The following is a 71,877-nucleotide window of genomic DNA, read 5'->3' as shown; positions in this document are numbered from 1 at the left end:
CTAAAACTGCATTGAAACTTGATTTATTCTGTTATGTTTCATGGCCAAACAGAGAATCTGAGTCATTTTTTCACCTGTCCAGGAATAATTAGATGAAATAAGCTTTTATTGCTCTGCTGCTGTTAGCAGTAACTAAATCAGTCCAGAGTTCTGCTTTTACCTGCAGTGGCTCTGAGTGGATTTAAATTAGACTTTATGAGGCAAACTGGGGATAAATTGGGTTTTTTCACTTAAGAGTTTTTGGGGAACCAGAACTCCATCATCTGCTCCACCTCCAGCTGCTGTGGTTCTGAGTCAAACCAACCTGTTCCCCTCCTGGCCTGTGGGGGCGCTGCACCAAGAACCACTGAGGAAACGACACAAAAACCTCTGAAGACACTGAGAGCAACTTCCTGTTTCACCAGATGGAAACAAGATGGAGGATTTTAGCGGTTGGAGGATTTCTCTTTAGGCTAAAGACCAGGAGCCATTTCTGCTGCTAGTGCTAGGCTAGCACATTAGCTTTGGTTGGATTTACCCAGAATGCCCTGCACTGTAGTCCACTTCCTGTTTTTGGAGCGGTCTCTGGTCCGCTTGGCGTTCACATTCAAACTGACCCAGAGTTCACTTCAACCGAACCCAGACTGAGGTCTGGTGGACCAGAGGTCAGAGGTCGATTAGTGTTCACACCTCACAACTGGACTGGACTTTATAGGCAAATGGAATGGAGTTGGACTAAACCGGACTGAACCGGGCAGGTGGAAGTGCTTCTATCCAACATTCGAGATTTTGCCTAAAGCTGCAGGAACCTTTTCAGGAGCCAGAGGAGTTTTCTGGAGGATCCAGGTCGAAATCGAGACAGGGGGGTAGAAATCTGCCCTGAGGGGGGTCAGTCCTGTTAGGATGGACTCTGGACTCAGATCATGACTACTGAGTTTTATTAAAATCATCTTTTCTGTTAAGTTTAAATAAATGACATTTGGTGTTTCTGTTTGCATCAGTTCAGCAGCTTTAACACAACCTGCAGTGGAAACGATTTAAAGGACAAACAGCTTCCAGCTGCAGCATCTCAACACACGGCAGCGTGAGGCCGCAGTTCCTACCACACACACCGGATACGAGAGACGTGTGTTCAAAGTGACTCTACTGCAGTTTCACACATTAATTGCTTCTTGTTCATTTCTGGTTTCTCCCGTCAGCCTGGAATGAATTCGGTTCTCTGAGACGCCCAGAGAACCGAAGAGGAAAGTTTCATAAACAGGCAGCCATGTTTTTAATGGTTTTATTATTTTATACTTTTAAAACTAAATCAATGTCTGTCAGGTAACTACTGAGAAACAGAGTGCAGAGACCCGTCCATCCAGGGTCAGCCTGCTGGAGGCAAAATCAAGGTTTATAAACACCTGAACTTTTATAGCATTTACCTGTGAAACATGAAAATAAAGCAGCCGATTCTTCTTTCATGTTTCAGCACATTGGACCATCAGACGGACATCATGGGAATAATTTATGGATCTAACTGGTGATTGGGTTAAAGCGAGGCGGCGTGCTCACCCGTTCACTTTAACCCGTTCACTTTAACCCGTTCACTTAACCCGTTCACTTTAACCCGCTCACTTTAACCCGTTCACTCTAACCCGTTCACTTAACCCGTTCACGGTAACCCGTTCACTTTAACCCGTTCACTTTAACCCGTTCACTCTAACCCGTTCACTTTAACCCGTTCACTTAACCCGTTCACTTTAACCCGTTCACTTTAACCCGTTCACTCTAACCCGTTCACTTAACCCGTTCACAGTAACCCGTTCACTTTAACCCGTTCACTTAACCCGTTCACGGTAACCCGTTCACTTTAACCCGTTCACTTTAACCCGTTCACGGTAACCCGTTCACGGTAACCCGTTCACTTAACCCGTTCACTCTAACCCGTTCACTCTAACCCGTTCACAGTAACCCGTTCACTCTAACCCGTTCACTCTAACCCGTTCACTTTAACCCGTTCACTCTAACCCGTTCACTCTAACCCGTTCACTCTAACCCGTTCACTCTAACCCGTTCACTCTAACCCGTTCACAGTAACCCGTTCACTTAACCCGTTCACTTTAACCCGTTCACTTAACCCGTTCACTTTAACCCGTTCACTTTAACCCGTTCACTCTAACCCGTTCACTTAACCCGTTCACAGTAACCCGTTCACTTTAACCCGTTCACTTAACCCGTTCACGGTAACCCGTTCACTTTAACCCGTTCACTTTAACCCGTTCACGGTAACCCGTTCACTTAACCCGTTCACTTAACCCGTTCACTTTAACCCGTTCACTTAACCCGTTCACTTAACCCGTTCACTCTAACCCGTTCACTTTAACCCGTTCACTCTAACCCGTTCACTTTAACCCGTTCACTTTAACCCGTTCATTTAACCCGTTCACGGTAACCCGTTCACGGTAACCCGTTCACTTAACCCGTTCACTCTAACCCGTTCACTCTAACCCGTTCACTTAACCCGTTCACTCTAACCCGTTCACTCTAACCCGTTCACAGTAACCCGTTCACTCTAACCCGTTCACTCTAACCCGTTCACTGTCCGACTGCAGCAGGATTTAGTCAGCAGAATGAACGACCAGGCAGAAATAAATCGTATTTAAGTAAAATATTGGAACTGAGCATCAAGATCTGTTTAAAATCACAGGAAAGGTCCGGTTCTGGTTCTGGTTCTGCAGAACCGGACCCAGCTCAGACATCCACTTTTACTAATTTATCTCAAGACGTTTTAAGTCTTAGTTTGTAAAGTGGTCAGTGTTTCAGTCCTCAGCAGCTTCTGAACTTTCTAAATGCCTCCAGATGTTAATGACCAAAGTTTTGATGTGAGCAGCGAAGAACCAAAAATCAAATTCATCTTCTGCATCTCAGAAACGCTCTTTCTGCTGCTCTGACACAGAACCTGCAGCGTTCGGAGCATCACGGCGAGCCGGACGCAGCAGCAGCCTCCTGCCAGCAGGGCCGAACGTCCGCCGCCTCCGTCTTTCCCCTGGAGGTTTACCCAGAGCGGTGGGGTGTAAATCCTGGATATCACCCCTCAGCTGTAATCTGCCCCTCAGAGGCGCCTGCCGGGTTTCAGACCGACGCCTTTTGGGCAGGATTATTCAGAGAGAATCAAACGGCGGAGAGGAAAAGTCAATCTAACTCAGATGAAATGAGAAGACGGAGCAGCTGAAGCTGTGATGAGAATCAGAAAAAGTTTTACTGAGGTTTCCGTCAGGTTTCCAGTGAAGATGGTTTAGAAACGATGCAGAACGTTAACATTTATTTACTTCCATCCAGTTTAACCTTCTGCAAAATGAAACATATTTAAAGAAACCTGAAGTTTAACAGATCATAACAGAAAACCAAACCTTCTCTCGGTGTGTGTGTGTGTGTGTGTGAGCTGTGAACATGGTGAAGCTGAATTCGCCTGCAGACTGTTGGCGGCGGCTCTGGGAGCAGGAGGCGATGAGACATTAAACATGTTCAGCTTCCAGTTCTGTGAGAGAATCAGATTTAGATTTTATTTTCATTTAGCGCCTCCTGGTGGTTCTGTCCCTTTAAGACCAGATACATTCCTGAACCAACACAATGAACTGCTGACTTGCAAAGGAGGCAATTAAGGCTTTAGAGTTGGAGCAGGATGGACTACAGCTGCAGATGGCTGATTCCCACCAGCCAGGTTCAGTTCGCTTTGATGCAGCCCATTTGCCTATAAACTCCGGTTCGGTTGTGAGGTGTGAACGCTAATCGACCTCTGACCTCTGGTCCTCAAAACCTCGATCTGGGTTCGGTCGAAGTGAACTCTGGATCAGTTTGAATGTGAACACCAAGCGGACCAGAAACCACTCCAAAAGCAGGAAGTGGACTACAGCGCAGGGCATTCTGGGTAAATCCAACCAAAGCTAACATGCTAGCCTAGCACTAGCAGCAGAAATGGCTCCTGGTCTTTAGCCTAAAGAGAAATCCTCCAACCGCTAAAATCCTCCATCTTGTTTCCATCTGGTGAAACAGGAAGTTGCTCTCAGTGTCTTCAGAGGTTTTTGTGTCGTTTCCTTCAGTGGTTCTTGGTGCAGCGCCCCCACAGGCCAGGAGGGGAACAGGTTGGTTTGACTCAGAGCAGCTGGAGGTGGAGCAGATGATGGAGTTCTGGTTCCAGTTCGATCGGGCCATCAGGAGGAAACAGCCTGACATGATGTTGGCTGATCTGTGGTGAACAAAGTCAGTAGTTATCGCATGACTTTGTTTGCAGTTTCTTCTGCAGGTAGTTGCATCGCATGTCTCACTCCGAGAGTAAATCTGAACCATAAGGGTTGAAAAATGTTTTCAGTTTCTTCTGAAAGTTTTAGTTAATTTAATCAATAGCTTGACTTGCTCCAAGTAACTGAGGAACTGAAATGCAGGATTTGGTGAAAGAGAAGAACTCTGCAGGAGGGGAAGGATAAAAACATGGCTGAGCGCGTGATGATGCTGCCGGGGGCAAGAGCAGCAGCTGCGGCAGAGACACCTGCAGGGCAGGAGAGGAACTCCACATATCAGTAAGCACTGGCGGCCGGTGAAGGCGGGCGGTGCCAGCTGCAGCAGATGTTCCTCTTCGCCTCTGCAGACTCCTCAGCCTGATCCAGGAAACCCTCCGGGCGCCGCGGCTCGCTGCTGATGCCACAGGCGTCCGGTTCGCTCATCCTCTCCCTGCTTTGTTTTGCTCCCTGTGCGGCGGGTTGAGTCGGATCTGGACCGGCAGGGAGGTCACCGCCGGCAGAACGGGGTCATGTCGGAGCGCCGGGTCCGGGTTACGGGAAGCAGCCATTACATTAGCATCTAAATTAATTACTGGTGTTACTTTGACCTCTGACACGGCAGAGCAGCTGATATGTGGGCCCTTCAAGCCGCCTGCTGCTGCAACAACGTAACGAGTTATTAATGTTTTCATGCATCTATCATTCCTGGCTGCTCTGTGGATGAATGGAGACAAACAGAAACATTCACTTTCCAGATAAATCCACAACTCAACGTTAAACATTTAACTAATTATGAGGCATAAAGAGGAAATTTATTAATTTTTTGCAAAATCTCGAATCCAGAGCATTTATTTTATTGTTCAGATTTTTGATGGTTTGTTTAGTTTTTAAAGGAAATTTAAAAACTGGAAGATGATTTTCATCCTGCAGTAATTTTACTGATTATGAGAGAAATAAGTGGCAGTTTGATGATGATGATGATGATGAAGATGATGACAGCCAGGTGTCATCATCTTCATCACCTTCATCTTCATCACCATCATCATCACCATCATCATCATCATCTTCATCATCTTCATCAGTCTTCTCCTGACTGGCTGCTTTACAAAATGTTTAAACTCAGTTTTTTAGCTGAATGATCAGAAATTAAAGCTCCAGTCAAAAATGAACCAAGATGTTTAATTTTTATAATAAATGCTTTGTTATGATTGGCTATGAATAATAATTATAATTGCTTAAGGTCATTATTAATAAATGCAGTAATTTAGATCAGTGTGACCACATCTCTTATTACTGAGTAAATAACCAGAGTTGGTAGTTAAACTACATGAACTTCCCTCCAAGTTAATGACTAAATTAATCTAAAATATTTTATCCAACCATCTCACTAATCTAGAAACACAAAACTAAAACTGCAAAGAAAAAGAGAAAATGATGAAACTAAAACCAGTAAAAAGCCAAAAGAATGACGTGATGATGAAGAATCTGGAGTTCATCAGTTTGAACTGATTCAGATTCAGACAACAAAATCTGATCATTCTTCACATTAAAATGTGCAACAAATAAAACATCAAATCCACTGAATGGTGTGAAGTGACATCCAGTATTTATCTCTACAGACCAAGAAGCGTTTGAAAGGTTTTAGTGAAGCCGATTAAATAATTAGTTAATAAAATGGACAAACGTGACGTTTCAAACAGCATTTACTGTAATAACAATAATTCATTTATCTACACAATAATCTAATGATAAAGTGAACTATGGGTAAAGTTGGAGGTGGCAGAGCAGAGTTCTCCTGTAGAAGATGATGAAGATGATGAAGAGGCTCTCCAGACTGGATCTAACCTGATTCCTGATGAACACCAGATCTACTCTCTAAAGGTTTGCTGACAGCAGCAGCTGAAGGATTTTGGTTCGGCTTTATGATTATTTATCGTTGTTACTTTGACAGAGCCGTTACTCCTGCAGTATAATTAGTTTCAGTAAAAGTCTAGAAACATCCAGTTAGATTCTCTCAGCGTTTTGAAGCATCAGAGTCACTAATTAAAACAAAATGTCTTCAGCAGCGCTAATGTCTCCGTTTCCATTTCGGAAAGTGACACCTTGCTGTTCCGCTGCACATTCAGCGAACAGGTAAACATCCTGTTAACGAGCCGCTTCGCTCCACCGGATTAATGAACGCTGCAGAACCAGAACACCCGGACCCGTCACACAGCCGCATTTATACTGTTAATGGAAGCAAAATGAAATGAAACGCAGCAGCTCTGCTGGTCCTCAGCCACAAACAGCTGCTGAACTGAATCACTTCATTCAAGCAGAACCCGTCTGACAGCATGAAGCAGGCTAAAAAAACCAAACCTCCTGGTTCAGGGAAAGCAGAATCATCCATCTTGCTACGGTTTGTTTCCCAGATTTCTGTCTGGCATTCAGAAACTGTTACAGGTCTCAGTCAGCAGGTTAAAAGTCGTTCTGTACAGAACAGAGACAATTATATAACAAGTGGTGAACTTCCTGCTTCATCTGATTAACATGTTTCATTCTGCTCATTTAACCTTGAGTCCTCAGTTATTATTAAAATATACTGGTCACAAACCAAAGTTTCAACAAAATAGTTTTCTTTTCACAGTCCAAATGCTCTGTGGACAATATGTTGAAAGTTCAGATGGCAGAATGAACAAATCTCACAATTTAACTGGCTTGCAGCTAAATTCTTAGTACTTTGATTTTAATAGACATGGTTGTTTAACTGATTACCTTTAGTCATAATGTTGACGCCATTGGAATCTCATAGGTGAGTGAAGGATGTAGCACTTTAGCAACTTATTTAATCTAACTTTAACACTAAAGTTAGATTAAATAATTATTTTATCTAACTTTAACATGGAACCAACTTAGTGAAAGCCCAACAACCAGTAAAAACTGACTGTTTATCCGGTGAGCAGTAAAATAAAGCAGGATTAAAACACATGGTTAGCCATGTTAGCATACACACGAAAAACAACAGCATTCCGCGCACGATACATTCAAAAGGCCATTTTACAAACAAACCGTTGGCTGATAGGCACTATAAAATGACACGGAAGGTGTAAATAAAACATACTTTCAGGTTAAATAATCCACAAACCTGTAAAAAGCTGTGAAAATGATGAGATCAGCAACAAGTAGTGCGCTTCCTGCTTCTTCTCTGTCAGCCTGAGGGGAGACGACGCCGGCGTGCTGCCCCCAGTGGCAATATTTAGCATTACACCACCATTAATGTCATTCCGCTGGGAAACTCACAACAGTTCAGTTTATTTTCTACATAAGTAATGCCGAACCAACCAAAATAAGGAAATATACATAACCACATTTAATGAACATTTAAGGGTATCACCGATCATTTAAATCAGGGGTCTCAAACTCCAGTCCTCGAGGGCCACTGTCCTGCAACTTTTAGATGTGCCTCTGATGCGCCACACCTAAATAGAATAATTAGGTCATTAGCAAGGCTCTGGAGAACTGATCTACACAAGGAGGAGGTAATTAAGCCATTTCCTTCCAGTGTTTTGTACCTGTGCCACACCTAAAAACTGCAGGACAGCGGCCCTCGAGGACTGGAGTTTGAGACCCCTGATTTAAATAGAACCCGTCTGACAAAATGAAGTAGGCTAGAAAAGCTTCAGAAAGTAACACACTGGACCTGGATCCAGGGAAATTCAAGAACAGATTCACCACCGCTCTGGAAAGGGTTACAAATAACTTCAGTTAAGGTCAAAGGTCATGATTCAACAATGAGAAAGAGAGACTGGACTAAACTCCAGAACCACTGCTGACCCAAAAGAACATGGAGGGCCATCTCACATTTAACAGAAATTATCTTGAGGATCTCAAACGCTTGTGGATAATATAATATAATATAATATAATATAATATAATATAATATAATATAATAGAACTAATGGGACCAACTGGACCTTCCAGGAAGGTTCTGGTCCCGTTACATCTGCAGCATTTCAGAGCAACAGCAGTGAAACACGGTGGTGGCAGTATGATGGTCTGGGCCTGCTTTTCTGCTTCAGTATCTGGATGACCTGGTTAGACTGTTCAGCAGAGCAGAGAGGGTCAAAGTTCATCTGCAACGATGTAAGCCTCAGTACTTCATTCAGGGTGTACTTACTTTGTCACTCAGGTTGGTTTGGAAAGATTTCCTTTCCTTCTAAATAAATTAAATTGTATTTTCAGTATTGACTCAGGTTTCATCTGACATTTGTATCATGATGTAACATTTCAGAGACCGAAATCTTCAGGGCGTTAAAACTTTTCTCATCACGGCGGAAACGTTGGACCAACGAAGTGAATCAGAAAAACACCGTAAAGATGTTTTCTTCTCTTTCTGCATGAAAAATGAGATTGAAACACAAAGAAACAGTAAAAATATGTTTTTTTTGTGAATGTTTGAGCAGTTTCTGCTTTTTATCTTGTTCTTTTTTCTGTAAACCATCAAAAACCCATTTTCATGTATTCTATCCTTTCTCTAAACTTAACCCTCGGTGTCTCAATCCCAGCAGACGAATTAAGCTGAACCCAGCGCCCCGCTCTGCGTCTGTTCGTTTTTCACAGCTCATCAAACCCAATCACTCTGCTGGTTCCAGTTTGGTTAAAGAATTAAGGAGTTGTGAGGTCGTAAGAACCTCTGAGCCCGGTTCGCATCAGCAGAGTCACAGCGGAGTCGGCAGACGCTAATTAAAGAAACTCCAAAAAGTTACTTTAAAAAAATCCTTCCTGGCTTGTTGAGATGAAGTCATGTGACCCGTAAAGACGACAGGTGATCCGGCAGAGCGCAGGAAATGGAGTTAGTGAGGAAACTGAGTCAAAGGAAACGATGGGCTGGGAACCCGAACAGAACCGACCCGGAACGAGCCGGGCCCAGCAGAAACACCGAGAGGTCGCGACCTCTGGTGGAGGAAACGCATCGAGAGCCTGATGAGTTTACTGGAGTGTTTCTGCTGGCGCCAGGTGAGCCGGGTTGGACTTTAACTTTACAGCAGCTAAATAAAAACCAGGAGGAGTTTCTGTATGGAGACCCAAACGAGGCAAAGTTTGTTAAAAACCCAAAGCAAAGACAAAATAAACAGCAATATTCCAGTTCATGAAGCCTGTCAGGGTAAAACCATCAGTGTTCATTTTCCAAACTCACGTTTTCACCATTTATGAATGTCAGAGTTACAAACTGAATATTTAATTCACAAATTAATATCTGGTTTGTTAGCTAATTATTTTGTTAGCAAGGAAATTTTTAGTTAAAAAAATATTTAGTTTGGAAGTTAAGTATTTAATTTAGAACTAAATATTTAGTTAAATCATTAAGTAGAGTTCCTTGGAGACAGAAAAGATTCTGCTGTTTGGATTTTGATCACACTTTTTCAATCTACACTTTGTGTGTTTGCTGTTGACAGGTGTTTTATGAATATTATCTATTTCTGTATTAGTTTTTTGTTTTATTTGGAAATCTGTGAAGGTTAAAACTGACTGAAATAAATCAGTTCCTTAGACTTAAAGCTCATCAGTTAGAGAAACAATCAGCTGTTTGGATCTGGATGTTTCCTCTGCTGTTCAGCAGAGAACCAGCCCTCGGTTTGACGCCCCTCCAACACGCCCGGCGCCAGCCAAAAATAATTCTCCTGGAGGAGAAGAGCCTGTATCTGTGTCAAGGGCAGTGACTAATGTAGGTGCCGATGGCTGGTGGTGCTAAATGCTACGATCTCTTTCTTATCGCTCTGACTCATCCGCTCGCAGCTCAGGGATCAGCAGGAGTTCCTCTACGCAGCATCTGCATGTTTGGCTGATCAGTTGGAGACTTTCTGCTTCCTCTGATTATTTAAACATCTGCTGAACATCATCCCACATCACTGACACAGCCACTAATAACGCTGCGGCTCCTCTAATGTTAAGGTTTTAGCAGAAATCATTAACAGAATTATTTTTTATGACTCATTTAATCAGCAGTTTCATTACTGTGCTGACAGAACCCGGTGCTTCCTTCCAGCACCGGCTTCCACTCAGCACTGTTCATGGTCCATTATCTCCCAGAGATGAGCAGACTGTCATCAGCAAAGGCCATTACAGAGTCTGGGAGGGGCGCCGTGACTCCCCCTCCGACCAGGACCCAGAGCGGCGCTCGGCTGGTTCCGAGGCGGCCTGCACTGCTCTGAAACGTTCAGAGGAAAACCGTTTGGGAAGCTGGGAAACAAAACGCTGGCTGACACTGTGCTGCCGGGAAAAGCAGCCAATCCAGGAGCGCCGTTCATCTCCCTGTGCACTGATTGGCTGAACCGCCAGGAGCAAAGATCCTCCATTCAGTTCTTGGAGCATCAGCTAGCATCGGGTCGCACCACACTTTACAAGATACATGACCTTAAAGTTACTGTAGCACATGGTTCTGTTCAGGTCCATTAAATGGAGTCCAGTTTGGACCCACTGGGTTGAATGTCAGAGAGAATCAGGTGTTTGTTGCTGTGGTTTCTGTTTCCTGATGGGTATTTTTCTCGAACCTACATAAAGAACCACAGACAACGTATATGAATTTTATGACAAAGCTTTTGCAAAAGGAGAAGTCTCCATCAACAATCTCCTCCGAGCTGCTGACAGAGAGTTCTGATCTCCTTCCACGCGAGCCCCTGTTTTATTGTCCAAGCAGAACAGCCAAAAGGGGCAGTCAGGAAGAACAACAAAGGTCGTAAAACTTCTAACCTAAACAAACCAGCCAGGTGTGATATCTGATCTACGGTCTGAGCCCAGTTCAAATCTCGGTCAAGCTGTTAACAAAACAAAATACAACTGCTCACAGGCAGTTAGGAGGTATTCTGGTTGATAAGAATTAAGGTCTGGGAAACACAGAGTTAACTGTCTCACATGAAGATGAAACAGACAGTCCTGACCTCCAGGTCAGTTCATACACACATAAGGAAGAGAAACTTTAAACAGAAAATCACAATAATCTATAGACTGAATGTGAACTAAAGTAATAACAAAATGATAATACCGAAAATTCTCTAACATTTCCCTCATTTCTCCTTCTGTCCCTTGAATCGCCTTCATCCAAACTTTCTTTATTTCCGTTTCAGTCCGTTAAATCTGAGATGAAGTCAAAATGATCTCTAATGGCTTCACAGTTAGTTTTAATTCTCCCTCATTTCTCTCTGCTGGGCAGGAAACGTTAAAATAAAATGTCAGAAAGAAGTGCAGACTGTGTCAAAGCACGGGGCAACAGTGGAAAGGAAGGACTGTCTTTTACCAGGACAACACCTCCAGCAGAACCAGAACCAGAACCAGGCTCAGTGTTACAGTGAATGTAATACTGAGACCATGAGTCTTAAACTCCAGCAGACAAGCTGTTCTTGTTGGACGCTGATATTTATTATTAAAATGTTCCAAAACAGATGGAAAAGTCAGTAAATATGTTACGATATCTGGTTCATCCAATCAGTGGTCAGTGTTGTACATAATATGACCCAAGCATGAATCGCTGGTCTTTGTTCGCTCGGCGGTCGTGTTCACTAACTCGAACGTTGCTAGGATCTAGATTTTCTCAAATAAACAACAGATTAAAATCTATAAATATCTTTTCTGTTGAGTCTGTTTATCAAATGATTTAGCAGCAAAAAGGTTTTTGAACTGAAAATGTTGCTTATTTTTTGTTGATATACAGTTAAACTAAAACGTAATTAATTCATTACAAACCAAAGTTGTTGTGAAGACAGAAACACATACTGTGTGTGTGTGTGTGTGTGTGTGTGTGTGTGTGTGTGTGTGTGTGTGTGTGTTTGTTTGTTTGTAATACCTTGTGGGGACGATTTTCCTGACATATACTACGTTGTGGGGACCAATTGCTCCTTGTGGGGACCGGAGCCTGGTCCCCACGAGGGGAAACCCTGTTTTTGGGTCAGGGGTCAGATTTAGGGCTAAGGTATGAATTGAGTTTTGGTTAGGGTTAGGGTTAGGTATGTGATGGTTAGGGTTAGGAAAAAGGTAAAGGTCAGGTTTAGGCTGTAGAAATGAATGGAAGTCAATGGAAAGTCCCCACAAAGATAGCAACACAAACTTGTGTGTGTGTGTGTGTGTTTCCAGTGAAGGAATGTGGCTTCTATCTGTGTGTGTGAAGGTCACGGTGTGTGAACTAGGGCTGAAACGATTCCTCGAATGATTCGAGTACCTCGATTACTAAAATTCCTCGAGGAAAATTTACCTGCCTCGAAGCTTCGTTAATTTATGTTTTATTAGTTAGCGCACCGTGTTCCGGCCGGGACTTCATATGCGTTGCGCGGAGCTCTCACTTCCGCCTCTGAGTTGTTGACAAAAGCTAAGTCTCAGCGGCACAAAATCCAATCTTCAAGACTGGCCCGTGGGGATTTTATTGATTGATGATAATGCCCGACTTTTTATCGTTTTTGGGGAACCAATAAGCATCCTTAAAATGACTGGGGGAATGCCTGGAGTACGGCAGCATTTCTCCTCCGGGGCTGCTGGTTGAAAGCGAACGGCGGGAAGAGCGCTGAGGTGAGCGGATAGCCTGAACAGGGCGGGCGGCTGAGTAGCTGATGCTTACCGTGTAAATGTAGCTTTACCGACGAACCGCACAATAAATTTCATATCCAGGTCTGAAGAAACGGGTGGCGGAGCGCATCGTACATGGCTGGTAGATGAGTTTCTGAGTGTGACCAGTGAAGGTGTCGTAAATATCCCGTATTGCTTCCCCCCGTGTTCGTCCCCCGGTCTAACGGTTCGTCAGTCCGCTGGTCTATTTCCTCCCCTCCACCCCATGTTCGTTCATTCGCCCTCTCCTCCCACTCCAGGCGGCATTTCCCGTATTTTCAAACCCAAAGCGTGACAGGTTAGGTGGCAAGGTGAGTTTAATTAATCTATTAAACTCACTGAAGATGAATACATAAACTAAAAGCTGGATTGTAGACATTTTTTATAAGCATATTTGTGAGCCTGCCTCTTTGTTATTAAATTCAATATAATTTCAGATTTTTCTATAACTTTTCTCCTGGTTAACTTAGAAAGTGAGCTATTATTGTTACAGGTTAGTTTTCTAAACTACAAAAAAGCAACTGTTAGGGATGCTCAAATATGAAAAATTGGACTGATATTGATACCTGATAGTAACACCGGTATTATGCCAGATTTACCAATATTTCATTTTAGAATTTTTTTTATCCGATTACTCGATTAATCGTAAGAATAATCGATAGATTACTCGATTACTAAAATATTCGTTTACAACAGCCCTAGTGTGAACGTGTCTCTGTGCGCGGCGGTGGGACAGAGGAGCGGCCATCTTGTGAGCCCTCCACCTGCCCTCTGTGGTTCTCCTTCAGCTGATTGTTTTCTGGGCGGCATCTTGGTGGTCCCTTAAATCCACAGCTCTGTGATGGTGTGTGTGTGTGTGTGTGTGTGTGTGTGTGAGCTAACCGCTAACTGAAGGAAGCAGAGCAGAAACCAAAAACTTGCCACCATGCCAGTGTAAACACCTGGAGACGCTCTCAGTCTGAACCAAGTCAGCGACTCGATGCTCAGCTGAAAACTTCTGAAACTAAAAAAACAAACTGAACTTGATGCACGGATTGAAAACTAGGATCAGCTGCAATAAAACGTTTCTGTTGCCTTGATGCGTTTTGTACTGAAATAAACGGGATGAAGTGAATTTGCTGAGACTGAGGCGCTGACTGATGACCGTTCAGCACCAGAAGGTTTCCTCTCACCTTGAAGCTGCTTTAATGTTTGACCGGCTGCCAAACAGCAGAGAGTCTCTTCAGCAGCAGTGTGGGAGTCCAGCTTGGTCAAAAAGCAACAGCAATAATTTGGGTTTTTATCCAAAGAAAATATTTAGAGTTAAGCTAAATATTTAAACTAATACTTAGTTAGCAAGCTAAATCTTTAGTTAGTTGGTTTGCCACTAACGACGCCCCTGAGTGTTGTCTTACACATGCCAAACCCACAGGGGGCGGTGTGAGCCAATCAGATGCTTCAAAACAATCATGACTTCCTGTGTAGAACTGAACATGAAGTTAATTTGTGTGGACAGACACAAAAACTGAACTACTTTGTTATAATCTAAAGTTATTTAAACATAAAGCAGGTTTGTGGACATTTTGGCGCATAATTTGTTGCAGATTGTAAAATGTGGGACTCAATCTCTGTGCACACGCAAAACACAACCAGAGAGTTTTCTCAAATCTCCATTTTGTCATGTTAGTGATATTAAACAGAGTTTTTTTGTGGATGAAAAGGTAAAATGCATAAACATATTTGTTCTCCCATATGTGTGGACTAAGGGTGACTCTGGAAGCAGAGCGGGGAAGCCAGTATGGAAAATGAGGGAAATGAAGGGCAGGATGATGCGCAGGAGGAGGTGGAGGGGTTGGCGGCGTTTCGGTCGCTGCTGACCAAATGATTCATGACAAGTGAGCTCAGCGCTCAGACCTCTGGGTCACGCAGGAAGATAATGGGAGGAGAGGGCGACGACAAAATGAGATGGAGCAGAAAAACAGGGAAGGAGTGCGATTGGAAGAGAAAGATGGGAAGATTACAGAAAAGAGTGAAAGAAGCTGGGAGGTAATAGTCGATATAAATGTGGGTCAGCTGTTAAGTTTGGAGGTCGCACAGGGAGAAGCAGGAGAGCAGCAGCTCCTGATGGACGGCGCCACATCCAGAATAATTTTAGACTCCCTCCCAGCGGAGCTGACAGGACGTCAGTCGCTTTGTGTCTTCTTGGAACGCCGAGCCCGACTGTCAGAGCGGCGGCGCTGACCTCAACTTCCTGCAATCCAGAGGAGAACCTGGAGCGCCGATTGAAGGACGAGGAACCAACACAGCCTTTCCTGACCTTTGACCTCTTAGAGGAAGGTCAGCCCTGACAGTTACTTACGTTCTGGACCGGTTCTGTTCTGTGGATGGTCCAAACCCGAGAACAAAACAATACAGAGAAAATGACCAGCAGCTCCTGCAGACGGCTGGCGTCTTGAGCTAAGCTAGTCATGGAACAGGAAGTTTACAAAGCTAAAGTAGCTAAGAAGCTAACGAAGCTAAGAGCGCTAAACCTTTCAAAGTTCATCTCAACACTTTTACTGGTGAAAACTTTCTCTTTCAATCACCTTTAGGTGTCTGGCATATAAACGCTGCTTTTCTTCTGTTTCATAGAATTAGAATATAGTTTATTGTTCACCAGAGGAAATCTGTCCTGGACTGAAGGGCTGCACTGCAGCTGCCAAACAGACAATAAACACATGAAGTCATCAAAGCTGGAAAACTACAACAGAACCCAAAACTATTCCAGGCCTCAACTTCCTGTCCGTTTCACATTTGGACAAAATTTAGTTGGAGGAAAAACTCATCGTCCACAGACAGGATGTGGAACGGATCCAGCAGGACCCAACAACTGTAAATGTGTGTGTGTGTGTGTGTGTGTGTGTGTGTGTGTTAATGTGGTGTAATGTTGAATGTGTGTGTGTGTGTGTGTTAATGTGGTGTAATGTTGAATGTGTGTGTGTGTGTGTGTGTGTGTGTTAATGTGGTGTAATGTTGAATGTGTGTGTGTGTGTGTGTGTGTGTGTGTTAATGTGGTGTAATGTTGAATGTGTGTGTGTGTGTTAATGTGGTGTAATGTTGAATGTGTGTGTGTGTGTGTGTGTGTGTGTTAATGTGGTGTAATGTTGAATGTGTGTGTGTGTGTGTGTGTGTGTTAATGTGGTGTAATGTTGAATGTGTGTGTGTGTGTGTGTGTTAATGTGGTGTAATGTTGAATGTGTGTGTGTGTGTGTTAATGTGGTGTAATGTTGAATGTGTGTGTGTGTGTGTGTTAATGTGGTGTAATGTTGAATGTGTGTGTGTGTGTGTTAATGTGGTGTAATGTTGAATGTGTGTGTGTGTGTGTTAATGTGGTGTAATGTTGAATGTGTGTGTGTGTGTGTGTGTTAACGTGGTGTAATGTTGAATGTGTGTGTGTGTGTGTGTGTGTTAATGTGGTGTAATGTTGAATGTGTGTGTGTGTGTGTGTGTTAATGTGGTGTAATGTTGAATCCTGATGTTAAAAAGCATCCATGCTGAGCCAGGACCGATTCCTTTTAATGCTTTCCTGTTTTAAAAATGTAATAAGTAAAAAATAGTAAAAATGTTAAAGAGCCAAATGAAAAATTAGCTCCACTATCATCGCATTACCAGGAGAGGAGCAACCACAAAAAAATCAACATGTTCTGCTCATGGTTTCAGATCAGATGGGGCTCCTGCCGTGATCGACCAATCAGAGAGCTTCCATCGACCAATCAGAGAGCTTCCATCGACCAATCAGAGAGCTTCCATCGACCAATCAGAGAGTGTCTTACTGGCTGGTCTGTAGTCTGTCCATCAGGAACCCAGAGTGATGCTGTTAGAGTTTATCATCTCTGTGGAAGAAAACCTGAGTTGGACCAACAGGAAGCAGATTCTCTGCTGCCGGCAGCACCGAGAGGTCAAGAGGTCACGGCTAACATGCTATTAGAAGGAGACGGGCGGCTTGTTCTAACCGCTGGTTATCTCCTCAAGGCAACAGAGAAAACCAGCATCTCTGGAGCTCTGCACCGATTCACACTGCGGTTCTGTTTGGTTCTGTTTCCACTAAGTACAGAATTAATTTCATTTCAGATAATCTGTGTATTCAGATTATATTGTGTGTTTAGTAACTGGAATAAAAACTTTTTCCTCCAGTCTGAGTGGAGCTTCTGAAGTTTGTTACTCTGAAAGTTTTTATTAAAAATTATAACTTTATATCACTGACATGAAGCTCCCAGTACAATTTAGAGATCATCACTATAAATATATTTTAGATGTTTAATGTTTAACTAGCATGTTAGTCAATATTCACATTTTAATATCTCCTTCACTTCTATGTAATTACATGCTAATAAAAAACAGCTGGCTGAAGATCTGTTTATATTTTGTTACATTTTAGATTCATTAGTTTTATTCAGACGAACGTCTAAAACCTCATCGTCTGTAAAACTTTCTCCTTTTGCTCCGTGTTTGGTTCAAACTTTGCCTTTCTGAGTGAATTCAGGTTGATCTTCCTCTGATCGTTTCCTCCAGCGCTGTGACTCCGTTCAGTTTGCTCTGCTGATGAATGAAGATCTTAGTCTGAAGATAGAAACCTTCTGATTCTGTGACTGAATCGCGTCGTCTCTCACCTGAAGGCCACATGAAGCACTGAATGGCTCTGCGCTTCTGCTGCAGTTAAAATCCCATCTGGGTGATGATGACGACGCTGCAGCATCATTTCATTGTGTTTGCGTTGCTGCTCGTGTTTCTCTGAGCTGGTATCGGCGACGTGTGAGGAAATCTGTCAGGCTAACGCTCAGCAGGCGGATCGATCTGAACTCCTCATGAAAACATCAACACGGATTTTAAACTCGCCGCTCGGAGCAGCCGGTTCGATTCTCTGTTTCCACCAGAACCGGTCCAGGCTCGGAGCTGCAGGGAAACTTTGACTGTTCCTTCACTTCTCCTTCATTAAGCAGCAAGTGTGCTCCTTTAACTCTGAATGCTGACAAGAGGTCTCACTCTGACTGAAATACTTTCCCTTAGACCCCAGAAAGCTGATCACCGATTGGAAAAACAGGAAAAGCAGTTTATTTCACATCCCAATAATCACTTTAACTTGATTTAGTCTCAGTGTTTTCCTTTGACTCAGAAGGTCCAGTAAAGTCAAACTCTTAGTGGGAACAGGAACAAATCCATTAGATTAAGGAGCAGACATGTTTATGATGGGCCGTTTGTAAAGTTAGTCAAAATTAACACCCAGATTGCACACGACGTTAAATCAACGTTGAATTATAGTTAGAATCGTTGATTTTTGGTTGAAGTCGACAAATGATGGTGGATCAACCATCAAACAACCATCCAATCAAACCCTTGAAACTGTCAATGAATCAGTGTTTTGTGGTTGAAATCTAATGACTGAAATGCCGATGTCTGATCAACGTCTGATCAACGTCTGATCGTCTGATCAATGCTGAATCAATGTCAGCTGTTTCGCCACACACCTTCTTCCCCTCCTCCTCATCAGAGCTCTGGGTCAGAGCATCTTATTACTGAGTGGTGATTCCTTTCTGTACAGTTTTTACTTGTTAATAAAAATTCCTACTGACTGTCTGTGATATACTGACATGAAAACATCTACAGCTTCCTACAAGGAGCGGAGCGGTCCACCCCCACCATTTACATGAGTGGGACGGCCCAAACACACAGACACTTTGCTGTTGGCTTGTTGGCAAGATGTTAATTAAATGTTGAATTATGATCACAAGGGTTGAATTTATGGTTCAGGTCAACAACAGAAGAATTGAAAAACATTCAATTCTAGCCAATTAACATCCATTGATTGAAATGCCAACATCTAATCCAGTGTTTTTCACCACTGGTCCTCCAGGCCCTGCAAGTTTTAGGCATTTCCCCAATTCAGCACACATGATTTTAACTGACATCTGATTAACAGGGTTTTGCTGAACCGAAAACATGCAGGTCAGTTTGATTGAGGACAATGTTTGGGGAAGAACTAGTAATCTAAATGTTCAATCAATGTGAGCTGTTCTTTGCCCCTCTCCCCCCACCGCCCAACCCTCACCTCACCTTGTAGTAAGTTGTAGATGTTTTTGTGTCAATATATCACACAAACAGTCAGTAGGTATTTTTATGAAAAAGTAAGAAAATGTACAGAAATGAATCATCACCCACTATCCTCTGCAGTGGTTAATTTAAAACCTGATACCCCCACTCACTAATAAATGCTCTGACCCAGAGCTCTGATGAGGAGGAGAGGAGGGGAAGGGGTGTGGCAAAACAGCTGACACTGATTCAGCATTGATCAGATGTTGATCAGACATCAGCATTTCAGTCATTAGGTTTCAACGACAAAACAACATTGATTCAATGTCACAGTTTCAGCATCGGTTACTTGGCTGGAGGTGGATGGTTGTTTGATGGTTGATCCTCCATCAGTTGTTGACCTCAACCAAAAATCAACCATTCTGACTATAATTCAACGTTGATTTACCGTTGTGTGCAACCTGGGCAGTTTGTTGCAGCCCTCATCACCTCCTCATCTCCCCTACTCCCTCCCAACCTTCTCCTCTTTACCCCTCTCATCCCCCCCCCTCCTTGAGCTCTGGGTCAGAACATTTTATTACTAGTGGAGGTTAATCATGTTTCAAATTGTTGAGAACACCGAGTTGTGGTTCCTTTCTGTACATTTTCTTACTTGTATGCAAATATTGCTGACTGTGCATAATGTGTTGACACAAAAACATCTACAAGTCTCTACTAGGAGTTACATAAGTGACCGACCACTTTCAATGTTGTTTCAATCATGCTGTGCTATCTGGGCAGCAATGATTTAAATCATTTAGTCTGTAATAAAAGAAAAACATGGATTCATTATCAGTCGTTTCCCATCTTACTCATTTATAAACGTCAGAGTTTCAAACTAAATATTTAATTAGCCAGATAAATATAAAAAATTCCCTGGAGATTAAATAAATATTTAGTTTGAAAGTAAATATTCGGTTAGTAAGCTAAACTATTTAGCTCCAAACTAAATATTTAGTTAACGTCTGAATTAGCATAATAGTTTACAAGTTAAATATTTAGTTAGCAAGCTAACTATTTAACTAATATGCAAATTATCCTGCAGATTAGTGAAAGTGGACTATCAAAGTAAAAGCTGGGTGTTGAGAACTTCTGAACTCCTAGTGAGGCTGAGAAGTGAAGCATCTGCTAAACATCTGGATTGGCTTTTAAACCTTTTATTTCACCTGAAACCAAGAAGAAAAGAGGAAAAGAAACAATGAAGAAGAGGAGAAATACAGCGATTCGAAAGAAGGAGTTCAAAAGGAGGTTCAGAATACCCCGCTTTTATTTTGGTAGTCCACTTCCGGTTATTGGCAGATGAATTTTCTTACTCGCTAAACATTTAGTTTCTAGAAGTTGGCTTCATTTGACACAAGAAAAGTAAAGTTTGTTGTTGTGGAAGTAAAAATGAGCTAAATAATAAAGTTAAATCCTCAGAACAAAATGTCTACCAGACGCTCTGCATGGCGTCCAGCTGGGAAACCAGAGCAGGACGGATCCAACAGGACGGACTGGAGGAGAGTTTCCTCCTGCCTGGAGTGAAGTAATGAGGATCCAGCTGACGCCGGTTTACCTAACAGTCTGTGTTTTCAGTCGGTGGGCCATTAGGCGCTCCTGACTGAAGCTTTGTTGTTGGTCTCAGCTGGACATCCATCATCTGCGTTCAGGCCAGAAACATCAGATAGAGCTGCTTCAAACACAGCTCAATCACAGGTTACATCTCCTGTGACCGTGTGTGTGTGTGTGTGTGTGTGTGATCCGTGTGGCGTTCGGCTTACTAAACAGGCGCCTCCCTTCACAGATGTTTCGATAAATGACACCTTCACGATCCTGGGCAGTTTCTGCTTTACGGCTCCGACGCTGCAGAATAATTTTATCTGGGCGGAGCGGAGACTCCATTCGTTCCCGTTCATTTCAATAATCAGCGTTAAACGAAACAAATCAGCGCCGATGAACCTCTGGAGCAGACGTGAGTCTGTAACCGGATCCTCTGCGTTGATAAAATGGATGGAGAACAAACAGAAAACAACCAGTCATAAGCTGCCCCTCCACGTCCTGCTCAAAACAAAAATACAGAACAAAACTAAAGTTAATTGTTGCCATTTTAGGTTCACTTAAATATTTACATTACAGAATAGATTAATTTATTCATTCATATTCATATACTGATGATAACAAAAGCTAACTTAATAAATCTATAAATAAACTGGATATTTAGCATTAGCATGCTCCAAACAATAAACACTCACCTGTTCGTTTCTTCCCATTTCTAAACTCAGGGAAACCAATTCTTTTAAAGATTAGATGCGTCTACAAACTACAAGGCATGTCGGTATAAAAAAAATCATGTTTAAAAACTAATAATTTAAAACGATTAAAAACGATCTAAAATGAAGGAAAGCGAAAATCTGCAGCAGCTGGCCCTAAACGCACCTGTCCTTAGGCTCCGCCCCCTTTTAAAAACTCAAATCCCACAAAATCCCGCAGGATTTCATACTTGGTCCAAGAATGGTGGCCAGGATAAAATATAACGGAGACATAACATCAATTATTAAAAATATCTGAATTTCTCCAAAACAACCTGAGTTACAGATGCATTTTTCCAAACAGCATCATCATGGAGGTGGAGGAGATTTTTTCATATCTGCCTCATAAACTGTCACAACACAATGTCAGTTTTAATAAATATGGAAAAAACATGTTTGTAAAAGTCACATACTGCAGCTAAAAGGGCTTTCCTTGTAGTTCATATCTCTGGAAGACAGCTGATCATCTGGGATAAAAAATAATAAAGAAACTCCTGAAAAATGAGACCAGCAGGAAGTTTTTATGATTTTTATGACGTTTGGTTTCTGTCAGGTTCTCACTTCCTGTTGGACCGCCTGGTTTCAGCGCCAAACTCACAATAATTCACATTCTGTTTTTAATCTGAGCAGGCGGATTTAAAATTGTTATTTTAAATAATTATTTATTATTTATTCATTATAAAATTATGATTTTAAATCTGCCTCCTGTCCTCTGCTCACACCCCCATTGGCTGGCCGAGGTTCAGTCTGTCAGACCTCAGATTTGATCCGCAGCACAAACTTTCATCCATATTTTACATTTTTATGATGATAAATAAAACTTGTCCAGGTTCTGAGTTCTGTGTCTGATTCTTATATTTTGAAACATTCTCCTTCTACTTTTTAATAAAACTAGCAGTTGTAGTTATGGAAAGCTGCTAACAGCAGCCTGCATGTTCTGCGTGGCCTTTAACTAGGCCGAATGGCAGCAGGTTAAACTGTGAGTTTGGAGGGTTAAAGTTCTGCTGACAGTCCAGCAGAACTGACCGGAATATTTCAGCGACGCGTTTTTAATCGGGACATTGTTGATCTGAGCTGGGATTTTATTTTAAACCAGAAGCATTTAGAAAATGTTGGAGGTTTTCACTGCCTGTTGATGCAGAACCTGAACCAGAACCTGAACCAGAACTAAAACCTGCTGATGCTGCAGACCCGTTCCTTCGGCCCGGTCTCATGACTCCTGCCGGGTTTGGATCAGAACCGTCAGTGAGGCTGATGGAGGTCAGAGGTCAGCCGGAGGTTCCTGCAGGCCGATGGCAGCCTGGCTGTGACGTTCCTCCTGGCAGCGGCGCTGCGACTCGGCCGCAGCTTCAAACATCCCTTCCAGCCCCAATGAGTAAAATTATAGCTAATTAGTCACCAGGCTGCCTCGGTTTATTAGGAGTGACAGAGTTGGGGCTGCCGCTGACGGCGCTCCGCTCTCCCTCTCTGCAGTGACAGAAATAAATAATTCACCATCACATCTGTTATCTATTCTCTGTAAGCATTCCTCTCATCAGGCTGCGGCTCGTCTTCATTCCAGCTCTGCAGAGTTTCACAAGCTGCAGGAGCAGATTGGACAGCGTCTGGATTAAGACCAAGATTAAAACAACAATCAGATAATAAATGAAATATTTAGTGGAAGGGAATCTGGGATCATTCTGCTTTGGTTTATTTTTAGTAAAAATGGGAATTTCCCCTGAAGTTAAAGTTATTTGCTGTCATTTGGCCTGAAGACGACAAACTACTGGATGTTTCATGTTTTCTGATTCTCCAGGTGAAATATTGTCATGTCACAAATCGATGCTACGAACGGAATGAGAAACAAACTGCTTGTTCTGAAAAGTATAAAATATAAAGTCTAAAACTATGATTCAGTTCAATCCAGTTTGTTTATCTGTCAGGAAAACATGAAATTATTTCTGTTTAATCAGGTTCAGTTTATTATTCTAATTGGATGAAGAGTTTCTATCGAAGGAAACAAAGAAGAGCTGAGAGTCAATTCCTCACGCGGAGCGATTGGCAGTGGAGAAACCATCCCAGGTCAGGATCTGGAGGACTTTTAAAACGTTTACAGGAAATGACATCATGCTCTTCCTGCATATTCAAACTCAGCTGATTGAGCAGTGACATCATTTCCTTCAGACCAGGAAGTCTCATTCCTCCCTTCCTGTCCTGCAGATCGTTGGGCTGCTGATTAATAAAACAGTGATCCCTCACTTCATCCCGTTTCATTTTCTCGGCTCCGCTGCTGGTTCTGCTGCTCAGATTCCCGTCTAAAGCTAAAGCTGCTCCGGTCCAGACAGATTCTGTCGCCCCACAAACTCTCCTCAGCCCTTCATGTTGATCTCTGAGTCAGGATTCAGAAATCCTGAGGTTTTCTGATGTTAATTCATTCATATTTTACTGTAAATGAAGGAAAGCTCATGTTGAGTTTTACGGCCGATTTGCAGGAAGGAAGTGAAAGTCAGTCGCTCACTTTGGAGGAAAAAATGGATTCAGTTTGAATTTTTCATAAAATTTCTCCTCCAGTTTTACATTTTCCTGATTTTGAGTTGAGTGAGTCATAAAACCTTGAATCATTTGTTTTTTTTCACATGCGGTTTGAACCCAGAGATTCCTGAAGGTTTCCGTGTTTCTGTTTGTGTCTGCAGGTAAACGAACCAGGCGGACGGCGCAGCGGCAGTCTGACTCTCAGCCGCCTTAATTAAACGGTGAGGGTCAGGGGTCATGATGAGGCTTCAGGATGTGACACGGCTCTTTCTGCTCCACTTCCTGTCCATCTCCTCGTGGTTCTGGAGGCCACGGCCGACCTTCTGTAATGAGGGAGGGGAATCCAGCGCCCATCATCATCATCATTTAAAAACGAGACTAGCCGGATCTCAGCTGGACTAATGAAGCGTTCTGATGTTTAGGCTTTTATTTTGACACTCTGGTTTTCAGATATTGTTTTATGTTTAGTAAATTCTTCTCTCCTCTGTTCTGCTGCTTCACTTCAAAATGCTTTTCCAGTTATAATAAAATGTCCAGAACCTCAAGCAGCAGCAGATCTTCCATGTTTGTTTCCTTCTTTGTCCCGCCCTCCCATCATTTCTGTCCAATAGGAGCAGAGGTCGTCATCCGCTTTGATCATAAATTATACTCAGCTTGTAAGAAAGTGAAAGTAAATCTCACCAAACACAAATTAAATGAACTTTGATCCTCCAAACAGGTGAACCAGAGGACTTTGCAGGTATGAAATCAGATTCATATTTTATATTTTCTACCACAAACTAGAGAAAAGGTTTTTTTAGTCCAGAGAAAGTTCTGACCCAACATCACTTTAAGCTCAGTTCTGGTTTTTATCCTCTGAGGATCATGAGCCTCCTGATAGTTTTTCTGTCTTGACTTTCTCCACGTTCAGACGTTTTTCTCAGTCGTTCTGACTGAATCCGTTATGCTGATGTGCATCCTGACTGCAGCCGGGCTCTCAGGTTCTGACCGATGAGACGTTCAGGTTCAGTCTGTGGCCAAACAGACACGACCCGGGTGGATCTGTGTCAGCTGAGGCCCGGTTGCCTCTCAGACTGATTAAACTGTATAACTCAGTTCATTTAGTTTCAGGTTTGACTGTTTTGTGTCAGGATGAACAGAGACGAGTTAACGACGCAGGTCACGCATGACTGTAGAGCAGCAGGAGAAAGAAGCAGAGAGAGGAGAGAGGACGGCTGTTCCTGAAAAACCACAGAGAATTCAGATTCAGATAATCTGAACAAATCTGACTTTGAGTCTGCTCAGGTTGTTATTTCACACCATGGTGCGTTTAAGAGACCGACGGAAGAAGAACACGCTGCAGCGCTCTGTTTACAACAGTAAAGATGGCCGCCGCAGTAAAGATGGCCACCGCAGTAAAGATGGCCGCCTCAGTAAAGATGGCCGCCTCAGTAAAGATGGCCGCCGCAGTAAAGATGGCCACCGCAGTAAAGATGGCCGCCTCAGTAAAGATGGCCGCCTCAGTAAAGATGGCCGCCGCAGTAAAGATGGCCGCCTCAGTAAAGATGGCCGCCGTCTCTGGGTGGATTTTAAAATGGCTGAGCGTGGCAGCGTGGTGTTCAAGTGAAGGTAGCTGATAGATGGATAGCTAACTGCTAACCGCTAACAGCAACATGTTTCCTTAATGAACTGGATCTCAGTATCTGTTGAACTGGGTTCACTGGTTTATGAACATCTGGTCCAGTCTGGACTGGAGTGGCTGCTGTCCATGGTGCTGAACCATCACTTATCAATCAGATCATTAAATATTTAAAGATGTCATTTTTTTAGCTTTCAACCCATAAAACCTATAAAGCTTTTGAGTTTTCTGAAAAAAAAAACTATTTTGACTTAAACTGAGTTCAGTTTGCAGCGAGTTTCTCTGCCTCCAGTGTTTCCCCATCTGACTCTCTGCTGTGTTTCCCTCGTCTCTCCTACTGAAACCCAGAATCCTCCGAGTTCTCAGGCGAGTTGGACGGAGCTGCAGCAGTTAATGAGTTCAGTGGAGCCCGGAAGGTTCTGGAAGCTCTCCATGGGACGTTCCCGTAAACATCTCTGGTGACCTTTAACCCCCCGCCTGGGCCGGACAAAAGTCTGCCAGCTGAAACTCCTGCATGTCCCAAAGACAGACAAATTCTGCCACATTTTAACTTTTCATTTTCAGTCTGATGACGTGAAAAATAGTTTATTGGCTCATTGAATTAACAATGTTGATCTAATCTGATGTTTCTGTCACCAGATGCTTCAAACCCAAGGACTGAATAAACGGATCATCACTCAGCTCAGACCTGCAGACGGTGTGATGGTGAATTCAGGTCTGGATGAACGGCTCCGTCGGCACGGCAACCCTCAGCTGGCAGCATCAGATATGAATCATGGAGGAAAGAGATGCTGCAGCTGAGCAGAACAGAGTGAGTCTGATGCTGTGACCGGACCCGGCTGGCGGTCTGACCTGATGGAGTTAACCAGTTGGAACTGGTTCCAGTTTGGGACCGGTTCCAGTTTGGGACCGGTTCCAGTGTCTGTCCATCAGGAAGCCTTCAGTCCAGAGGATCTGTGGTTCTGAGCTTCAGGCTGATCGTCTCTCAGCTTCTGGGACGAAACAGAGAAAATAAAAGCCGACGTTCCTAATACCTGTGACACAGTGTTAAAGTGACACACACACACACACACACACACACACACACACACACACACACACACACACGCACACACACACACACACACACACACACACACACACACACACACACACACACACACACAGGCGCCCAGGGAAATGCAGTGACACACTCGCGGCTCGGCTGGCTGAGCAGCGTGTTGCTTGGCATTGTGAAATGTCAGAAGGAAAGTGTTCAGAGAAGCAGCCGGGCACCTGGGAGATTCCACTTTATCAACATACAAATGAGCCGCGCTGAACTGGCTGCTGACAGAACGCTGAGCGCTGCTGAGATGAGAGGAAAACGGCGCTGACACTGGATGGTGGTGCTCTGTGTGCAGCCTGCAGGTGCTGCGCTGCTGCAGCATCCATCAGCCAGCAGCTCACCGGGTCAGAAGACCGGAGAGATCAGGAAACTAGAAATCCTTTAACGAGCAGCGAGTCCAACATGACTCACTGATGAAGATTCTGCTGACGGGAAACAAAAACTCAAAGACTGGAGGCTTAAAGGAACAGAACCGTCCAGGATCCAAACCCTCACAGAGGTCAGAGCTGCGGCCTCCTGTGGCCGGTCCTGGATCCTGGAGCAACCATCTGGCTCCTCCAGAGGAACCCCGGCTGATCCCGGGTCTGGAGGGACTTCTGGATCTCCTCCCAGTTGGATCAACCTGGAAAAGCTCTGAAGAGAGGATGAGGAGGTTGAGACGAGGAAGAGCATCAGCTAATCTCCTCAGCTGCATCCATGACCGAAGATGAAACATCCAGGAGGCGTTCACATAAAACAGCATCAACATTCAAATGAAAACTGACGGATTTTAGTTCCAGTTTGGCGTTTTTACCGTCTGCAGATGGTGAGGATGAGGCAGACTGAGTAAGTTTCTCTTGAGAAGTTTGTAGAAATATAAACAGGGATGAATAAACTCCAGATCTGTGATGTTTTCACACCAAGACGGTTCTGGTCCAAAACCAAAATCTGATTTTATTTTTTCATTTGCAAAATTTTTTAACATCATGTTTTTTAAACCTTAAAAAAAGTCACACTGGTTTGACCTTTGCTCCCATTGGACAGACAGGAAGTGGGCGGGGCAGAGTGCAGGCCAGGGCAGAAAGGCCATCTGTCTCCATGGCAACACCTCGGACTCCTCAGACTGGTTCTTTCCTTCTGGACCAGCCGAGTCTTGGTTCTGGCAGCAGAACCAGAACCAGTTCCTGTACTGAGATGAAACTGGTCCCAGTTCAGCACTGGTACCAGTTTGGTGGAGCTCTGATCCATCGTTGGGAACATCCTGAGCGTTTCTCCACAGGTGTGTGATTTATTCCTCGCTGCTCAGATATGAATCTGAGAGCCGCGTTGTTTGTGTGGCCTATTTATTTTCCCATCAATATGCAAAGTATGGCAGCTGCACATTAAGCTTCCCGACTCATTCAGCTGCAGAGATCAGCAGGAACGCAGAGAGGAGCTCCGCATCTTTCATCTTTAATCCTCCGTCTTTATGTATGAACGTGTTATGAGTGTGTTCGATCACAGGACGCCAGAAACACTTTCACCGAAACCTGCATCCACCGTCAGCTGGGCTTTAATCAGAGACGGGAGCCCAGCTGGAGCCAGAGACCTACAGAGTCTATTCTGTTCTGTTCTGGTTTATAAGTAAAACAAACACATAGAAAATTAAATGAATGTAAAAGCAGGTGACTAATGACTTAAATAATACCAGCTTGTGAAAATGTGCCTTCAGGAAAATACATAAAATAAACAATTTCATAAAAAGGTGCTTAAATGTAAAAAATGTCAATACTACAGTTACTGCAGGACACGTTTCCAAACTGCTAGAGAGCTGCTGTTTAGTTAGGTTTGATCTGGTCTGATCTGATCTGATCTGGTTTGGTCTGATCTGGTCTGGTTTGGTTTGGTCTGGTCTGGTTTGGTTTGGTTTGGTCTGATCTGGTCTGATCTGGTTTGGTCTGATCTGATCTGATCTGGTTTGGTCTGATCTGGTCTGGTTTGGTTTGGTCTGATCTGGTCTGATCTGATCTGGTTTGGTCTGATCTGGTCTGGTCTGGTTTGGTTTGGTCTGGTCTGATCTGGTTTGGTCTGGTTTGGTCTGATCTGATCTGGTTTGGTCTGGTCTGGTCTGGTTTGGTTTGGTCTGATCTGGTCTGGTTTGGTCTGATCTGATCTGGTTTGGTCTGATCTGATCTGGTTTGGTCTGGTCTGGTTTGGTTTGGTCTGATCTGATCTGGTTTGGTTTGGTCTGATCTGGTTTGGTTTGGTCTGGTTTGGTCTGATCTGGTTTGGTTTGGTCTGATCTGGTCTGATCTGATCTGATCTGGTTTGGTTTGGTCTGGTTTGGTCTGATCTGGTTTGGTCTGGTTTGGTTTGGTCTGATCTGATCTGGTTTGAACTGGTTTGGTTTGGTTTGGTCTGGTTTGGTCTGGTCTGGTTTGGTCTGATCTGGTCTGGTCTGGTTTGGTTTGGTCTGGTCTGATCTGGTCTGGTTTGGTCTGGTCTGGTTTGGTTTGGTTTGGTTTGGTCTTTTTTGGTCTGGTCTGATCTGGTCTGGTTTGGTCTGGTTTGGTTTGGTTTGGTCTTTTTTGGTCTGGTCTGGTCTGGTCTGGTCTGGTTTGGTTTGGTCTGGTCTGATCTGATCTGGTTTGGTCTGATCTGGTTTGGTCTGGTTTGGTTTGGTTTGGTCTGATCTGGTTTGGTCTGATCTGGTTTGGTCTGGTTTGGTTTGGTTTGGTCTGATCTGGTTTGGTCTGATCTGGTTTGGTCTGGTCTGGTTTGGTCTGGTTTGGTTTGGTCTGATCTGATCTGATCTGGTTTGGTCTGATCTGGTTTGGTCTGGTTTGGTTTGGTCTGATCTGATCTGGTTTGGTCTGATCTGGTTTGGTCTGGTCTGGTTTGGTCTGGTCTGGTTTGGTCTGGTTTGGTTTGGTCTGATCTGATCTGATCTGGTTTGGTCTGGTTTGGTTTGGTCTGGTCTGATCTGATCTGGTTTGGTCTGATCTGGTTTGGTCTGGTTTGGTTTGGTCTGATCTGATCTGGTTTGGTCTGATCTGGTTTGGTCTGGTCTGGTTTGGTCTGGTCTGGTTTGGTTTGGTTTGGTTTGGTCTTTTTTGGTCTGGTCTGGTCTGGTCTGGTTTGGTTTGGTTTGGTCTGATCTGGTTTGGTCTGGTCTGGTCTGGTCTGGTTTGGTCTGGTCGTCTCAGTTCGGACTTGAAGCCCGGTCTGCCTGATCCGGCGTGTTTCCATGAATGGAGCAAAGCTTTGATGTTACATTTTGTTTTAATTGAGCTGAAAAAGGCCTGAATGAAGCACAAGCAGAACCAAATGTAATTTTCTCCACATGCATCGGCTCCAGAATAATGACTCACTAGAAATGTGAAGAGCTCACAGCCTGAAGTGAAGGGTTTGAAGAGGACTTATCAAAGCTGAAGCATTTTCTATCAAACAAAGCGGGAAGAGCGACATGAGAGCGTTTAAAACAAGAACTCACTCTGTGGTTTACAGAAGGAATGAATGGGAGATGAGAGGAAGAGGAGGAAGAGGAGGGCGGGGTGCAGGGGACGGGGAGCGCATCTATTCACACCCCTCAGCTGGGAAACACAAGGTCAAGAACACTCAGAGAAGAGCGAGAGGAGAGGAGATCCATCAGGAAGGCTGGGAATGAGGCGAGGGGAGCGGACGCTTCTCACACTGCAGCGTGAGAACCAACCCAGTTTGTTCCCAGTTTGTTCCCAGTTTGTCTGGTTTACCTTCAGCTCAGAGACGGAAACACTTTCTCTGCTACACAACATTTAGAGCTTTTTATTATCCTCCTACATTTAGAGTTATGTGAACAGAGATCCATTATAACCCAACCTGAAAAATAAAAACTCCTCTGAATTCTCATTTTTCAGACTTTTAAGTTACAGTCAAAAATTAACAGCAATAAGAGAAAAAAAAGATGAATTGTTAGATTCACCGTGTTATTCATTCCTTTATAAATATTACAACTTAAAATTAAATATTTAGTTTATCAACAAATATTTGGCGCCAAACTAAATGTTTTGTTGCTAAGCTAGCTCGCTAACTAAATTTTTAGTTTGGAGCTAAAAAATTTGTTGCTGAATAAATGTTTAGCCTCAAGCTAAATATTTAGTTACAAAGTTAGCTTGGTGTGAACACAAAGCTAAAGTTTAGCCTGAATATTTAGCTAGCCAGCTAAATGTTTGTTCCTGAGGGAATGGTTTTCTCTGAATAGACAGAGGAAGTGGAAATCGTCAGACAGGAAGTTGAAGTTTGGACATAAATGTGTTTTCCAAATGGACGACGTCCCACAGCAGTCCAACAATTCAGCTCCAGAGTTACTGAATGACAACAAAGTTAATGTTCTGGAACATCCATCTCCAGGTTCTGATGTCAGTCCCAGAGAAAGTATGTGACCAGAACCGCGACCCGGTTCCACCGGTTCTGTCAGTAATGGGCCAGAATCCCAGTGCATCGGGGAATGGGTTCATGGTCCCAGAGGAGAGTCATGGTGGCACTTACTGATAAAACTGGAGCCACTGAGATGTTTCTGAAAGGTTTTCCTCAGATTGATGGTCAATTTCTTTCCAATTTAAAGTCCTGATCACTGCACAGCTTCAACAGCCAACACACGTTTTATTCCTTCTGTAATAGAAACCCTGAAATCTCTCTGTGTGTGTGTGTGCTCTTTTAATCAACCTTCCCTCCAACAGACCTGTAAGAATGAAACACTCGTCACTAAAGCTTTTCCTCCAACAAAGAACTGAAGAACCGACAAACGGAACAATCTGCTGCCTTTCACGGCTTTGTTCAATTACTGAAAAAAGTGATTCAGTCAGCTGAAATTACATCTCATAAAGTCTGTCACAACTCCAGAGAGAACTAATAATCCATCAGAGGGCTGGCTCGGTCCAGAATGGACTTTTTCTTTCCTCCATTATGTGGAGACCGTTTTCAGAAGCTGGTTTTAACCTGAGGAGTTTCTGCTGTGTTCAGGCTTCAGACCTGAACCTGGAACCATAAACTGAGACTTTACTGCTGATTAAAGCTGGTACTTTATATTTGTGTTTCTTTATTCGGTGGTGCAGTAAGGGTTTATTCAAACTCGGTCTGAGATGAACTGGTCCTGGAACCGGAAGCCATTTTCTCTGTGAGCCACAAGTTCATGTTTTAAAGCATTCAGATTAAACTCCGTCTGATCTCCAAGTTTAACTGGATCAGCAGCTGATGGACTCAACATCCATGCAGTTATACATACGGCTGATTTAGTCTGACAGCAGAGGCGCCTCAATCAGGCCGGGATCAATCCTCCATTAATCTCCATCATCCCTGAGCTCCGTCTCTCCTGCAGGAATTCATTCATCTCCGCTTCACCCTCCTCCAAATTAAACTCCGTCAAGAATCATCGCTCAGCTGTTTACATCTAATCAATGGTCAATATCAGAGCAAAGCGTTTGGATTCAGTCGGTGGAGAGTGTGATTTGACTGGACCGAGTCTTCAAAGCAAAACCTTTAACCAGGAAGAGAAGTTTGGACAAGTTGGACAGCAGCTTGTCCGTCCCAGACGGCTGTCCGAGGAAATGGACATCAGACGGGGAGGGAGAACCAGAACCAGGCTTCAGGTCTGATGGAGCAGACAACTCCCAACAGATCCAGCAGGGATGAGGCGAGACGCAAGAAAGACGAGCCAGGCGTTGGTTTGATTAAGGTACCAGTTGGTTTTATTATTACAATGCACACTGGATAAGCAAAAGAAGCCTTGGCATCCTGCGAAAACCAACATCATGACAGTATGAGTCACACGCGTGAGGCTGCATGGAGCGGCCGCGCCGCACGCCGTTATTGCAAAGGGTCACTTCCTGCTCCAACTCAGGCGAAGGATGGAAACAAAACGACTTCCAGGTCTCTGCGCCGCATCGGCGACGCCAACACCAAAATAATCCAAATGTGACCCATGAGTGAACTAAGCTAAAACTTTAACAAATCACAGAAGACTAATCATCAATTCAGATCGTTTTAATAAACAATTTGAGGCTGTATCAAAAAGTAAAAAAAAAAGGATTTCTGGGAGAAACTGGTTGGAAATTCAATGTTTTTGCTTTCCTGAATCTCAGACACAATCCAGAAAAATCAGGAAAACAAAACTTCACTTCTGGGAGAGTCCCAGCGTCACGTAGAAAAAAGTAAAATCAAATAAAACGATCCCTGGTTTAAAGTTTCCGGGTTTCTTGACCAGTTTTACCGGAGAGAAAAGAGGCGGAGCTGGAATCCTGTGGAAAACCAGTACAGGTGATACACCTGCTCTACATGCAGCCTGAACAACAGGGGGCGCCACCAGGGTCATCAGGCGGTTACCAGAGCGTCTGACAGTGGGTCAGCAGACACAGAACATGCCCAGTGGATGACCAGGGCCTGATGGAGCCGTCAGGGACACACCGGAGTCAGGGTGAAGCTGATTGGCTGCAGGATGTGACATCAGAGCAGGTAAACCTGACCTCCTCACCATGAGGTCGGTTCTGTTTCTGAGTCACTGTTGGTTGCTCTGGTTACCGCCTGTAACCCATCAGGCGGGATGTGGACGGCCTTCTGTCCAAACTGGATTATTTAAATACCGACCATGGAGCGTCTGACCGGGACCGGAGAAATAAAACATTTAAACCTGTTCTCTGTCACACGTCTGGGTTTTTTGATATCCAAATTGTTTGGATGGTTGATTATTGGAACTGATTTCCAGTGGAAATTGCTTTCCACTGGAAACCGGTTCAGACCGCTTCCCACAGGTTCAAACCGGTTCCCACCGGTTCAAACCGGTTCCCACCGGTTCAAACCGGTTCCCACTGGTTCAAACCGGTTCCCACTGGTTCAAACCGGTTCCCATTGGTTCAAACCGGTTCAAACCGGTTCCCACCGGTTCAAACCGGTTCCCACTGGTTCAAACCGGTTCCCACTGGTTCAAACCGGTTCCCACTGGTTCAAACCGGTTCCCATTGGTTCAAACCGGTTCCCACTGGTTCAAACCGGTTCCCACCGGTTCAAACCGGTTCCCATTGGTTCAAACTGGTTCAAACCAGTTCCCACAGGATTCCAGCCGTTGATCTTACAGCCTGGTTTCTCTCGTCTCAGAGGAACGGACTGAAAGTTGTGTCTGATTTGTCTTGTAGAAAAACAGGAATAAAAAAAATCACCTGTTAATATTTTGGAAGATAATTCTTTCTCTCCCACTTCGCTCCACCAAATAAAAAATCTTCCAGACGAACAGTGAACTTAAAACCAACAAAACAAACGATTATTCATCTCTACCTTGTTATTCTCAGCTAGACTTTGTGAATAAGAATAAAAACAGACAAACCGAGTTAAAAGGCAAACCGTTATGAATCCCAATAAACACACACACACTCATTCTCACACACACACACGCACACACACACACCTCGGCCTCCCTTCGATCGGAGAGCTTGGGGTTGGGACGAGGATCTGATGCTTCAGAGGTCGTGTGTGTGTCTGGTGACGCTAGCAGGACACAACGGCTGTTAGGCAACGCTTCAGTCCAGTGAAAAATAAAAGTTATCGGGGAAAAAGAAGAAAAGTCAAATCCAGTTCTCAGATGTAGAAAAAGCTGAAATGCTGAGAGGGAGAGCAGGTCTCCCGGTGGTCTCCTCTGGGTCGGGTCAGTGGCCCGCTGGGATCACAGCGCGGCGGCTACCACAGAACCAGTAGTACCTCAAAGCCGTTCCAGACCCCACCCAGACCGTCGCCTCCGTTGTTTTGGAACTTTAGCACCTCTTGACATCACTTCCTGTAAAAGTCCAGACAGAAACAGCAGAAACCAGCGCAGTTCCTGGAGCCTCCCTCCGCCGTGAGGGGAGGGCAGCCGGGCCTTATGGCGGCACGTAGGGGGGCGGCGACCTGTACGGGGTCATGTTCTTTGGACGGGAGCCCTTCCCCTCCTGGGGAGCCGTGAAGGGAGGAGGCGGCTGGTAGGGGGGTGCGTTGGGGTCTTCATCCCGCAGGGCGGTGTACTCCCCCAGCATCTCCTGGTTGAGGGGCGTGGTCTCTGGGCTGGCCATGTTGGGGTACTCGGGGGGCGGCAGCGGCGGCTTCTCTTCCTGGAGAATCAGCGGCATGCTGGAGGAGGGGGGCGGCTTGGAGTCGTCCAACTCATCGGCGAAGATGATAGGCACCCCCTTTTTGATGAAGGTGGCCTGATCCTCGATGGTCAGCTTGCCCCGCCGCTTCTTCCTGTAGCAGATCATGGCGATGATCCCTGCGATGAGCAGAATGGCCGCCACCACCACAGCAGGGATCACTGTGTGAAGGTAGACGTCATCAGTGCTGTGGCGGCTCGACCCCAGGCCTGGAGTGACCATGGAAGGTTCTGGGATGTCGACCTCTGCTGGCGGGATGAAGGAGTACATCCGGCAGCTGGCTCTGCCTCGCACCTTCACCTCCAGCGGACTGAAGTCCGGCCCCATGTAGTTCCTGAACTTCTGTGTGGGTCTCCCGTCGGCGTCTCCGAGCGTCCGGCTCATGTTCCTGAGCTGCTCCTTGGGACACAGATGCTGCGGCAAGCTGGTGTTGGTCCATTCCACCACGATGGAGCCTTTGCTGATGTTCCTTAGGCTCACTGTGCTGCTGTTGCGGTCGCCCAGAACGTACGCCAGCTTCTTGACCAGCAGGATCTTCTTGTGGATGTTGTTGGCGATTAACCGTGGCTCTCCTTCAAAGCGGGCCGTGAAAATGACCGGCGTTTTGTCATTGGCAGGCCAGCGGTTTACTTTGACTTCAAACGCGTCGATGGCGTTGCGGCCTCCTTTGTCAGTTGCCTGCATAAAGTACTCGTGCTTCCCGAGGTGCTGAACATCCGGCAGGCCGTACAGCAGCTGGCTGGTGGTGTTGAACTGGATCCAGGACTCCTCTCCAACCACATCCTTGTGGTTCTGTTTCAGAGACAGGCGGAGCTTGTCTGTGGTTCCGTCCTCTTTGTCAAAGAAGGTATCAGAAGGGATTTTAACCTCGAAATACGTTCCCACCAGTGCAACGACCTGATCAATGGGGTTCCTCAGCACCGGCTTCTTGTTGTTTGGGTCGTCGATGACGCCAGGTGACAGTGTGCTGGCTGTGGGGGCCTTGGGTGAGGGGGTCTTTGGGGTGGTGCTGGGTGGTTTCCTGGGTGGTTTTTTGGGTGGGATGGTGGGCGTGGTGGTGGCCTCTACAGGGATCTTCCTGGACATGGATGGCTGAATGGAAACGGTGCTGGTGGTCACAACGACCTTGGTTGGCTGAGGTGGGCCCAGGGTCGGGGTGTGGGCGATGGGGTCACGGATTCTGATTGTAGGCTTCCCTGGCAGAGGCACAGGGCCCCGAACTGGAGGGGCAGAACTTTCTGTGGGTGCAGCGATGGAGGGAGAGGAGAGGGTTGGGACGATCCTGACCGGAGGTTCAGCCGCCGTGGTTGGAGGAAGAACAGCCAGGATGGGCGTCGGAGTGTTGTTGAGCTGCCTTCTCACTCGCTTTGGGATTTGTGGCTTCTTGTTGGCGATGTGCCATCCCACCACGGGGTACCCTAGTCTGGCAGACATGGATCCATCTTTAGCTGGACCCTGGACACTGTTGATATCTGGAACGGTGGTCCGGTCCAGGAAGCAGCCCAGCTTCCATGACAGAAGAGCTCCGTTCTCCACCACCTGAGAAACAAACACACCGATGAAGCCACTGGGTTTCTGTACGATTCAGCGAATGATTCGATTGTTAAAGAGGAGAAAAACAGCAGCTGGCCATTCTGTAACATTATATGCAGCTCTGATGGCTGATGTGAGGACTCTGTTTATTTTTGCAGTTTGATTTCTGCAGCAGCTCCTGAACCCGGGAGAAGCTCTGTGTAAAATATTAGGCTGAGTTTAAGGCCTGCTGAGGAACTCAAGTCTTTTATGACCTGAAAGATAAATCCTGTGGAGTTTCACTCACTTACACTCAGGAAAAATGGCGTTTTGCAGATATGGCAGCTTGAGTTGTGGTGACAAATCACATTTTTTATGTTTGTGTGGGGAGAACAGATGCATGTGAATTATTTACCAAGATGTTTCAGAAAGTAAAGGAGCTGTTTTGTTCTGGCTTGTTGTCAGACGATGATCTGACCTGCTGAAGATGTGAAAATATCCAGACGAAAACTGTCTGAGATGGAAGCAGCAAACTGAAGGCTGGGAGGAGAAGATCGTTCTCCTGTTAGCGTCGTTAGCTAACAGGAGAAGCTGCCATCCTGTTAGCTAACGATGCTAACAGGATGGCATGTTGCATGTTCCTGTTAGCTAACGACGCTAACAAGATGTCCTCCTGTTAGCGTCGTTAGCTAACAGGAGAAGCTGCCATCCTGTTAGCTAACGATGCTAACAGGATGGCATGTTCCATGTTCCTGTTAGCTAATGACGCTAACAAGATGACCTCCTGTTAGCGTCGTTAGCTAACAGGATGGCAGCTTCTCCTGTTAGCTAACGATGCTAACAGGATGGCATGTTCCATGTTCCTGTTAGCTAATGACGCTAACAAGATGTCCTCCTGTTAGCGTCGTTAGCTAACAGGATGGCAGCTTCTCCTGTTAGCTAACGATGCTAACAGGATGGCATGTTCCATGTTCCTGTTAGCTAACGACGCTAACAAGATGTCCTCCTGTTAGCATCGTTAGCTAACAGGAGAAGCTGCCATCCTGTTAGCTAACGACGCTAACTGGATGTCCTCCTGTTAGCGTCGTTAGCTAATAGGAGAACATCAACAGCCTGAAGTTCAGAGGTTGATGTGACTGAACCTCTGAATGTCAAGAGAAGAAGAATAAACGCTAAACATATTAATTATGCACAGAAACCAGGAGAAATTATTAACAGAAGTTTAACTTTACGTCTCTTTGTTAGCTTATAGCCAACCATGTTTATCTGCTGACCTTCTTGGCGTTTCCTGGCCCGGCCATGAAGGCCGACATGTCGAACAGCCGGTTGTTGACCACTGGCAGCATCTTCATGCCCTGCAGCTCCACGCCTGAGAAGCTCCTCATCCTGTCCAGCAGCTCCACCCGCTGCGCCGAGCTCATCTTTGTCAGATCGGCGTCCAGAATCACCGTCAGCACCGTGACCGGCTCCTCGTTGCTACACACAAAGGGCTGGACGGGATCCTCAGCCGCCGCTGGGCCGGACAGCGGCACCGACGGGTCGCCGTCAAAGTGGTCGTCCGGGTGAACTTCGATGGAAAACTCCTCTGAGGAAGAGGAAGTGTGGTTGGAGATGGTCACAGAGATGTAGTGGACTCCTTTGTCCTCCTCCAGAGGGAGCCCCCGCAGGACGCTGCTGCCACCATCCCAGTGCAGCCAGGCGGGCAGCGAATCCTTCCCCACCTCCGTCACCTGGAGACAAACCAGAGAGCAGGAATGAGCCGCCGATCCAGGATTTTAAACATTTGGGAATCACTGGTGGGAAACAGTTATAAAGGCGGGAGATTTACACTTTGGTTACCATGGCAACTTGGATTAGGAACACAAGTTATCAATAAGTTAATGTAAAGTCGACTAATAATTAACTGATAAACAGCCCTTTTTTGGGCCTCTGTCTCTTTAAGAAGCTCCTGCTCTTCCTGAAGCTCCACCTCCAGGAAGTCGTCCCAACATGGCTCCTCCATTAACCCTTTAACGTTTTTACCATCACTGCTCTGAGCAGCAGCTCCTACAACGAGCTCAACAGTTCCACCAGCTGTTTGCTAATTGCTGCTGGCTAGTCTGAAGGAGCTGAGTGGGTTAGAAGCTGCGCCTCGAGGGCAGGGCTGGGTCCACCCAGGGGATTTGGACAGCTGAACGGTTGCCATGGAGATTACAGGATTTCTCAAACATGCATGAAAGAATCAAAGCAACACTCCATGTTTGTTTCTGACAGAATGACACGATGGAAAGTTCAAAGAAGATGATTTTACATCATGTTGCCTTTGAAATCCTGGGTTTTCTTTTATCAAGAGGGTCGGCCATCTCTCCATATCATTCCAAGCAAAATTAATCATAATGTGGTGAATTAAAAACAAAAACAAATTAAAGAAACAGATCTGAACAATTTCTTCAGTCAGCTGAATTACATCCACTGCTTATATTTCGAATAGAACCACCTAAATGCATCTTGCATCCCACACTGGACTTTGTTTGGACCGTTTCTCCTTCACATTCTGGTGTAGTGCTGCCATCTTTGTTTCTGTATCAACTGGCTCAGCTTGAGGACCCAGAGGCGCCCTCTTCTGGACGGTGGCCAAATTACAACACTAAACTAATGAACCATTAACAGTTTGCTTCCATGCCTGATTCTATCTGCTGTATTTCTACCAGTCAGCTGCTGCAGAGGCTGAATCAGGCAGCGTTTGGATTCAGGTACCTGCTGGAGCTGAACAATAAATCCTGCTCACCCTCCTCTTCTTCCTCTTCCTCACATGCAAACACAAACACAGAGCTGAATCGTTATTTAAACGCGGCTAAAATTAAAATAAGTCGGTCAATTATGAGGCTGGTGGGGGGCTGATGAAGAGAAATGGATCACCGGGGAGGGACAATGCCAGCGCAAAGATAAACTCAGAAACAAGAGTGAGTCTCTCCCTCCCCACATCCACAAATTAATTCTGCGGCTAATAAATCCTGGTTAATAAATTATGCAGTGAGCTGCTCCCAGGATGCATCATTACGGCTGCACCAGGCTCACGAGAAGCAAACAGAGAGACGGAGCTCCAGGTTCTCATGTCCTCGTCTCTGTGTCCAGGAGACAGCAGGTCCTCTGACACGAGACAAGCCTCCATGTCTTCTGATCAGGACACTGCCCCGCCCTCTGCTCCGTCTGTTGCCCCGCCCTCTGCTCCGCCTGTTGCCCCGCCCTCTGCCTTATGTTGCCCCGCCCTCTGCTCCGCCTGTTGCCCCGCCCTCTGTCTTCTGTTTCCCCGCCCTCTGCTCCGCCTGTTGCCCCGCCCTCTGCCTTATGTTGCCCCGCCCTCTGCTCCGCCTGTTGCCCCGCCCTCTCCCTTCTGTTGCCCCGCCCTCTGCTCCGCCTGTTGCCCCGCCCTCTCCCTTCTGTTGCCCCGCCCTCTGCTCCGCCTGTTGCCCCGCCCTCTCCCTTCTGTTGCCCCGCCCTCTGCCTTCTGTTGCCCCGCCCTCTGCCTTCTGTTGCCCCGCCCTCTGCTCCGCCTGTTGCCCCGCCCTCAGCCTTCTGTTGCCCCGCCCTCTGCTCCGCCTGCTGGTTTTAAACCACAGAGACGCGAAACCAGAGCAACACAGATTTCATCACCACCACAGAAACGAGACAAACAGTTTCAACAAGCTGAATTTAGAACTAAATTACCAAGGAATGATAAAATGTTTATGTTCTTATTTTAGAAAAGAACTGAATCATTAAAAAGAACTGAATCATTAAAAAGAACTGAATCATTAAAAAGAACTGAATCATTTGCTCGTTTCCATTTTCTCATGTATTTCAAATATTGTCTAAAATAATCTTACATAGTTAAATTAAAAATCTGCATAATGTGACTAACGGGTCAGTGGATGAGCCGATGAACCAAGAACCATTCTTAGAGTCAAAGGTCAAAGGTCAACATTTTGTGTCAGCCAGAATTTTTCTTAGAAAATATTTCTCATTCGACTCGGACCTGAAGGAGGGACGTTTCCACTCTGACTAATAAAACGACGTCGAGATCAGAGCCAATCAAATGAGAGAAGGAGCAGACCCTCTCCTCTGATTGGCTCCAGTTGAACAAGAAAAAACGCATCACTGCCAGTGGACAGAAATGTGCAAGAACCTCTGAGCTGTGGGAAACGGACCAAACCCACCTGTGGCTCAGGTACGTCTGCAGGCTGCTGAAACAGGAAAACCACTAAACTTTTCCTGTTGGAATCAAAATAAAACAAATATTGTGCAACTCAACTTTACACTTTACACTTCCTCTGCAGTTTTGTTTCTGTTCCAACATGTGAAATAGTTGTGGAAATGACCCAGTAAAACCAGTGAAACCAGTGATAAATGCTCGTCGGGAGTCGTGCATGAACCCTTTCAACTCCCAGCAGAAACCTTCATCTTTCCTCCTCCTCCTCTCTCAGAAGGCGTTTAGAAAAAGTTTCCAGTCGTTTCCAGTGTAAAGCTTCAGAGGAGTCTGAAGTTCGGCCCCCCAGGCTGTCAGCCGAGACAAACCAGCTTCCTGCAGGACCGACCAGGAAGAAACGGATCAGAACCAGTGACTGGAAAGCTGCTAGGGTGGCGGCAAGCGGAGTGAATTTATTCAGATGCAGCTAAACGCCTCGTTCAGGAGCGATACTGCCGAGGAACTCGCTCTCCATGATGGATGCTAATGTTGGGTTTGAAGAATGAACGGCAGGCGGAGCAGCCACATCTGTTTGGCCCCAACTTAAAAGGCTTCATTAAAAGGAAACGAGTGATAATCTCATCAGAGCTGCAGCTCCTTTCATCATCTGCTGCTGTGAGCCGCCGTGACTATCAGCAGTCAGGAAGCCGCCGCCGTGCAGCAGGCTGGCCAACAAACCAACCGGCTCCAGGAGCGACAGGCGTGAAACGCAGGGAGACGTTATCGCATCAGGCGGATTCCTCTCTGCATGGCCGCCTCCTGATGGGCGGGGTCAGGGGTCGCACGGTGAGCTCATCATCGTAAAGTTTAACCTGACAGCTTTATATGAGGGTAAAAACATTAAAGTTACACTGGATGCTGTAATAAAACGGCTACATACCTCACTGCTTCAGAGGATTTCACTGCAGAATCCCTTTAACCAATCAGTGAGCTGGAGGCCAGAGGCGGCCTCTGATTGGCTCTGACCGCTCAGCAGATGTTTAATAAGTCAATCTAAACTGAAAACTCGTCAATGTGGAAGTGAATCAACCAATAATTAGCTTTCAGTTTGGTCCATTTAGAAAAATGTAGACGGATGAATAAATGCTGTTCACACGGAGTTACAGACCTCCGCCACCAGGGGGCGGGTGTCCTGAGGGCGTTTAATGATGATTGCGCAGGTCACGTGACTGGCTGCCCTGGTTTCGGAAACCAGCCAGGTGGGCGGAGCCAAAGTGGCTAACATAAAATTAATAGTAATTAAAATACAAAATGTTATTACAATCTAATGATTTGATTCATTTTATGATGCAGAAAGTTCAAGTTAAATTTTAATACATTTATTTAGCTTAATATTTGTTTTTATAATCTGAATCATAAAAGCGGCTTCAGTATTTAGAAAAGCCTGAATATTATTGGCTGTCTCCGTTGCCTAGCAGCAGGCGGGTCGTGGGTTCGAGTCCCACCCTGGGCTCTGCATGTCCGGTCCGTGTTGGGTTTTGTCCGGGTCCTCCAGCCGAACCCCCTGACCTGCTCCGTGTTATTTTAGTCTCCGTGTCCTCTCCTGTTTGGGTCTCAGCTGGAACCAGAACCGCCCGGCTGCTGCTGGCTGCGGGCCGAGCCCGTTAAGCGGGCAGTTCTGCTCGGATTTACAGCCTCTCCGTCTCCATCATCATATTTTAATGGCCGCTGCTTCCGCGTGTCTGTGGACGGCTGAAGTGCTGCGCATGCGCAGCTGCCTGTCTGAAGACATGAAAGTTGCGATCCGTAATGTCTTCCTCATGTACCGCCGCTCCCAGAATAGATCCATTAATAGTAACAGCCCGTTTTTCCTGGAACCGGCTGCGGCTCGGGGAATTTTCCGTCCGGCTCCAGAACAGCTCAGTCGGCACCGCTGTACTCTGTTTGGACCCGGCCCGGAGGAGTTCTGGTTCTGCCCGTTTATTCCTTCAGTGTAAACAAAACGGAAATCATGAAGGAACAGCAGAAGGTGGTGGTGGTGAGCTGAGCCCTGATTGGCCAGTTCGGTCCGTGTTCTGATCCGGCTGCAGGTTCTGCTCCCACAGTGGGAAAGTTCCTGCTGTGGATTTCAGCCACAAATTAATGTTTAAGAGCAGAAAATGAGCCCAGAGATGGAAACACTCCTGTAAACATCCACCTGGCTGCGGGCCACTCCGGCCTGCAGCTCTTCACCTCCTCCATCCCTCCATCCATCACATTTTCCACTGGACGTCCCTCTGCCTCCCGCCTGCCAGCTCCCTCCCTGTTGGCTGCTGCAGCTCCTCTTCATCCTCCTCGTCCTTCCTCCTAAATATGAGGCTTATCTGCCGAGCCGGGCCCAACAATGGCCTCCTTTCTTCGCGCCCTGCTCCGCTCCTGCGACAGTGAGCCGCTTTCTTCCGCCGCCGGCCTCCTCCTCATATCTCTCCAGGAGATATCGTTCTCGTTTCCCTCCTCATTCTTCCCGCTTCGCTTCCCTCTCTCCTCTGGCTGATTAAACGTTGCTTTTCCCGGGATCATCCAGCGGTGGGTCTGTGGGGAGCTGCTGGTTCTCACTCACTGGGAAACAAACCTGGAGAACCCGGACAGAAACCCTCCATGATGACAGAAACATCCCAAACTGGGAGTCAATCCAGATCCCAACCGAACCACCAGTAAATACAAAAATCACTTTTCAACAATGATGTTATTCTGGTTAATAAATCCAAATGCAGCAGGTAGCAGGTGAGTCAGTGATCCGGCGGCACATCGTGTTTTTCAGCTTTAAAAATTTAATTTACAGAAAATCTGTCACTATTAGCAATAAACAGCAACTATAAAGTCATCAAAAAGGCAAACATAAAAATTAAATATTAATTCTGCACTCAGTTGTTTCATCCTACAGTGATTCTTGAGAATAGGGACAAAACAGGTCCTATGGATAAAGCATGAAATTTGAATAAAATATACACAAAATATATTTTTTTCAAATATCTAACTAAACTAACCTGGGTCATGTGAGCACAACAATGTATATTTTTCTTTTTTTTGCTGAATATTTTTTTATTTTAAACATTGTAGTCGGTGGATGATGCCTGTAAAAGCCCTTGTCCAGGAGCAGAACTCAACACATTCTTATAGTTTAAAACAATTAAAGAAATACTAAAATTATATATTATGACAATTAAGTATAAGTAGTCATATAAATAATTATAAAAGTATCGATAAATTGAATTAAAAATAATTTTTAGATATTTTCCAACTCCGTTGAAATTTGTCCTTAGTTTTTATCAACACCGTCAGAAATGAAAAGAATGTAAAAAAATCAGGCATTATTGGGGGGCACCAGAACTTCTGAGGACCCCATGACGTCGTCTTTTCTCTTCCTTTGCTAGGAGGGCTAGTTAGCTCCGGTTAGCTTCAGTTATTCTTTAGTTTTTTCTTCTGTTTTATTCCTAAGTTGTTTGTCACAACCATGATGTGTCAACTCCATAACTAACAATTTACAAAACTTTGATGAAATTTTGCGAAATAAAAGCTTAATTTTGGTAAACTGTAAAGATTTCATGGACCTGACGAGCTACAATATGGCCTCCTTCAGAATAACATCATATAAATTGAGGTAGTTTGGCATTTCGTCAACTCCGTCAGATGTCAACTCCGTCAGAGTTTTTCTGACTCTTTCAGTGAAATTGTTGTCAAATCTCACTTAATTGTGCAACTAATTCATTTTAATGTATCTTACATGAATTGCATTACTTCACATGTACCAAGTTTTTATTTTACTCACTAGTTTGTCACCACCTTCAGTTCTGTGTCAACTCCGTCATGCACTGTCAACTCCATCAGATGGACTTTTTCTTGTTTTTTATTTTAAATAATATTTATTTTATTTCTTGAGAAGCATTTGTCTGTAAATTGAGTAAAAATATCACTAATGGGGTATTTTAAAAATCATTTTAGATTTATTTTTGTCAGATGGTGATGACAAAGTTTTGGGTCAGGTCGATTAAAAATGTAATTTTTTTTAAAAAATTCGCAACTGGGAGCCTGTACCTTAGCATCTTCATATTTTCTAAACATTATTTGTCATATTTGCATACATAACGTTGAGAAATTAAAAAAAAAAAAATATGGGAAAATTAAAACCCATTTTGTCCCTATTCTCAAGAATCACTGCCTAATTAAAATATCCAAAATTTGATCGGTGACGTTGTTACCTGCTCAAAATGCTCGTTAAACTGGGATTGGGGAAAAAATGGGAGTGGAATCATAACTGGGTCGGTGAAAGTCCAGGTTTAAGTTCTGAATGATGGTTCTGATGGACAGGATGAGTAATGGAGGTCCAAACGGGACCGGCGGTTCTGTCTGGAGAAATGAATGGAGGATCAAGTAAAAACTATTTTCTTCACCAGGAGAAATTTTACTTTTGTATCTGCATGTTTTGATTTATGACTGAATGTTTAGCGTTAGTCATAAACCATAAACAGAACAATAAGCTACGGTGGCCGACAGCAAAACTGGGAGCAAGAACCCCAAAAATAACAATGATATCAATAATAATAATATTAACAACAATAATGATCATGATTCGGGATTAAAGACGCAGCTTTGGGTCAGATCCCGGTCAGATCCAAACTGATCGTGATTTCTGCTGGGAAGCGGAGAGATGGCAGACTTTTCCCTGAGCGCTGCCTCGCAGGCTCGCTGCGTTTGCAGCGGAATAAAACAGATGCTATCTTTATCCAGCTAACGAGCTGCAGCTCCAACACCAACCATTAAATCTTAAACACACTGATGGGGATAATGAGAGACGAGAAGCTGAAGTGGTGAAGATGTGAGGGCGAAGGCAGCCTGAGGAAGAGGAAGAAGGGTCAGATTCCCACGGTCCAATCAGAGCGCGGCTGGGACAGTTCACACCCAAAAAGCCTCAGAGTTTACAGACCGGTTCGCATGACGACCCGAACCGGGTCAGAACAGGAACATTTACATTAGGGGTGAGACTCGAAATTTATCCCCAATTCTCATTTTCTGCGATTCAGAATCAACATAAAAAGTCCCAAAATCAATTTTCAAATATAAAATGATAAAACAAATCCACCGTTTGTCGGTCTCCATTTTGGAATGACGGGACGTTGTGACGTCATCAAGCAGCCGGTTCTGGAAGGTTCTCATGAAGCACCAAAACAAGAGGAAACTCCAAAAATGAAGAGGATGAATTCGGCAAATGTTGAAGGAAAACATTTGGACTCATTTTGGTTCTGAATTCCCGGGAAGACCGAGCCGGACGCGATCTTCACCGAGTTCAAAGTTCCAGTTTGGAACTGTTTGATCCAGTTTCACCAACAGAACCATGATCCTAAACGCAGCAGCAGATCGAAAAACTCCAGGTACTGCTGTGGCCTAGTCAAAGTCCAGACCTCACACTGACTGAAGGGCTCTGGTGGGACCTTCTGAGAGCTGAGCAAAACCGATAGTGGACCACCTAGTTGGACTCACCTCATCGTCATGGCAACACTTCCTCCTGCTCTGATGGGGGGAATTATTATCCCTGAACGATTTCTACAGTCAGTCCAGATTCTATAACCACCAAACGTGGTTCTGTAGAACCTCCTCCCCTTGGATCAGAACCAAACGTGGTTCTGTAGAACCTCCTCCCATTGGATCAGAACCAAACGTGGTTCTGTAGAACCTCCTCCCGTTGGATCAGAACCAAACATGCATCTCTGTGGTTCCAGAGGGAAACACCAGCAGGGTAAACCTGCGGCCCGGATCAGGACCGAATGATGAACATCAGAGACCAGAACCAGAACCAGTAATGGTTTCCAGAACCAGCTGAATCATGAATGAATGTGGAAGAAAATAATCAGGAACATGCGAGTCCATCTGCTGCTGTATGTTTAATTATATAGCAACATGGCCGCCAGCGCTGCGGCGGCAGTAACCTCATGGCAGCGTGCTGCAATGCCCGGCCCGGCCCGGCCCGGCTGACTCATATGTTCTGCTGGGTTTTATCTCCGCCCAGTTCTCCAGTTTTCCGCTCCTGTCCTGCCAGTCAGGCTGCGGAGCTTCGCTGGAAAAACACGACGGCTTGAGATGCAGAGCAGCAGAGAGACGACAATTAAAGACCCGGAGAACCGAGCGACGGGTTCTGGAGGAACCGCAGTGAGATCCCAGCAGGGGGGAAAATGTTCACAGAAAAAGAAAATCTAAACAGAAAATTGGAGATGGAAAAAAACTGATAAACTGAGCAGGTTGTAGTGGCTTCTGAGGGTCCTAGTTAAATCCTGGTGAACTTTTTTAGGTCCAGGTGTGAAATGTAAAATAAAATGCAAAATATAAAAACACTGACTGTTTCAGAACCGGTTCCCTGGAACTCAAATGGACCGCCGGGATGAGGAGGACCAGCTTCCTCTGCAGCGTTTAAAGGTCCAACAGAACATCTCAGACCAGATCGTGGTTCTGTTTGTCAGGAAATCTGAACTTAATGAGAGGAAAAGGTTTGAAGTTTGGATCAGAACCAAACCCATCCCGACCATGAAATGTTTCTCCTGACCACCTGATAAAAAGAGTTGCAGTCTGCTAAGCTAACAGCAGGGCTGCTAAGCTAACAGCAGGGCTGCTAAGCTAACAGCAGGGCTATAGGCTTCCAAGTTTAATCCCACTGAAACCACAGACTGTCTGATTCCCTTTACTCTGACACCACCAAATAAACTCCAGCTGAATAACTGTCACAAACAGAGCGCTGCAGCGGCCATCTTTACTGCCGTAAACAGAGCAGAAGTCTGACTGCGGTCACATTAAACTAGTAGCAGGAACGATCGTACAAAAGCAGTTTGATGTTTTGTAGCTGAAACCTGATGGAAGCTGCAGGTGATGAACAGGAAAGCTCCGTATGACCGGATAAACGGCGATGCATTCACTGTCAGCGGAGGGTGAGGATGCAGGCGGGACGGGCGTCCTGCAGGCGGACCCCGCCCCCCAGGTTGGTCTGAGAGCAACACTTAGCTGAGAAATTGATTTGGCCTTTTCCTCTGAAACCCTCGGCACCGCCGACCTTCCAGAACAACTGGGGGGGAAGGAAGAGGTTCAGAGGGAGGGTGCAGGACGAGCAATAAAAGCTGAGGAAGAGGGGGGGGGGAGAGGGTGTGGAAGGAAAAATAAAAAGGAGAACAAACTCCCAGCTCTCCTCATCAGGACGGGGAATCTAACCTGTAACCTTCCATGTTTTCCCCAAACACACAGAGACCTTCCTGAAGGGCCTCCAGCCTCTCCTCCTCCTTTTGTCCAAACCCCCTCATACCCCTGCCCCCCCCAGCAGAGGGTTAGCTTAGCGACCCCCCGCCCCCCGGAATGAAGGATGAGTGGCAGGACAACAAAACCAAGCAGAAACTTTCAGAGCCTCCTGCTGCTGATGGGACGTTTTCTGAGACAAACAGCGTTCCCCACAGAGAGAGAGAGAGAGTGTGTGTGTGTGTGTGTGTGTGTGGTGAGCTTCATTAAAGCAGCTAAAAGTGCAAGCTACTGTTCAATAACACTGATGTGATCTGATGTGACAGAGTGAGAGAGGGATGGGACTGGAGAGATAAAAGCAGCGATGGAGGGAAGATGGTTGGTGTGTGTGTGTGTGTGTGTGTGTTTGTGGTGATGAAAAGGGAACAGCAGGACAGACGAGGTAACCGAGGAAACCAACGGCAGGAGTTAGGACAATCAGAGCTGGGGGTTGTGCTGCAGCTGCAGGTGACGGAGGACAGGCAGGAGACGGGACCTTAACGTCTCCTCTGAGATTTCATTAGAGAAAATCGGCTATTTTGGAAAATGAGCTGCGATTACAGATGAAATATTCCTGTGAAGGACCACAGAGCGCCGATTCCTGCGGCAGGTTTTCAGACGGATGATTCTCCAAGTTCCTGAGTGGAGAAGTTTCATCCACCGGTTCCAGGGACCGGCCCGGTTCTGCCTCAGAGGAACGGAGATCAGCACAGCTCTGAATGGAGAACTAAGGCCAAGAACCTCTTCAAGTCCGGGAACTTCATGGTTCCCCCACAGGAAGATGGAGAGGGTCAGCAGCCTCTCCCTCCAGGACCTGCTGATGAACGACGGGAACCCACCCAGCGTCGGGTCCAACGGGTCCAACGGCCAAGACAAAGAGGCTCCTCTTGGACTCTGATTGATCTCCTTCCTCTCCTGAGAGGTTCTTCTATGAGCAGCTCCCCCAGCAGTCCCTGAACTCATCGTTATGGGTCATCGTACCATCAGTGGTCTGTCGCTGTGCAGCGTTTATCAAGTCCAGAGGATCCAAAGCTTCATTCACAGCCTGATGGTGACAAGCTGCTGATCGCGCACTGCAAAAACACAAAACCTTACCAAGTCATTCTGGTCTAAATATCTCAGTTCACTTGAAATAAGACGAAACTCACAAGCATTTCAGCAACATGTAGAGTTTTGTTCTAAATGATAAATTCCTTAATATTAATGAAAAAGTTCTAATTCCACTGGCAGATTATTTCACTCATGGAAAACTGTCGAGTCTGTGCAGAACCAAAATGACTTGGTGAGATTTTTAGGGTGTTGCCTCTCCGGGCCGTCTGACTGGGAATCGACCCGACGACAGAGTCCAGGATCAGCAGCTTAACCTCCTGCTCTGTAAGCTGCTTTGAGCCGACTCACCTTGACGATGTCTCCCAGGTGAACATCCTCCATCTTGTTTGGCACCTTGATCTGGAAAACGCGGCCCACCGCCGCCGAGGAGTCTGGGAAAGCTGAGGGCGCGGCAGCTTCCTGCCGGCTCGCCGCCACGCTGCCAGGCTCCGCGGCCCGCCGGCTGTCCATCGCTTCCTGGAAGTCCTGCAGCAGCGAGGAGTGCATGGAGGCCTCCAGGTCGCCGCCCAGCTCCTCGCCGTCGCCGCCCGCCTCCAGCAGCACCAGTCCTCCCAGCATGTCCAGCTCCAGCTCGGCGCGGGCCGCAGGCGGCGTCCAGCCCGCGGCGGCGAGCAGCAGCACCAGCAGCCAGACTCTAGTCCTGGGCAGAGTCCCGCCGTGACCTCTGACCCCCCTCAGCCAGCCCACACCGCCCTCACTGCACATTCTGGGCCTTTTGTCTGCCTGACGGTGAAGCAGAGAGCAGCGGGAAGGAGGATGATGATGATGAAGGAGGGGCGGGCCGCAGGGGGAGCATGCACCCCCAACCAATCCACCAAATCCGTCCTTCCAAACCCCCCGCCTCCTTTTGTCCTCCGCTCTCCTCTTCCTCAGAGCGCCGGCGGTCCCATCGGGCCGAGTGGGTCGGAGATCTGGAAGGAGAGAAAGACGAGCGGTGAGCGGACGATGAAGAACCTCAAACCCATTCAAACCTCAAATCTGGCCGATAGAAACCCATCCTGCACCGGAGCGCAGGGAGTAATCTGATTAGTTCAGCTCCGGTTTGGGAATAAAGGATGAAAGGATGAAAGATGGAGAGATGAAGGAGGGGGAGGTGAAGGTGACTTAACCAACAATAACCGACCAGCCGGGTTTCTGGGGGAGTCCTAATGAATGCATGCCTTCTCCATTGTGAGAGGTCAAACCGAGTGTGTGGAGGTGTGTGCTGCAGGCCTGAACTCAGACCCCTCCTGACTGAGTGTGTGTTGGAACAAAAGGCCTCAGAAAGAGTGAAAGAAAGCAGAGAAAACGGATGGGAAAGAGGGAGCGTCCCGCTGTGATTCCACTTTGTCCCGTCAGAGAAAGTGGATTCTCTGCAGGAGTTTCCTGGCAACAACACGCCGCCTCCCAGGTGGAGCAGGAGCCCACCGCCCACCTCCGGACCAAACTTTGCTTTTAATGCTTTAAAGCTGCTAAAAACACTTTTCCATCATCTAGAAGTCCAGGTGTAGCCTCACTCTGGTGGGTTTCTCTGAGAAAACTTTATATCCACGCCGTTCTCCAGCCGGCGTTTCATCCTGCTGCTCTGCTCGTTTGCTCACTTCTTCCTGATCCAGTTTTACTCATCAGACACAAACCAGCGGCCATTAGGCGACGAAAGGCTTGGAGATGAGGGAGTGTGTGTGTGTGTGTGTGTGTGTGAGACGGATCAGACAGACGGAGGTAAACAGTCGGTTGTTTTTATGCACCAACACGCTGCATGTTGTGAACATTTTCCTAAATTATTCTAATCAGCTGCACAAATTTCTCTTGTTCTGAATATGCAATTTTTAATAACTACAATATTAATATTTTACAGTTTTACCCTAATTGTAAATTAGTGGCACCTTATTAAAACCTTAGTGTGAATACAGACGCTTCCATTTATCTTTAATGTCTCCACTCTGGGACAATAAACTTAATTATTAATCTATTCTATGTTATTTCCTGTTGCCATAAAAATAATGCAGGTCAGATTTATGATTTCTAGTCACCATAAACTCTGATGTGACAAAACCTGAGCTGTGCTTTTCCAGGACCATCAACCTTTAATACATCAGAAAATGTTTGGGGTTTATAATCTGTGATTATGAGGCTCTGATTAAGTTTTGTCACTGTCAGAATAAATACCACAAAATACTGAAAATGTTTAGCAAATATTATAAAATGAAATAAGTAGCAACAGAACACATTGAGCCTCACTGACATCTGATAAAACTTTAACCTCTAACAGATGCTAACAGATGCTAACAGATGCTAACAGATGCTAACAGGAATCCTGGGTTCAGCTTTGTGCTGCCAGGTGATAAAAGCTAATATGTAGCAACAGGTGCTGCTGCTGCTGTAGCAAGAGTTTGATTACAGCCAGATTCTGAATCGGTTCTGAGGTGTGGATGCAGGTCAGGGTGGCGGGTTTGGACCAGGCCTGAGCAGAAACCCTGCTGAGTGGCTCCATACACGCAGCAGGAGGACGGCAGGTCCCCACGGAGTATCATGAGAGCCTGTATTAAAGCTCAACTCTTCAGTCCAGGAGTTGTTCTCGCCAGCAGAACCAGAACCAACACTGGGTTTTAACCAGAACCTGTCGGTCCTGCTGGGTCACTCTGACCTTTAAGGAGTTATTCTATGTGTCGGGTTTGTGAGTTTAATGTGAAAGAGGCTCTGCTCTATTTTTAAAAAGCAACTGCGATGCGGCCGGTCAGGGTCTCTGCTGGCGAGCGGTGCTTGGACTGGGCCAGAGGGAGCGGGTCGGGTTCAGAACACTATGTGAAAACTGCTGAGAGCATCTAAAGATAGAAAGCTGCAGATGCATTTCCTATTTGGTGTGAATGACAGGGCAGCTGCTGCCTGGCGCCGCATCAAAGCGCGACCCAGTCTGGGTCTCCGCATACCAACAGCCACACAACATCGACCCAAATAATAATTACAGCCATGTGACCCGGATTAATCACCACTTCTGTCACAAACACAGAAACAGCCAGCAGTCCGTCCAGGTGTCATCAGGGTCGGAGCCGCTCCAGCTCCCAGAATGCCCTGCGTGTCGGGAGGCGCAGCCCCACGAAACGACAGACTGCAACAAAAACCATTAATCTGAACACAGGAGCAAGAACCGGACCGGACCTGAGAGAACGTTCTGGAGAAATGTTCATGAAAAGCGTTTCAGGTGAAGGACGAGCGGCTGCCGTCTGATCAAACTTTGATCCAGCAGCATTTCAAACAGAAATAATCGGATCATCTTTACTGTTTAAACCAGGCTGCAGCGAAAGAGAAACCTGATGAAAACGCTCCCTGTTCTGGATCACCGTCCGACCCGGAGGATCCTACAAGTGGAAACCTGGAGTCCAAACAGAACCAACATCAACCCGGAAGCAGAACCTCTGACTCACTGTCTGGATGTGAGCTTACAGGAAGTAACCCAGTCTGGCAGAACCACAGACATGTTCTGGCCTGAACTCATCCAGTTCAACATTTCCGTCCATGAAGGCCGTTTTCAGAGATTCTGGCTCCAACGTAAAAAACGTAGAAAAGTTTCGGCGCTGATGGGTTCGAACAGCCTCAAAGCCAAACTCAAAAATCTGAACCACAAGTTTGACTATCGCGTTTTTAAAGGTTCAGCTGTGAGACTGGTGTGAGTGCATGTTAAAGAACATTTCTGGTTAATCTCACATATAATCAATACTAATCTCATATAATCAATAATCGTTCTGGCAGCGATCGGCTCGGTGTCCGCACTGAAACCTGAAGAACAGAAAGATCCTTCACCGTCACATGGTGGAGAAACACTGGAGCAACAGCAGCAAAGACCTGAGGACAGAATTCAGATCATCATTCTGCACAGAAAAACCTCAAAGTTATTAAAATCCCGCAGAACAAAACAAATTGGTGAAAGTCTGCACAGAGTCGTAATGACCGAACCCTTAAGGAGTCATTTAGAACCCGATTTGGGTTTAGTTAGTCCTTCAGAAAACCCGAAACGGCTCAGCATGTCGGAACTTTACCTGGAAGGAAGTTTTAATCCCAGCAGGAGGTTCTGCTTCTGATCCTCATCAAAATAAACCAACAAAGAAGCAAAGAGACGTCAGCGCGTCTCAGACATGAGCGGTGGATGGCTGAGATGAGAACCGGGCCCCAGCGGAGCCCGTTTCAGACAAACTGGATCCAGAAGGTGTGAAAGTTCCTGTCTGAACCTGAACTGGAATCTGCAGCTGGAATTTCCCCCAGCAGCCAATGAAACGCAGCGAAAACCACTCAGGGGCCAATTATAGTGACAGCGTCCCCACATGGGGGCCAATCGGACGGGCATCAGAACCGGGCCGGTCCTCACCGCAGTCGCAGCTGACGCCTCTATTAATGGACTGCTGGCCGCCAGCAGAGAGCGACGCGTTTCCTCTGGAGGGAAGCAGGATTACACCGTTTACCTTTACAATGAGATTTAGATGTTCAGCACTCAGATTAGACACGGTGGCGGTGTTCAGCGTAAACAGATTACTGCTGCGGTTGGAGGGAAGAAGTCCGGATTGTTCCGAGTCTTTGTGTCGGGTCCGACCTCGTTATCGGATCCTTATGGAGGGATTTTCAAAGCTGTGACCTCTGAGCAAACAATCTGCGCTCCTCCAAAAATCCTTCAACTGAATTCAGATTAATCTGCGCTCCCGCTCTTAATTACTCCTGTAATTAGCTCGGCTGCAGTTGGAACAGGACGGCGAGCCGCACAATGATCCGCTGCCAGAAAAGCAATCAATCACCGAGCAAATCCACCGTCTAGTCCAAGGCCGAGCCGCCGCTAGCTGCCGCTACGCCGGGCCATATGTGTGAACATAAGGTGGCAGGCAGAGCCAGCGCCATGCCGACACTGAAACTCTTCCAATGAATTAAAAAGCATGTTGAGCGGAGGAGGAAGTCCAACTGGGCTTTGTTTCAGCAGCCAGCCGCGTTTCCCGAACCTAAAGACAGGATTACTGCAGAACATTTAAACCAGGTTTCAGATGAAAGCAGCAGTGAGTCAGAGCCCTTCCTGCAGCAAAGTAGGTCAAACATGGAGGAACCAGGATTTACTGGACTTTACAGGACAAAACACGGAGATGCATGAAAAGAGGCGATTAGGATTTAAAGGATGAACAAAGAGAAAACTCAGGCTGACAGATCAATGTTTACGATTCCTGAATCACCAACTTCACAGCAATGACTGCTCCAAAACTGAAACTCGCGTTTTATTATATTGATGTTATTGACAGAGTTTATCATCAACTGAAAATTAAAAATCTGATCAGAGACGATTTTCCCCAATCAGAAATAACTGATAATCCAGGAGAGAGTGGACAGGACAGAGGCTGCGTCATGCTGTGGGCCTGCCTGTGAAGACAGCACTAGTGGAGCAACATCCATGCAGAGACATCATGATCAGAGTCCAGAACCCCGGCTGAGGAACGGGAGGGAACCGCTGATGGGCCGGATCCGGACTGTCGGACTCTCCAGACGTGTCTTCATGGCGACGCCGGCAGAGAGACGGTTTGGAGAAACTGGACCAAAACAACGTGAGAAAACTGAACTGAAAATGGTTTTCCATCAAAACATCCGACTTCCTGACAGGTTTCAGATGGAAACTAGAAACTTTATGGGATCTGGAGCTCAGATGAGTTCTGATCCGAGAGGTGGGAGTCACTTCAACAGAACCTTCAGAAACAACAACATCTGCAGATCCAGCTGACCGGAACATCTGCAGGCGGCCGTTTCCGGCCGCTCCTCCGCAGCCTGCTGGAAGCAGGGCGAGTTCAGGAACGTCGGGACAGCAGGAACTCCAGAGGTGAAGCTCTGTCGGGTCACGCCTCGATGAAAACATGAAGCCCGGCGGGAAGCGGATCGGTGGCAGGAGGCGGAGCGGCGTCCGACCTCCCGCTTCCATAAACACGGAGCAGGACGGATGACAGCTCCGGAGTTACACAAGCAGACGACCTGCGGCGCCTGGAACGCCTCATCTCCACAAACAAGATCTCTATCTGTGGAATCATCCTGAGTGGAAAACAGGCCCCACCGAGCGCCAGACATCCGGACTGAACCGGCACATCAGCCCAGCCCTAACCCGACCTTCACCGAGGTCGGGGCGTCCCGCCATCCAGCGGTCTGAAAACATCATCGGGATGGACTCAGGAGCCCCGGCCCCTCGGGCCCCTCGGCGCTCAGCAGCTTCTCCTAAATGAGGATTTAATTTGAGGCGAGGCCCAAAACAAATAAACAGCCGTAAGAAGGAAAGCAGCAGGAGGGAATCATGGGAATTATGGTTCTGCTGCAAACGCAGCCAAACATGCGTCCACTTTGATCAGAGCTTTTCAGTGTGTGTGTGTGTGTGTGTGTGTGTGTGTGTGTGTGTGTGACAGAGAGGATGCTAACAGCTCATAAGGGGAAATGTTGAGACTCTTTTCATTATAACGATGCAACTGCTGCAGAAATGAAACATGAAGGCGTCCCACAGGGAGGGCCGAGACATAATTACTGCTGAAGAACCTCTGATTACATTCTGAGCTTCTCCCTCAGTCCAATCCACACCGGCTAAATCTGCAGAGATCAGTCGACAGCAGAACGTCCAAACAGCTCATCTGACACTTTACTGAACCTCCAAAACCAGAACCAAACAGTCAACGACTCTGCAGGCATGGGCTCACCTGGAGGCTCCTGGTGAAATCCAGGTGAAATCCAGGTGAAATCCTGGAAACTAAAGTTTCTGTTATAAAACGGTGAAGCAGCAGCATTCACACCGGTCCTGTTCAGTCCGCTTTCACCCGACTCCAGTCCGTCTGCCTATAAACTCTGGTTGGTTTGAATGTGAAGGCCAAGCAGACCGGAAACCACTCCACCAGCAGGAAGTGGACTACAGCACAGGGCATTCTGGGTAAATCCAACCAAAGCTAACGTGCTAGCCTAGCACTAGCAGCAGAAATGGCTCCTGGTCTTTAGCCTAAAGAGAAATCCTCCAACCGCTAAAATCTGACGCCTCCATCTTGTTTCCATCTGGTGAAGAAGGAAGTTGCTCTCAGTGTCTTCAGAGGTTTTTGTGTCGTTTCCTTCAGTGGTTCTTGGTGCAGCGCCCCCACAGGCCAGGAGGGGAACAGGCTGGTTTGACTCAGAACCACAGCAGCTGGAGGTGGAGCAGATGTTCTGGTTCCAGTAGAACCGGGTCGACCGGACCACTAGGAGGGAAACATCCTGAGAATCTGCTGCCCCTCCCCTACCTGCTGCTGGATGTTAGATAAAAAGATTTCTTAAAGTAAAAACTAAAAGTAGGATCATTACTAAGGCTGGACATTATATGCAGCCAAATGACTGAAACAAACTAGAAGAGCAGATCGTTCCTCCCGCTTTAACGATGTCTGTCTGCTCTTTTTAATCTCAGCTTCATCTTTAATAAATAACGACAGCATGTAGTAACAGATTATTCTAAATTAAAATCTTACTCTCTAACTTTCTGTTTCATGTGAAAGTTCAGAAAAGATGCTTAGTTTTCTGAATCTCAGCTTGTTCCTCCTGAAGCCATCCCAGGCGTAACCATGGCAACGTGACCACAAAGCCAGCAAAATGAAACTAATGTTATTAAAATGTTTGACATGTCTGCCGTTCAGGGTGGAAAAAGCTTTTAGTCTGGATCACTTTCCTTCACAGAACCTGATCATGGGTCGGTTCTGAAAACGAGTTTAAAGGGATTACAGCCTCGATCCACTGGACATGAATATTCTCAGCTCCTCAGAACATTAATAACTCAAATGATGAACAAGAAAGTCAGTCAGAGTAAAAACCCAGTCCGATGTGAACTGACCAGACGGAACCTGGGCTGGAACCAGAACCAGAACCGCCGAGCGAACCGTTGTTCACATTTAAACTGATTCAGCCTGAAGAGCTTCAGGAGAACAAAAGGCAGCAAAAGAGATTTAAAGGTTCCTGGATTAGTTTCTATTATTCTGGAACAAAAAGTATGAGCAGCTTAGCGTGTGTGTGTGTGTGTGTGTTTGTTTGTAATACCTTGTGGGGATGATTTTCCTGACATATGCTACGTTGTGGGGACCAGGCTCAGGTCCCCACGAGGGGAAACCCTGTTTTTGGGTCAGGGGTCAGAGTTAGGGCTAAGGTATGAATTGAGTTTTGGTTGGTTAGGGTTAGGGTTAGGTATGTGATGGTTAGGGTTAGGAAAAGGGTAAAGGTCAGGTTTAGGCTGTAGAAATGAATGGAAGTCAATGGAAAGTCCCCACAAAGATAGCAAAACAAACGTGTGTGTGTGTGTGTGTGTGTGTGTGTGTGTGTGTGTGTGTGTGTGTGTGTGGTCAAACCGGACCACCAGCTCAGACATGATGGACCCTGACAGGTGGCAGCAGCAGGTCACGTGTGTTTAGATGTGTGTGAGCGACAGCTGCTTCCAGCTGCTGCTGACTGAAAGTGACAGCTGGGAAACAACACACACACACACACACACACACACACACACACACAGAAAAACACACACACACACACACACACACACACTCCCCCAGTTTGACCTGTAACTTTTCTCACAGCTGTTTTTATTTTCTTCACCTTCCTGTTGGAAACTTTAACTGGATCTTCACAGTGATTCTATTTTTGTTTTTATGATTTTCATTTTGTTCATGTCCAGATTTTCCACATATTCAAGTTTTTGTCAGATTTGATCTTTTGGAGACTAAAAACATTGGAATCGTTTGGTTCAGCCGGCGGTGAAAACATTGGCTGAGCTTCGTAAAGGGACAGCGACCGTCCTAAACGCAGCAGTCCTGTGAGGCGCTGATGTTGTAAATATTGGTTTCCATGGCGACGGCTCAGGGTTTTGGTTCAAACGGACTGCAGCGGCTCTGCGCTCCACGCCAGACAGAAATATCCTCAGAGGTCAAACGCGTTCGGTGAAAGGCGTTTCATTTCTCATCATCTGCACGGCGGACCGGGTTTGGGTTTTTATTTTTACTCTGTGACTCATTCAGACAGAGGAGGCGTGCGGGTGGGAGCCTCCAACCGGCCGTCCCGTTTTAGAACCACAACTTTGACTCACTGGCACAGATTCATCCACAGCGTCTCACTCAACTATTATCCTCCTAATATTCGTCTCATCTCACACAGAATGCTGCAAATCCTGATTCTGTAAAATATTATTATTGAACATGATAAGCATCAGCCAGCTAACAGGACCAGAGATGGAAAGGATCTATTTGGTGTTAATTTCATATATTTACATGGAAATGCTAATGCATTATGGCCCATTTTTAAAAATGAGCTCAAATTAGAAAAATGATTCATGGTTGTTGTAAAACCATAAAAGTGATATTTCTGTCCTCTACTGACATGCAGAGAGGACAAAATGCTAATAAACATCCAATATGAATAACCTGACCAGTCAGGACAAACCGGTCCGACCTGGCTCTGCTGTCAGAAACCGAGATGCTCTGGAACACTGTGCCTCCAAACAGATGTGTGTGTGTGTGTGTGTGTGTGTGTGTGTGTGTGTGTTGGCTCTGCAGTGATGGGCATCTCATCCCATCCTCCCTGCTGATGCAGGTCATCAATTCTCATCTCACCTGCCCGCCTCTCTGAGCACAGGGAGAAATACCAGAGCAGAACCAACCAATCAGCTGCAGACACACCTTCAGCAGCGATCTGCTACTGCGTTACACACACGCACACACACTTTCTCTGGATCGTTTCTGTTATTCCGTCCTGACTGGGATGGTGTCATCCAGAACCTGGCTGGTCGGGACTTTTTTAGACCCGGTTCGTCAGTAAATCTTCCCGATCTGACCTCTGACCTGAGGGCAGTAGCTGTGTTCCTGACCTGGAAACAAACTTCAGTTAGTCATTTATTAATGAAGTCAGAACCACAGAGTGTTTCAAAAAGATGTTAATCATGAAGTTATAAAATTAGAAATAACCTCTCCAAATCTAACTAGCAATTTATTATCCAATTAATCATCAGAATAAGTCGTTAGTGCAGCTCTACCTGCCATTTTTAATAGTTCAAACACCAAATGTAGCTCAATATTCATTCAGCTGTCCCAGCGCTGCAACAGAAGCTAACTGCTACGATCTTCCACATCTCCAGCCAATCAGCAGTAAAGAAAACGAGCAACGCGCTTCGATTGGCTGCTTGCAAACAGCAACCAATAGCGAGTCAGGGAGCAACGCTCTGAGCCATTCCAGCTTCAAGCTTCAGTTTCTTTCATACTTTAGATCTGATCTATGAAAAAAATTCAGGAGTAATAAGGAGAAAAATCTGGAAATCCTGAACAAGAACAGGTAGAGGTCAACTTTAGAGTTGACCTTTGACCCCTCACAGAGATCCAAACACCTCATCATCATCCAGGTGGAGCTGAACGACAAAACCTGTGGAGGAATCATCCATGAAGGACCAACATGGCCGCCGTTCATCAGCTCCCTGCTGCTCTGTCTTGAACCAACATGGCCGCCGTTTGTCAGCTCCCTGCTCCTCTGTCTTGAACCAACATGGCCGCCGTTTGTCAGCTCCCTGCTGCTCCATCTCGATGCTCCAGGCTCTAACATCAGACTCGTTTCCTGGGTGTTGAACTGGAAACTGGCAGCTGCAGAGATCAGGATCTCTGGCGGCCCTTTGAAGCCGTTGTGTGGCTAGCAGCGGGATCTGGGCGTGCCATCTGTTTGCCTTATCGCCCTGTAAAGCTGTGCTGCATGTAACCGCCCCCACCCCGTCCTCTGGGTCGCCCTGAGCGGACGCTCCCTCCTGCTGCATCCATCCAGCCGTCGTTTCCTCCTCCATCCTCGCTGTCTCACTTTCTATTAACCCCGTCTTCTCCCAGCAGCCTCCAGCCCAATAAATCAACTCGTCACATTCACACAGCCCGGCTCCGGGATCCGGCTCCGGGTTGTCGCTGCCTCCTGCTACATGACTGACAGCTGAACGGGACGGGAATAAACGTGCTGATGAACGTGTGCACTGTTGAGGGTGATGAATACATGACATCCTGATTCTGATCACAAATCTGCAAACGGGATTGGAGCGCAGCTTTCATGAGTGTTTACTTCCTGGAGCTTTATCGGCTCTTCAACCGGAGCCGGGAGCTTCTGGAGAACCGGATCCTTGTTTCAGAGAACGTTCGATCCGCTGGACGTTGGAACAACGAGAGACTGAATCAGCTGAACGAATCAGAATCCAGATGTTGCAGCAGAAAACTGTTCATATTAATAACTCATCTTTATTTACATGATGGTGATGCAGCAAAGGATTGTGGGTGTTTACAGGAAGCAGAGAAGGTGTGTGGTCATGTTTTCATTGGAAATCTAGATAATTACGACATAATATAGAATATGGGCTGATATGGATATTAATATCAGCCCATATGTCAGAGCTGCAACAAACGATTATTTCAGTAATCAATTATCCTATTGATTATTCTGAAAATTACTCAGATAATAAAAATGTCAAATTCTGAAGATTTTTTCATTAACCACTCATCTTTTTTATGCAATATTTGAAATACAATTTTCTTAAAGTTAATTCCTTTATTAAATATACTGTGTTGCCTAAAAGTCAATATCGGCGTTTTGTAGTTTGCAGAGAACAATAAACCTGCAGCTGGAAATCCTTCAGGCTCCAAACCATGTCAGCATGGAGCTGATCTGATCATCAGGTGAATAACCAATTAATCAATAACTGATAATGACAATGAACTTATAAAAGCTCCATTAACAGTTTCAGATAATCAATATCAGGAATTTCTAGGAAAAGTTGTTTCTCTGATTTGTGTTTTTTTAACTTTGTAACTTTTTCTCCTTTTTAGCTTCTAAAACTTTTTAACCTGCAATAATCAACGGCGAAAAGCTTCTTGTTTTAAATGCCAATAATCAGTTTACAGCAGCAGATGAAACCATAACATTAAACTGGATGTGGTTTGAATCTGACCAGGGTTTCTGCTGAGGTTGAGGGACGTTCAGGGACAGTGGGAATATTCAGCTTTGCAGCAGCGCTGATCCTGGATCAGTCAGACCGCTGCTATTTTAAAAAGCTGCTGACTCGTTCACACCTGCAGCGTTTGTGCAACCTGAGGCTTCACTCCTGTTTGGGTCAACACACGCACACACACACACACACACACACACACACACACACACACACACACACACACACACACACACGGGGCGTGTGTGAAGTGGGTCGACTGTTGTTTGACTGTCAGATTTAACAAGTCGGCTCCTCTCAGCTCTCATTTCCTCGGCCGGCTGTGTTTGTTTCCCACCGAAGCTTCAGCGGCTCCCAGTTTGTCCAAGTCAACACAGGCGCACGCACGCGCGCGCGCGCGCGCACACACACACACACACACACACACACACACACACACACACACACACACACACACACACACACACACACAGTGTTATTTTAAAATGGCTGCACACTGACAGAAGATCTGCTCTGAGTTTTCTGCAGATTCATTGGTAGAAACTATTTTTCTGCTCGGCATCATCAGAACAGATTCATCTTTAACATTTTGCTGGAATTACATAAAATCCTTTTTGTGGATAATTTGGGACGTTTGGAGAATCCGTCCATGAAGAACCGGACCTTCCAGTGACACAAACATCTACAGAATGGGTTTTGATTTATTTTCCCTGCCATAAATTTAAACCTGGTTTTATGATCTTGGGGTACATTCTTCATCCAACAGGAAGTCCTTCACCAAACTGGAGGTTCTGGTTCCGGTTCTGCACCGGAGCACCAGTGTGACATTGCAGTCAGTCTCCTAGGCTGCACCCCTCCTGTCTGGTTGGGGTTGATGGTGGAGCTGGATTCCTCCACATGCGGCTCCGTTCCCATGGCAACCAGAGCAGGCGGACGCCACGGTTGGCCCGTCGCCGAGGCTCAGCCAGACGTCATGGCGACTCCTGGAGACAGTTTACGAGCCGCTCAGATGTTTACCGCTTTGTTGTCATGGAGATCCCAGGAAAATCCCACCGTCTGATTAACCAGCCGACAGAACCGACATCAGGTCCAGATCCAGCTTCCCGTCCTGCTGGGACCAGAACGGTCCCGGCCGGGTCTCCCGCTCCTGGCAGGCGGAGGGAATACCGTCATGGCTGACCAGTTAACCGTCTGGCTTGGTGTCCAGAAAGCTAGGCAGCCAGCGCAGGGCGCTAATAAAAGCAGCTAGTAATCAGCAGTTAATGTCCCTGAACTAATTACGGCCCAGAACAGCGACACCAACCCGTCCGCCGCCAGGCCCACAAGGAACACTCAGGTTTTTCTGCCTGAACGCATCACCAAACATTTTCATTTGGTTTAAATCTGGAGGAGCTTCCAGGTTCTAACAGACTTCCTGTTTCTGCTGCACCTGCAGGAAATGATGGGTAGTAAAGTTAACGCTCAACTGCGTTTCACTGAAAATGGTTTTACTGAAACGTTTCATCTGCAGAGTTTTAGTTTCTAAATGATTTCAGCAGAAGATTTTATTGGTTTTCTTCCTGCAGCGCCTGAATCGATACTTAGAGGTTCAGTGAAGCCCCGCCTGCTTCAGAAAATTCATCTATTTGTTTTTTCTTGCAAAGCACATATCAGAGATTAGGGCTAAAACAGAGACCTTGATTTTTAAAATTCGTTGAGGCTTGACTAAATGAAGTTTTGCTATTTAGTTCTGTGTTTCTGGGCTGTTAAATGCCAACTGTCTGCTCCTGGCAAAAAACTCTAAACTTTAATCAGAGAATCTGATGCGCTACGAACAAGACTTGAGACAAAGTGATGTCTGAATCATTTTGCATTTTACTGCATCAAAAGAAACGGCATTGTTTTTTACTAGCAGTTCGTCTTGTATATTTGTTTTAGTAACTTAAGTAGCGACTACAGAACAGGACAACATTTATTTGATTAACAGTCAGAATAATCGATAGATTACTAAAATAATCATTCACAGCAGCCAAATCTAAGATATTCTGAAGAAAATGCAGTTTGGGAAGCTGAAATACCTCAGAGCTAAGCTAGCTGACACGCTATTGGCTGGTTAGGAGCATCATTCATTTCCTTGCTGCTGATTGGCTGAACCCCGAAGGGCAGCGACATGGAGGACTGCAGCTGTTAGCTTCTGCGGTTTCCATGGTTTCCACTCTGCATGTTAAAGTATATTTGGTGTTTTAACTATTACAACAGACAGAGGTGTTAAGGTGGGGGTGACCTTTGACCCCTACTGACACATCCATTCCCCTGCAGCTAATATCTACTCAAGTCCAAGCAGTTCTCTGCAAATTGAGATAAAATGGCAAATTTGTGATATATTGTGAAGTTCCAGTGACATGAACTAAGCCCGTTTAGTTCGGATCCGTCCAGAACCCATCCTGTCTGCAAGATTCCTTCTGTTGGGATCAACCGATCAGATTCTGGCTCCAGGATCCGCTCTACACTGATCCAGTAAAACTGATCTGGTTCATGATCAGCTGTGATCCAACTGGTTTAAGGAATATGACGGGGATGTTCTGATCCGACCCGTCAGAGGAGAAAACAGAACCAATAGAGAACAGACCCGGGATCAGCTGATGGAGGAGAAACCGTCCAGCAGGAGGAAGGAGCTGAGAGGAGCCCAGGTTCTCCTGCTGGCTCGGATCCGAGCTCTGCGCGTTTCACTCAGTACTCACACACACAGAGACACACACAGAGACACACACACAGAGAGACAGACACATAGACACACACACAGAGAGACAGACACATAGACACACACACACACACACAGAGACACACACACACAGAGACACACACAGAGACACACACACAGAGAGACAGACACATAGACACACACACAGAGAGACAGACACATAGACACACACACACACACACAGAGACACACACACACAGAGACACACACACACACACACACACACACACAGAGACACACACATAGACACACACACACACACACACACACCACACACACACACACACACAGACACACACACAGAGAGACAGACACATAGACACACACACACACACACACACACACACAGAGAGACACACACACACACAGAGAGACACACACACACACAGAGACACACACACACACACACACACACACAGAGACACACACACACACAGAGACACACACATAGACACACACACAGAGAGACAGACACATAGACACACACACACACACACACACACACACACACACAGAGAGACACACACACACACAGAGACACACACACACACACACACACACACACACACACAGACACACACATAGACACACACACACACACACACACACAGACACACACACACACACACACACAGAGACACACACACAGACACACAGAGACACACACACAGACACACAGAGACACACACACACACACACACACATAGACACACACACACACACACACAGAGACACACACACACACAGAGACACACACACACACATAGACACACACACACACACACACAGAGACACACACATAGACACACACACACACAGAGACACACACACACACATAGACACACACACACAGAGACACACACATAGACACACACACACACACACACAGAGACACACACACAGACACACACACAGACACACATAGACACACACACACAGACACACAGAGACACACACACAGACACACAGAGACACACACACACACACACACATAGACACACACACAGACACACAGAGACACACACACACACACACACATAGACACACACACAGACACACAGAGACACACACACACACACACACATAGACACACACACAGACACACAGAGACACACACACACAGACACACATAGACACACACACAGACACACAGAGACACACACACACACACACACACATAGACACACACACACACACACACACACAGAGACACACACATAGACACACACACACACAGAGACACACACACACACACACACATAGACACACACACACAGAGACACACACACATAGACACACACACACACACACACACACCACAGTCCACCTCTACACAGAGATCTTTCTGTAAAAGCTAAAAAAACATGAAGAAAACGAGCAGCGAGCGGAAAAAACATCGGGTCAGAACACGAGGAGCAGATCTCTGCACCAGAACCAGAGATCCAATCAGAACCAGAACCAGAGATCCAATCAGAACCAGAACCAGAGATCCAATCAGAACCAGGCAGTTTCAGGTAAATTAATGCTGAGCTCGTTCCACCAGCTTCATATTAAGATTCGGGTCCAAACCGTCACTCAGGATCTAAAATCCAGTGATGATGTCACTTCCTCCATCAAAGCAGGCAGAACCACCCAGAAGTTCTGGAAGCTTTCTGGACCTTCTGGTTCTTCCTGAATAGAAACCAAATCCATCTGATTAAAAAGCAAACTCAACCGTCTTCATGCTTTGACTAGACCGTTTCTCCCATCTCCTCCCTGGAGGAAGATGGATCTTTAAGTTTTATCCAAAAGCTGCAGAAACAAAACGTCGTTTTTCTAATCCAGCAGATCCAACTGTCTGGAGGTCAGAAACAGCCGAAACGCGACCCAGAGCGGAACCGGTCCAAAACTGATGATCAGAACGAGCCGAGAGCATCAGAACATAGAGAGGATTTTAACCTCCAGAACTGGACTTCCTTTGGTTCTGGTCCATCAGTCCAGTTCGCTTCATATTAAAGCTTTTGGCTTTATTAGTTGTAAAAATAAAACTGATGAAGAAAGAAATCGCTGAAATTTCCAGGTACTGCTGAAGTCCTTGAATGCACCATCAGTTTGTTCTGTTGGGTTCAAACGGATCCAGGTTCTTCGTTTTCAGGTCCAGAAACCAGGACAACCGGAAAGTTAAAGTTCTGGAACATTTTCTGCTCTCCAATCAGGATTAGATTAAATATTACTGGAGCGTTTATTAATTATTGATCAATTTATTAATATTATTGGTGTCATTGGAGAAAATAATTCACTAGTTTCAAACTTCTAAAATTCTCTGGTCCAAATTATCCTGGAACGACTCCGGGGTCGGTAGAACCATGATCCGGATCGCCTCGAGGAAAAACACACACTTTTCTCTGGAGGGAGGACACACACGCACACACATACACACACACGCACACACACACACGCACACACACACACACACACACACTCAGAGCAGCAGATCAGTGATTTACGTCACCGTGTCTCTCCAGAACAGAACCGACTGTGATGAACTGAGAAAGTATTGATTCGGCTCCCAACAGAGGAAAGCGGACCTTTATTCCTCAGACAGGGGAACGGCCCTCATGGGGCCCTTATGGGGCCCAATTCCTCAGAAACAGACTCCCGTTTCATTACTTCAGGAGACTACAGGACGTGTTGGAGCGACTTCAGACTTTCAGCTGACAGTCAGGGGGTCAAACCCAAAGGTCAGCAGCTAAAACCTCCTTGGGACACCCGAGAGGCCCAGAAAGCGGCCAAGGACACGTTCAGGTCCTCCTGGGTCACATCAGGACCGAACCCCTGGCTGGACGTCCACATGTCCGGGTGTCCCTGAAGGCAGCAGGAATCGTGTCCCAGGAGGGAAACTGTCGGAGGTTTGTGGACCCTCTGTGTCCTCGCTGTCAAACGTCTCCATGGCAAAGCCAACGTGAGGGGAATCAGGACGAGGCGCGCGCCCTCCCGGTGCGCGCACGCGGCCCCTTACCGGGCCGTTATCTCTCGCGCCGGGTTCGTGAACGACAGAAAATGGAGCGAGGACCGGTGAGGTCACCGAGCCCCGCAGGCTGCGGGAGCTCCGGGTCTGCTGCCTTCAGGAGCCCAAAATAACTCCGGAAATCACAGCCCGAGAGGCCCGGGCGGCGCTGTACGTCCCGCATCTATCACGCACCTGTTCGGCGTGGAAGCGCGTGACCGCCCGGATAGTGTCACGGACAAGAGACCCTCCAAAACCGAAAAACAAAAAATTTCTACCGAAGCTGGAGCGAGTATCCACGGAGCCGCGGGGCTCAGCAGGCGCTCTGCCCGGACTCCGGGCTCCGTCTGGCGGCTGCAGCAGCTCCGGGAGCCTCCGCTGCTGTGCGCAGACAGCGGAGGAAAACAGCTGAGAAAAAGAAGGGGAAAAACAAGGAAGCGAGAAAGGAAGGAAGGGAGACTGACCGTGAAATTCCTCCCCGGATAAGCCCTCCTGTCCCCCGCGGTGGCGGCGCTCCGTGTGCGGCTCCGGCGGACAGATATAGCTCTGTGCTCGGTGTCAGATCTCCTCGGTCCCTCCTCCTCCTCCTCCTGACAGGCTGCTCCAAAGTTAGCAGCAGCAGCGCTCCTCAATCAATCCAGAGGTCTCCGAACCAGCACCGGGACCAGAACGCGAACAAAGCAGCAGAATCTTCCTCAGGAACTAGAGGGAGGGGATCAGCTGGATGTTCCGGAATCTCATGAAAAACGGCGTTTTTCCTGAAACCAGCTGAAGGACAGCGGATATCGGAGCTCAGCAGCCTCCACGGCAGCCAGAGTCCCGATCCCCGGCGGAGCTCCACGCAAATGTCCGCTGCTTTCCACCCGGAGGAGAAGGAGGAGGAGGAGGAGGGCAGAGCCCAGCATTTTCTCAATGACTCCTCCCACAGGCTGCTGCCTCCTCCTCTTCACCCACTGAATGTGTTCTGCTTCTCCTCTGGACGGTTCCGAACCGCTTCCCTCCAGCAGAACCCGCCTGGTTCCGACATCCCAGTTAGAAATCGGGTTTTTCTGAGAATCTGCCAGAACTTTTTAGCTCCTCCCACTGCCTCTTCTTCAGACCCGCAGCAGTTTCATACTTTATGCCCCTCTACATTTTAGCAGCGCTTCAAATAAAGCTTAATTGGATATAAAACCTCTGCTGATGAATTCATAAAATCAGCTTCAGCAGCAGTTTCTCTGCCACAGAGTTCCCATTCACAGAGAGCAGCCTCGGTTTCCCCGCCGTCATCATCAGGTCCTGAGCAGCTGAATCCCACCTCAAAGGATCGACATGTTAAATATTACATCGAGCCAAAGAACGACCACAGACTGATCATTTAAACCGACAAGGCTGTTAGAAAGGACTGGAGGAGAAAAGCTGTCTGATCTCTGAAGCTTCAAAAAGCTTCATCTGGATGAAAACTTATGGACCAGATGGGACAGAAGAGATGTTCGACCGGTCCGGTTCTTCTCACAACCTCTGAATCATTTCTATTTTGTTCTTGGTAAAAGACTACAAACCATTTCTTCCGCTAGCGCTAGACTAGCATGCCTGTTTCAGTTACCCAGAATGCCCTGCGCTGTAATCCACTTCCTGCTTTTGAATGCATAATCAAACTCTGGTCCTCCAAACCTCGGTCTGGTTCAGTTTGAATGTGAAAGCCAAGCGGACCAGAGACCGCTCCAAAAGCAGGAAGTGAACTACAGCGCAGGGCATTCTGGGTAAATCCAACCAAAGCTAACGTGCTAGCCTAGCACTAGCAGCAGAAATGGCTCCTGGTCTTTAGCCTAAAGAGAAATCCTCCAACCGCTAAAATCTGACGCCTCCATCTTGTTTCCATCTGGTGAAGAAGGAAGTTGCTCTCAGTGTCTTCAGAGGTTTTTGTGTCGTTTCCTTCAGTGGTTCTTGGTGCAGCGCCCCCACAGGCCAGGAGGGGAACAGGCTGGTTTGACTCAGAGCAGCTGGAGGTGGAGGTGGAGCAGATGATGGAGTTTAAAAGCTTCAGCTTCTCTGCCGCTGAACTGATGGATCATGTTGAACATTTTTACTCAGTGATTCTGGATTTTGGTTTATTCTTCACACATTAAAAGATGATGAACTTTGAAGGCTGTGCTTTCTTCACATGTCAGCATTTAACAGGTTAAAGGTCACGGGAACCTGCTGACATGCAGTTTTTATCTCAGGAACAACTGAAGGAACAAAGGCTCCGGTGGCGAAGTGTTCGACGTCATCATGATCCGTTCATCCGGATCCGTTCATCCGGATCAGTTCAGGAATCTGTTCGCTAAGCAGCAAACAGCCTGCTGCTAGATTTATACTCAAAATTCATAAAAACCAGATCAGATAACTGAGAATCAGTCAACATCCTGCTGGCTGCTGAAGGTTTCAGGGAGAAACTCCAGACTCCAGAGTCTGCTGGGAGCGTTATCCTCCGCAGGTTCTGGTTCTGGTCCCATCCTCCTTGCCCGCTCTCTTGATTAGAAACGGACTGTAAACCTGAGCTTTGTTGCAAACGTCTGCAGGCAGAGCGTGAGCTTCAGCAGCAGAAACGCAGCTGATGGATGTGTCCTGAAGGGAAGGTCGACAAGGTCCGGAATTCTTTAATAGATTCCCAACGAAGCGCTCCGAGTCATTTTCTCCATTCCCTGGGTAAATGTCACCCCACCGAGGCTTTTCAGAAAGAGTCTGAGGAAGTCAGAGGCCTGGAGCAGAACTTTTGATTCCAGCAGAAACGGCTTAATTCCAGTTAATCTCTGGAGTGATGAGGACGGTTCTGGTTCTGATCGTATCTCTGTATCCGCATCGCGTCGTCGGCTGTCGTCTGGATTATTGGAATAATGGGATCATCACCAGAGACAAGAGGAGGAACTGTTTCATCGAATTCAGCTTTAATTTCTCACATCAAGCAAACAGCGGTGAAAGAAATTCAACATGAAACCGTCGGGAGATTCAATAAAACATGAAGAGCGATCATTCTGAGGCCAGAGGAGGGAAACAGCCGGGTTTAAAACGTTCTGCCAGCACCTCAGCTCCAGCTGAACCGGAACAAAACGGCAGCGACAGATTTAGTTTGTATGCACAACATTAAAGTCATCATTCTTAGTTTTTCCAGGAAAGATGATCTAACATTCAGCTAACTGAACTCAACCAAACAAATCAATTTCTTTCCCCAAATGTGACTGATTCAACTTTTCCTCCGCAGTCTGAGCGCCCCAATTCAGATCTTTTATCTCCAAAAACTCAGACCTATGCCACTTCCTGAAGTGGAACTACATCCAACACGCAGTCAGTAGTTCTCAAAGCGTCTGCAGTCTGAACCATCATGTCGCATTTTATCAGCTTTTTCATAGGAGCATCCAGAGGTGGCTCCCATTCACTGCCTCACTGGCAGCCAAACGGCCCCCACAGCATGCTGCCACCACCACCATGCTTTGCAGTTTAGCGTTTTTGGTTCCCGGGTTGCTGATGGATTTCCTTCCATCTGAGCTGCAGTTCGGGTCAGACGGTTAAAGCTGGACACAGCTGGTTGTTGCAGCAGCATAATGATCCCAGACATGTTCAGATGGAAGAAACATGCTGAAGCTTCAGAGTCTCGCAGTTCGTTCAGCAGCAGAACCAGGTCTCCAGTCAGATGGCTGCTGGAGCCTCATAGTGACCACATAAAGCACGGAGCTGAGGTGCAGCCTGCTAACTAAACATTAGTGTGAGTGTGTGAATAAATGCGAGTCTGTTTGTGTAAGTTTGACTGAAAACTTAAAGCAGTTTGTTGCAGATAAAGTTGCCCTGACAGGAGCAGGCAGCAGAGAGCCAGCAGGGACTGAAGTCAGTGTTGCATTAAACTAACAGCTGCAGACAAACACACAGAGCGGAGGGAGAATCTCCCAGAGTCTCTGCACCGATGCAGGGAATGCACCAGGCGAGCCTCGTCCAGGCGGCCGTGTCTAATGCAAAGCGGCAACCGCCGCCCCCCCAATCAGGACTCCCCTCATTGTTGAGAACGTGCTGCTAATGCAGCCTTATTATGCTTTAATTACCTGCGGCGCGGCCTGGGAGACGGAGAGCAGCAGCTGTTAGGAACAAACTCTGGAGCTGCTCACATCTTTACAGACGGCAGGTAAATTGATTATCGAACGGCAGGCATTCAGAGCGCGTCGGGTTATCGGATGAGCGCCTGATGGAAAATCTTCACTCTGAACTCCATCAATCCAACACGACGATGAACTGCAGCACGCCGTCCGACGGGCCGGAACCGGCGGCAAAGCCCCTCTCTGAGCTCAGACAGAAATATCTGTGTGACATCAGCCATCTGAGCGTAAGGGCGTGTGTGTGTGTGTGTGTGTGTGTGTTTCCTGCCAGAGGAGGGTACAGAATGTGGGTTAAGGTGTCGTCCTCCTTATTAATATTTCATCTCAGCTCTGGCAGAAAGAAATGGGCTAAAGAAACCACACACACACACACACACACACACACACACACACACACAGTTTTTCTGAGCCTGAATTGTTCATTTCTGTCGATCTCACACCCTGTTGACCCCGATGACCTTTGCAGCTTGTCATCTCCATCTTCAGTTCTTAAAAATCACAAAAAGTCTCACTGAATCTGTTCATTTGTGTTTATCATGTTTAATGTTCATAAAATCTCGACCGAGTCTCACTGGAGACCAACTCACAGCTCCTGGCACTCAGCTAACTGTTTAGCCCAAAATTAGCCCTAACCCTTAGCTATCTAAATATTTAGCTTAAATCTGAGCTAAAGATGTACCTTCATGTAAATATTTAGTTTGGAATGAAATATGTAAACTAAATGTTTAGCTTGATGAGTTTAGGTAATTATTTTGTTAAACTATATATTTAGCTCCAAGCTAAACTTGTAGCTCAGAAGTAGTTTGGAGCTAAGCAGCTAGCCTGCTAACTTAGCATTTGGAGCTAAATATTTACTTTGAAACTGTGGAAATATGAATAACATGATGAAAATATGAGAAATTAACCTCATTTTTCTGAGTAACACAGATGTTTATGTCAGCGAACATGAGGGAAGGCCAGCCAATGGCTGTGTTTGGGTCACAGTGTGTGTCTGAGGTCAGAGGTCATGTCGGACAGTAACCCGGCCCAGTGGGGTGTTCTGGTCTCACCGTGACCCACGCCCAGTCCAACCTCACGCCCCCTGCTGGCAGCTCTGCACCATGTGACCAGTTGAGCCCAAACTGGTCCGCTCCTGTCACAGTGGATGAACGGGTCCAGCAGGGAAGCTGCTGCTCGTTTCTCCTGAAATCTTCTCAGTACCTGAAGGCGCCGGCTTCCATGATGAGAACAAACTCAAATAAAACACAGACTCATCATTTCCTGTTGGACAGGAGATGAAATGACTGGCTGCCACTACGACCAGGAGCAGACTAAATTACAGAGCTGTGAGGATTATCAAGCTGCACAGCGGCTCTTTAAAGTGAAATATGGGGAATTAAGGTGGAGATAAGAGCATTTTAGAGCCAGCAGAAGGCAGAGATATGAGCGGGGAGTTGAGATTCAGAGCGGGGAAGGCGACAGGGGGCACTTGTGGCAGAGATGAGTGTTCAGCCTGTGGCAGGAGATAACTGTGATGTTCAGATGTTCA

At 46.2% G+C, this 71,877-nt stretch overlaps 1 protein-coding gene and 2 long non-coding RNA genes across 3 annotated transcripts in view; all 3 read right to left on the bottom strand.

The window, feature by feature from the left end:
• Positions 1 to 7,445, bottom strand: part of LOC106929745 (uncharacterized) — an 8,034-nt gene extending 589 nt beyond the window's left edge. Inside the window, exon 1 of the long non-coding RNA XR_001420708.2 lies at positions 7,363 to 7,445. This is a non-coding gene — a long non-coding RNA (uncharacterized LOC106929745). The remainder of the gene's footprint in view (positions 1 to 7,362) is intronic.
• Positions 7,446 to 19,682: 12,237 nt separating this feature from the next.
• Positions 19,683 to 21,301, bottom strand: LOC106929746 (uncharacterized). Its single transcript, XR_001420711.2, has 2 exons — positions 21,125 to 21,301; positions 19,683 to 20,930 (listed from the first exon to the last, which is right to left on the bottom strand). It is a non-coding gene; the product is annotated as an uncharacterized LOC106929746 (long non-coding RNA).
• Positions 21,302 to 32,076: 10,775 nt separating this feature from the next.
• On the bottom strand, positions 32,077 to 67,350 carry dag1 (dystroglycan 1). Its single transcript, XM_015006866.2, has 4 exons — positions 66,708 to 67,350; positions 48,868 to 49,490; positions 37,310 to 37,765; positions 32,077 to 36,062 (listed from the first exon to the last, which is right to left on the bottom strand). Exons 2-4 carry the CDS (start codon positions 49,282 to 49,284, stop codon positions 34,257 to 34,259), a joined length of 2,679 nt encoding a protein of 892 aa, XP_014862352.1. The 5' UTR covers positions 49,285 to 49,490; positions 66,708 to 67,350; the 3' UTR covers positions 32,077 to 34,256.
• Positions 67,351 to 71,877: the final 4,527 nt, after the last annotated feature.

Source organism: Poecilia mexicana, unplaced genomic scaffold, assembly GCF_051168715.1.
Source record: "Poecilia mexicana isolate PSO_F unplaced genomic scaffold, ASM5116871v1 scaffold_5, whole genome shotgun sequence".
Classification (NCBI taxonomy): Eukaryota; Metazoa; Chordata; class Actinopteri; order Cyprinodontiformes; family Poeciliidae; genus Poecilia; species Poecilia mexicana.
The sequence above is the reverse complement of the archived record's forward strand: the minus strand, read 5'-3'. Positions and strand labels throughout refer to the sequence as shown.

What these genes read in the sequence shown, in the direction of transcription:
- dag1 (XM_015006866.2), bottom strand. Translation starts at nt 49,284, where the DNA reads ATGTGCAGTGAGGGCGGTGTGGGCTGGCTGAGGGGGGTCAGAGGTCAC. An exon ending in ACCTGGGAGACATCGTCAAG is followed by an intron (nt 37,766 to 48,867) that starts GTGAGTCGGCTC and finishes GTTTGTCTCCAG; the next exon opens with GTGACGGAGGTGGGGAAGGA. An exon ending in GGCCAGGAAACGCCAAGAAG is followed by an intron (nt 36,063 to 37,309) that starts GTCAGCAGATAA and finishes TTTGTTTCTCAG; the next exon opens with GTGGTGGAGAACGGAGCTCT.